Source organism: Haliotis rubra, unplaced genomic scaffold, assembly GCF_003918875.1.
Source record: "Haliotis rubra isolate DU_JTF1 unplaced genomic scaffold, ASM391887v1 Scf11, whole genome shotgun sequence".
Classification (NCBI taxonomy): Eukaryota; Metazoa; Mollusca; class Gastropoda; order Lepetellida; family Haliotidae; genus Haliotis; species Haliotis rubra.
In genome coordinates, this window is record NW_025765003.1 from 4,138,500 (window position 1) to 4,199,447 (window position 60,948).

The 60,948-nt window shown below is 41.2% G+C and overlaps 2 protein-coding genes and 2 long non-coding RNA genes across 6 annotated transcripts in view; 2 read left to right on the plus strand and 2 right to left on the minus strand.

Moving 5' to 3' along the window:
• LOC124285738 overlaps window positions 1–15,932 on the minus strand; it is a 20,732-nt gene extending 4,800 nt beyond the window's left edge. Inside the window, exons 1-3 of the long non-coding RNA XR_006900878.1 lie at window positions 15,814–15,932; window positions 2,897–2,901; window positions 2,521–2,526 (exon numbers count right to left, since the gene is read on the minus strand). This is a non-coding gene — a long non-coding RNA (uncharacterized LOC124285738). The remainder of the gene's footprint in view (window positions 1–2,520; window positions 2,527–2,896; window positions 2,902–15,813) is intronic.
• A 5,813-nt stretch (window positions 15,933–21,745) lies between these two features.
• LOC124285064 (SCO-spondin-like) lies at window positions 21,746–38,969 on the minus strand. Of its 3 annotated transcripts, none has more exons than XM_046721223.1 (6): window positions 38,890–38,969; window positions 32,882–32,934; window positions 26,977–27,114; window positions 24,331–24,438; window positions 23,533–23,682; window positions 21,746–22,790 (listed from the first exon to the last, which is right to left on the minus strand). In XM_046721223.1, the coding sequence occupies exons 3-6, from the start codon at window positions 27,080–27,082 to the stop codon at window positions 22,558–22,560; spliced, it is 597 nt and encodes a 198-aa protein (XP_046577179.1). In that variant the 5' UTR covers window positions 27,083–27,114; window positions 32,882–32,934; window positions 38,890–38,969; the 3' UTR covers window positions 21,746–22,557. The 3 variants fall into 3 exon arrangements, with proteins under 3 accessions (XP_046577179.1, XP_046577167.1, XP_046577173.1); XM_046721211.1 differs by lacking the exon at window positions 38,890–38,969 and adding an exon at window positions 35,731–35,869; XM_046721217.1 differs by lacking the exon at window positions 38,890–38,969 and adding an exon at window positions 35,258–35,371.
• A 288-nt stretch (window positions 38,970–39,257) lies between these two features.
• LOC124285095 lies at window positions 39,258–56,813 on the plus strand. Its single transcript, XR_006900728.1, has 3 exons — window positions 39,258–39,267; window positions 54,210–54,215; window positions 56,753–56,813. It is a non-coding gene; the product is annotated as an uncharacterized LOC124285095 (long non-coding RNA).
• LOC124285081 (transmembrane protein 208-like) lies at window positions 41,845–47,299 on the plus strand. The gene is given in 7 exon segments (XM_046721238.1): window positions 41,845–41,961; window positions 42,992–43,087; window positions 43,898–43,924; window positions 43,926–43,958; window positions 45,112–45,215; window positions 45,617–45,701; window positions 47,034–47,299. Coding segments are annotated over 7 exon segments (477 nt in total). The 5' UTR covers window positions 41,845–41,955; the 3' UTR covers window positions 47,160–47,299.
• Window positions 56,814–60,948: the final 4,135 nt, after the last annotated feature.

A 60,948-nucleotide genomic window follows, 5' to 3' on the forward strand; every position in this document is an offset into this window, starting at 1 on the left:
TCCTATAAGGGAGTTATGAGAGACTAAGTTCTGTAAAGCAATAAACGTTGAGCCACTCCTATAAGGGAGTTATGAGAGACTAAGTTCTGTAAAGCAATAAACGTTGAGTCACTCCTATAAGGGAGTTATGAGAGACTTAGTTCTGTAAAGCAATAAACGTTGAGCTACTCCTATAAGGGAGTTATGAGAGACTAAGTTCTGTAAAGCAATAAACGTTGAGCCACTCCTATAAGGGAGTTATGAGAGACTAAGTTCTGTAAAGCAATAAACGTTGAGCCACTCCTATAAGGGAGTTATGAGAGACTTAGTTCTGTAAAGCAATAAACGTTGAGTCACTCCTATAAGGGAGTTATGAGAGACTAAGTTCTGTAAAGCAATAAACGTTGAGCTACTCCTATAAGGGAGTTATGAGAGACTTAGTTCTGTAAAGCAATAAACGTTGAGCCACTCCTATAAGGGAGTTATGAGAGACTTGGTTCTGTAAAATGTACACAAAGATGAAATATGATTGTATAAACGATAAATGTTAAAATAAATAAATATAAATATCAAAATATAATGCTGAATTAGGTATTACATACATACGTTTATGCATAGGCTTAAGACTTACGCTTAAAAGGATAAAATGGCATGGGTCGGCAGCAATAAAACACTCATCAGGGCTGGTTAAGATATAATATAACTTTTGATTACATGTCCCAAACATTTTCAAGCCGTCTTGTTCGGTCTGGATACTCAACAAGGGACAACGTGTTCACACTTACTGCGAGAGTGAGATTAGTTTTACGCCGCACTCAGCATTATTCCAGCCAAATGGCGGCGGTATGCAAATAATCCAGTCTGGGCCAGACAATCCAGTGATCAACCGCATGAGCAATTGATGACATGTGTCAACCAAGTCAGCGAGGCTGACCACCCTGATCCTGTTAGTCGCCTCTTACGACAAGCATGGGTCAATTCTAGCCCGGATCTTCACGGGTCACTAACTGCTTGTATGCAAAAGTATGTTGCCTTTGTAGACTTCAGAAAAGCATTTGATTTTATAGATAGAAATAAACATGTATTTTCCACAAAAATGTGATCTACCTGTTAAAATGTTGGATATGATTCAGTCTATGCATTCGTCTGTAACAGCATGCGTACGGTGTAACGCTGGTTTAATTGAATGTTTTGATTGTCCTATTGGACTAAAACAGGGCTGTGTATTAAGCCCCATTTTATTTACTCTTTTTATCAATGAGTAAGCTGTCGAAATTCTAGATACATGTCGATACAAGATGATACAAGAGGAGTACAATCATTCCCTGATTTACATGAACTGTTGCTACTGATGTTCGCTGGTGTTATTTGTGTTTCTGATCGAGTACGTCGGCCACAAGAGCCAAATGACCACTGTTCAACATGGAAGTTAAATGTCAACTTTTCAAAAACAAAAATAATTGTTTTTTTCGCAAATGTGGACATTTTAAACAAAGGGAAAATGGCATTATCGTATTGAAAGTTGTTAAAGAATATAAGTACCTTGGACTATTGATGACTATATCGTTAACTGTACAAGAGCAATGATGAACCTCTGAATGTCTGGGTTAGAATGAACCTTCAGTAACCCATGCTTGTCCTAAGAGGCGACTAACGGGATCGTGTGGTCAGGCTCGTTGGCTTGGTTGACATATGTCATCGGTTCCCAATTGCGCAGATCGATGATCATGCTTTTGATCACTGGATTGTCTGGTCCAGACTCGATTATTTACAGACCACCGCCATATAGCTGATTGCTGTGTGCGGCGTAAAACTAAACTCACTCGCTCACTCACTCACAGGGGCAATGTCACATTTGCCTTTAAACAGAAAAAGGCCGTCATTAATGAAAGTTTTCAAATTAGTTTGGACATACGGAAAAGTCCCAGTCAACATGTTTGATTCAAAAATTAAACCCATCGTTCTTTATAGATGCGAAATATGGGAACATCAAGAAACAGATTAAAACATGTACTTCATGTAATCTATATGGGCCTGTGGCTTTCCCTATTATTAGTCTTCAACAACTAACGGAACTAAGGCGACTAACGAGATTGGGTGGTCAAGCTCGCTGACTTGGATGACACATGTCACCGTATTCAGTCATTATGTCGATCACTGGATTGTCTGGTTAGACTCGATTATTTACAGACCGCCGCCATGTAGCTGGAATATTGGTGAGTGTGGCGTGAAACAACAAACAAAACAAATCATACAATAAATATTTAAACATGAATACATTTCAAAACTGCAAACGTCATAAACCTTATAAACAGTAACTTCAACTAAATGTTTATTCGGAAAGTTCATTAAATAATAATTGTTTTACCAATATAGCTCAGGGGTGGTGAGATAGCCTAGTGGTTAAGCGTTCGCTCGTCACGCCGAAAACCCGGGTTCGATTCCCCACATGGGAATGTGTGAAACCCATTTCAGGTGTCCCCTCCGTGATAGTGCTGTAATATTGCCAAAGGCGGCGTAAAACTAAACTCACTCAAAAACTTTCAACTGCGTGTCGTCGAATGTTCATATTCTGGTTCATGCTGCCAATCACTCGATCGTCTGAAGTCGAGTTGAATATTTACGGGTTGCATAGAAGCATATGACTGGGCGTGTTGTTAAACAGTGACCAACAATATGTTATAACTGTGACTCACGAACTTACGCTCCTGTTGCAGATCCGCCGGGCTGTCGATTTGTTCCGAAACGGCCAACTTCATATATATACGGTGTGAGTCGTAAACACAATTACCTCTTAATCAAATCTTTGAATTAAATTTTGGAATGTAAATTGCATCGGAATCTCTTTAATTATAACTTCCCTCTTCATTGTAAAGCTGTGACCACCTTGAACTGTCGTGTAATTAGCGTCAACAACAGCAGCTACCCTATCCAGTGATTCATCAGAATCAGTTCAATTATATGTGTCAGTTTGAGTTCAACCAACGGACGAAAAATGACTATTGTGGAGGTCAAACTTTAACATACTATTGCGACCTACTATTGCAATACTATTGCAATAGGGTTTTTTCTCCTTGAATTGTCTCGTTTGAGGTCATTTCCCAAACGAACGCGTAGTTTATATGAACTCACCAAGGCCATTGGTACTGGGGGTGAATTGTCTCATTTGAAGTAATTTCCCAAATGAACGCGTAGTTTATATGAAATAATCATGTGTAAATCAAGTTAGCGTGCCGACCACCCGGTCCCGTTAGTAGCCTTACACAACGACATGTATTACTGAAGATCAATTCTAACCCGGGTCTTCACGGGTCTGGTCTGAATGAGATCGACGAGGGAGCATTATTCTTCGCGTGTCGTCACACCACGCCAGCTGAACACTGTCCAAACTGTTACCTCCAGAAATGTCGTCCTTCAAGAACCACATTGACCTGGTCTGTTGACCCCAACTACCACCTCTGATCCATAGGGGCGGTGGGATTGCCTAGTAGTTAAAGCGTTGGCTCGTCACGCCGAAGACCCGGGTTCGAATCCCCACATTGGTACAATGTGTTAAGCCAATTTATGGTGTCCCCCGCCGTGATGTTGCTGGAATATTGCTAAAAGCGGCGTAAAACCAAACTCAGTCAGTCAGTCTGATCCATAGTGAAGTAGTAGAAGACACAGATTCGTTTCTCATGCCTTCACTGTCGAGTAAATGCATGATTTGTTTTCTTTTTGTTTAATACCACCCTCGGCAATATTCCAGCTGATTGGGGCCGTGGGGTAGCCTAGCGGTTACAGTGTTTGCTCGTCACGCGGAAGACCAGGGTTCGATTCCTCACATGGGTACAATGTGTGAAGCCCATTTCTGGTGTCGCCCACCGTGATATTGCTGGAATATTGCTAAAAGCGGCGTAAAACCCAACTCACTCACTCACTTCAACCTACGGTACGCTCTTACGACGGTACAGTACGTATTGCGGTACAAGGCCTTCGGTTCGGTCCGTTTCGGTATATGAGATATGATCATAATGCAGAAAATTGACAAGAGCCAAACCTCACATTGTTAATAGCATGGGAAAAATATAACCATAATCTTTGTTATTTTGAATGAACAAAAATGTCGTTTTATTACTAGATAGTACAACGGTACGAAAACCGGAATTACCGAATTTTTGGATTGCATTACGGTGTACCGAACCGAAGGCAAAATACCGCGGTATATCGTTTCATCCCTAACTTCAAGATTTATGCCCACACTAAGATGAAACGCTGTGGTGTAGCTGGAATACTGATCAAAGCGGTGTTAAAATATAATTCTCTCACTCAGTCATCTGCAGGACGATGACCGTTCATGGCCATCAGGCTCTGGCCTTGACCTCTGACACTAGTCTGTCTCACGGTCATTGAACCATAATATTTTCCTTTCCATCCAGCGATGTATGTAATGCAAACGTCCTTAATGAAGCAAGTCTAGATGATCCCCAGGTTCAGAATCACTCAGTCGGTCTCCTTTTCAATTTAGATGTTATTTGTTACCATCAAAATTATATATTTCCAAAGACTAAACGTTACTCTAATCTGATTGTCCGTTCAAAACAACATTCCAGCTGGGTCCATCTGCATCTGTTAACAATCTCCAACTGGGAAGCTAGTTACCCGACCGCGTCGTGTGTGATTGATATGATATGATATATATGAGCGTAAACAATCTGCAAATATGGAATTAGATTTCAGGAAATATGTCTATAGGGGATTTGATTTGCGTAGTTTACGATGGGGCTGTCTGCGCAGGAAAACTCAAAGGGTAATGTTGGTTTGCTGGGATACGAAAAGATCCTTGTTTTTTTTGTATGTCACTTTGAGATTGCTTCACCATTTAACAATCTGTACACTCCCAGACAAACACGGGGATCCGCATCGCTCTAAGGAGAACAGAGGAGAGTTTGATATACATGTATGCGTTGTGATAAACATGTCTGTTGCGTTTAGAGGCCTATAACCGCGAAACTGTTTAAAATGTGAATAGAAGCGTCACCAATGCCGAAATTGATACGGTTTGGGTGCATTATTCAGTCAGATAATTGTATAAGTGGTCAAGGAATAAAACTGAAAGATCAGCCTGTTTTATTATTCTCTATGACATTTAGCACTTAACTCAAAGCACACTGCGCTGAGGGGCGGTGGTGTAGCCTAGTGGTTAAAGCGTTCGCTCGTCACGCCGAAGACCCGGGTTCGATTCCCCACAAGGGTACAATATGTGAAACCCATTTCTGGTGTCCCCTTTGTGATATTGCTGGAATGTTGCTAGTTGACGTAAAACCCAACTCACTCACTCACACTGTGCAGATCGATGCTCATATTTACATCACGCATCAAACGCTTTGTCGCCTCTTACGACAAGCATGGCTTGCTGATGACCACTTGTAACCCGGATCTTCACTGGTGTGATGTTGACAATGTCACTGGGTTAGCCATTAGGTGAAACCTTCGAACACTCAATTGGTTTTGCTACTAGATTGTCCGGGATTCGAACTCACTGTTGTCAGGGATGTAGCTACCATAATGAAAAAAAGCCCGGGTTTACACATGATTGTTGCTAAAAAGGCTGGGCAAGCCCCGAATACGACATAAATATGAAGCTTTGTAACCTATTGGGCTTACACGAAAAATGGCTTGCTACGCGCCTGGTTGTCATGACCAAACGACGAACACCGGCGTCTTAGATCTCTACATACGTGCTCACGTACGAAAAGGTCTCAGTGATGCAAAACACTTCATTCATGGATCTCGAACGCTTGTTTTCGGCAATTCACTTTGACACTACGCGCCTAAATTCCTCCGCAGGAACGCAAACCAGGCGGTCTAAAATAAAGCTGTAATACACTGATTCAAGACGAGTCAAGATGGCGATGGTATGGTTGGTGTTAACCGTTACACTTCTATGTGTGGGTCAGTCTGCTGCAATGAGCGTGGGATCTAGCCCCGGACCGAAAGGTTGGTGATGCCAAAAGGTTATGGTTGGTTGTTGTTTCGCTCAGCAATATTCCAGTTATATGGCGGCGGTCTGTAAATAATCGTGTCTGGACCAGACAGTCCAGTGATCAACAGCATAATCATCGATTTACGCAATTGGGAACCGATGACATGTGTCAACCAAGTCAGCGAGCCTGACCACCCGATCCCGTTTGTCGCCTCTTACGACAAGCATGGGTTACTGAAGACAAATTCTAACCCGGATCTTATGAAATAGCAATGCACAAATACATGATTAAGATGTCATCAAAGTGTTTCAAATAGGAGACGTAATCGAATCCAAGATGTGACTCGACATCAACATTTGCTTCAAATATATTCTAACCTCTCACATTGGACTCCTCCAGGTCACTGCCTGTACCGGGGTGAGATGTTCAGTAAAGGTGAGACGTGGAACATCGACTGTGACTACAACTGCAGATGCGTGGACGACTACTACGGACATTTCATCTGTTCTTCAGAGTGAGTATAGCTTTACATGTACTTAAAACCCGCACATTCCTGATACTACTCTTTTTCAAGACACATTCAGTCGACAATAAGTAACTGATCTCAGAATATAGTATGGAATCCTAGAAGGGACATTGTCGCATTGTTGCGTTATCGCGCATTTTGGCGTTTTTTAAACGCATCTTAGATGGGATAACAGTGCGACAATGCGACATATTTTGACCTGGAAAAACTGTCGCCATGTCGCTATGTCGCATTTGGTAGAATATAAAAATATTATTCAAACCGTGACAATGCGCCATAGAGAAAATGCGACAAATGGCCAAAATGTCGCGTTGTCGCACTTGGGTTAAATTTGACACTTTTTTCTGGTTTATGTAAGGGCGACAATGTCCCATCTAGTACTAACTGGAAGATCTGCGTGATCAGTACAGGTCTCCTGCCATCAGTGATTGGTGTTCGAGCCGGCTGAAAGATTCGGGCAACCATTGTTTCTCTATTTCGTCGTCTGTGACGTCACTTAAACAATTGAACGTGATGTCAATGAATAGGGCAGTCACACCTGCTTACCGTATTTTACTGCACAGATGTTCATGAATAAAATGGATAATAAAGAAATTATTACACTCGCAAGAGTGGCATACGACTTATACGAAACTCGCACAAAATTTCACACTCGTTTCGTATAAGTCGTATGACACAGTTGCTCGTGTAATAATCTCTATTTACGTTACTGCAAGATTACTTCATTTCCATGCTTTCTGTGACAATCATTCATGGTGAGTTTTGAGAGATTTACCAGGATTGTTCCCACTGTCATGGTATAGCTCGGGTATTACTGCATGATTATTTCGTTCAACAAATAACAAATTATTGGTATGTTATTTTATTATTATTTAGCTGGTATGGGTGGTGCTTACATATCGATCAAAATTAGGTACATGTCTTTCGTAGATATTTGCAAGAGAACTACGGCATATACATATATACGGATATAACGAAATCAAAAGGACCATTAATTTAAGCTCGATATAACCGTAGTTCCTTATACAATCATTTCGACTAAAATATAAAGCCTGGACATCATGTGACACTAGGGTAAGATATCATTTATACTCAGTAAATCACATTGGGTGCGTGACAAGCCGTGAATCGCTTAGAGTGAGCAAATTAATCGCCTATCCCCGGCTTGTAACAGCTCGAAGCGCTTGCCCACTCCAAAATGGCGGAGCGATTACCGTTTGCTCGCCTGGTCCTAATGAAGAACGTACTAGAACCGTCCCGGTGACGAGCTGATGAATTTACGGGTACTGATGACTACATTGAAGACATGGAACTCACTGAGGATGCTGGCATGTAAACTGTTCAGTACCCAGCTGATCCAGTTAAACATGTCTTGTTCAGCTGTCGAATTCAAATTTCTCTCAGCCTACATTTTGGTTTGAGAATGGCTAGATTGCAAGCGGCTGAAAGTTAGCACTCGTTGTAAGGTGATTTGCTGTAAATCGTTTGCAAGCGATTGGCTGTTTGCAACGCACCCGTTGTAAAATGTACACATAGCCAGTTTCAGTCGCAGAGAGACTAGTGACGACATTTCAGTGTGACGTTATGATAACTGATGGCGTCACAATGGCGTGCAATGCAGTGTTATACCATTTTATTACTCGCCCGTGGAAGATACTATAAGGGTAATGCTATTTTTGAGGGCATTATCATTTGCAGAAGCCCGAGGTCTTCCATTAACTGCCCGACGAAGGAGGGCAGTTGAAAAAGGCCGAGGGCTTCTGCAAATGATAATGCCCCTAAAAATAGCATTACCGTTATTATTGCTAAAATACATGGAATTTGTGTTGAAAAGAAAAAGGAAACAATGAAGGAATTTGACTGTAAGTTTACCAAAATCAACTTCTGACGGGCTTGACTGCCCGAATGCAATTACGTCATCGAACAATTCAAGTGACGTCACAAAAGAAAGTGACGATATTCGACCTTGGCCTTTGACAAGACCATAGCCTGCAACATGTCAAACTATGACAGTGTTCGGTTTTGGTCCATCAACAGTCTTAATAGTGCAATTGTTAAGGTTAGCACCAACAAGAAAGCCAATATTACCGCTATTTGAAGCGGGAATTTGGGTTGCTTTGACTTGTTTGACCCAGAATATCTGCCAGTCGAAAGCAAATTAATGTCGAACTATGACGTCACTTGACAACAGAACTGATAGTGGCCCGTCGTTAAGGTTGAGCGGTCCAATATCATTTGCAGCGGACCGCAAATTTCTGATAATGGGAGGGCCGTTTCATGATAATTCCATGTATTTTAGCTATAATGCAGTGTAATATTTTTTACGGCAATATAACACTAGTGTAATACCGCTAAACGTATGACGTCATAATGGTTACAGTTATGACGTCATAATGCTAATAGCTCTGTCACAATGGTATTAGACCTTGCTTGACTCGTAGAAAGCTGAGAGTCATCACACTTCGTGGGCAGTTTCTGTCAGTTTATGTTGGAGTGTAATAAACAGAATACTAATCTCGCTGCCATGAAATACCATTTTTATTAAACTCGTGAAACATTTAGCATCAAATCATTAACTTGTTTAATAAAAAATGTTATTACACGGAAGGTCGTTTAGTATCCTCTATTTATTACCCACGTGGTCAACGTATAGGTAGTTGCATACTAATCTCGTACGTCACACGAGTGTCGTATCGCGTTGACCTGTGTCGTAACGACTTGACCTGAGATTCTAACGATTTGATTGGATAACCGATGACCTCTCAATTAGGTCACATTCTGACATAACTATGTTTTCATTCATAACAAACACGTGAATTCATTCATTCTACAACTTAAATGCATTGTGGGAATGTAAACATTGCGAACTTTGCCGTGTCGCTGATTAATTGTGAGTCGAACTGTGACATTATATTCGTCGAAAAACATAAACGCAATGTTTCCACCAGTGGTGTTAGGCGAATAAAGCAACTGCAAACCAAGAAACGGGGTGCTACGGAGTAGTTTACTGTAGGAGGCTGTACGAGGCGATGACAACTGACATGCATCCTGACGTCGGTTACCAAGGCAGTGACGACATTACAGTGTGACGTCATGCAAATATTGTACTACAGTACAAAACTCTTCCGCAACCTCTTTATGAAACCGGTTTCGGTTTGAAACCAAAAAATAACAAAAATACGCTATTTGGTCAATTTAATGCATGTAAGCCGTGGGTAATAAATAAAATACCACACTCGGTCTCATTACATACGAATTATACGAAACTCGTGACCTTCCTATGTTATCTGACCTCGCTTCCGCTCGGTCAGATACCATAGGAAGGACACTCGTTTCGTATAATTCGTATGTAATGAGACCTCGTGTAGTATTCTCTATTTATTACCTACGAGGGCGAACATATCGGGGTTCATATTTTTCATACGATGCCCTAGGGCAAAATATCACTTTGTCATGGTGACGTGACGTCATGAACAAGGCTATGACGTCACGTTCCTTCTATGACGTTGCGTTCTTCATGCGGCGACGGCGGGTAGCCAGCCTGTGTTGGAAAGATTTGGGTTTATTTTCCTCAATTTGACGACTGTGCCCATTCCTCAATTTGACACTCGTGCCTAAATATCGGCATACCAACATTTAGGCACCCGTGTCGTAAACATAGTATGGGCACTCATATAATATCCTCTATTTATTATAAATATGGTGAAACATAACCAGTGTCATATGTGCACATGGGCACATATCACTTTTGCCTAGCAACCATTGTTTCTCTATTTCATCGTCTGTTACGTCATTAAACAATTGCACGTGACGTCAATGAACATGGCAGTCAAACTTGCTTACCATGTTTTACTGCACAAATGTACATGAATAAAATGTATAATAAAGAAATTATTACACTCGCAAGTGTGCCACCCGCTCTCGCTCTCACTCGGGCAATACAAAATTTCACACTCGTTTCGTATAAGTCGTATGACGCATTTGCTCGTGTAATAATCACTATTTATTGAGAAATTATTTGATCTTATAATATTTCCCAGGGAACAAAAAATCATAGGTTTCGGATGATAAACTGGATGATACAGAGAACAAGAAAGGAAGCTTATCTTGTACCTAGGTTTATTACGCCTGCTACGTATGTATGGGCCTCCATGACGTCACAATAGCCCATTCACTGTAAATTGTCACTGTTTAAAATGAAACTCATTCACGTCCCTTCTTCCCTTCAGATGCCAAGCCATAGAGTTGCCTCCCCCTGGGTGCCGCTTCAAGAAAGTGTCGGACCAATGCTGTGACGTAATCATCTGTGACGTCAGATCCTGATTGCTTCACTATATGTCATTAATTACTGTTTAGAAGGACGTCAGAGGAACAGACAATAAATAGTTATATCTGAAACATCCTATATGACTCTGTCAAAAGTTCATAAAAAAAAAGAAACGCAACCCCTGTCCTCAGATATGAAAAAATTCGTTTGAATGAAGTTATTGCTTCCAAACTAAATGTTATTCGAATGTATTGAAATTATACACGTAATTAATGAAGATTACCATCCAAACAACTGCATTTGTACGCATAAGTGTATTTTATTGCTTATTCCGTCACAACGCATGAAATGACCCTCATGGTGACTTCGCACAAAAAACACATGCAAATCATGAAAATGGCAGTTAATAGGGGTGTATAAAAGCCCATGTGCTTTCGTATTATATTCATTCATTTGTCGCATGAAAAGCTGTGTGAAAATGCCACGATTGAGTGCTGCCGACCGAAATATCGCCATTGGTCGTGTTCAAGCCGGAGAAAGTTTTGGAACTGTTGCACGGCACCTAAATGTTCACAAAACAACGATATCCCGACTTTGGAGCCGCTACAACAACTTCAATTTGACCAACGATCGCCCGAGAAGTGGAAGGCCAAGAATCACGACCCCTTCAAGATCGGTACATCCGGGTCCATCACCTGCGTAATCGGCATGCCCTACCAACCGTGACTGCCACACAAATACCAGGTTTGAGGAGAGTGTCAGCTCAAACGATTAGGAACCGTCTGAAAGAAGCGGGTTTACGTGCCTGTAGACCAGTTGTTGGACCTGTACTACGCCCCCTACATCTCCGCCGACGACTCAGGTGGTGCAACAACGTAAGGATATGGACTTTACAAAACTGGAGGCGCATCTGGTTTTCTGATGAATCCTGTTTTCTTTTGCAACATCACGACGGAAGAAAACGTGTGTATAGGAGACGTCATGAACGTTTTGCGCCCATCTGCGTCCGACAGGGGACAGATTTGGCGGAGAAAGCGTTATGGTTTGGGGATCCATCTCATACAACCAGAAATCAGACTTGGTGATCGTTGAAGGAACCTGACAGCCCAACGTTACATCAACCACGCATTACAGCCTCACCTTCTCCCGATTATTGACCAACAGACACAGATTTTTCAACCAGACAACGCCCGGCCTCATACTGCACGTGCAACAATGAACTTTCTGCAGAATTCCAACGTCAATGTCTTGCCATAGCCCTCTAAATCACCAGACCTCAACCCTATTGAACACCTGTGGATACTCTGGGTCGACGCGTACGTCAACGTCAGCCGCCGCCACAGACGCTGCAACAGCTCGGCGTTGCACTGCAGGAGGAGTGGAGAGCCATTCCCAGGAAAGAATCCGGCGTCTTATCCGTTCTTGTCCAAGGAGATGCCGTGCAGTGATTGCAGCTCGTGGTGCTCATACGAGATACTGAGAAAGACGCCCCTGGTGACAAACTGGTGTCTGTGAGATGACTTTGAAATGACAATTTTAAACATGCCCATCTTGGTTATTATTCTGCCAAATTTCAGACTTCTGTCTTAAATAATAAAATGCTGTGTCGTCTTAAAACTTCAGATCAAAATCTCTAAAATACAGGGGTTGCGTTTCTTTTTGACAGAGTTTATAAAGATCAACACTTCAACACACGTATGGTTGTATCCGTTTGATGTTTGTTAAGAGTGGAAAGAGTGAGTGTGTGAATTTAACACCGCCCTGAAAAGTATTCCAGGCCCATCAAGGCGTGGCTGCTTGATGTGGGAGGAAGTCCCGAGGTCTCAGACCTTTACTACTTTTGCGATACTTGCTCCACAAGGGCCAATCTTTAGAACTCAGTAGGGCTGTGCAATATTTCCTATACACCGGTATAATACATACCGGTACAGTATCTCGCGATACGATTATCAGAGAGAGCAGATTGTTTGTGTGGCCACCCTATTGAAGATGCACGTCATTATTTCTTCGCATGTCCCAGATTTGATGCTGTAAGAGTAAATACATTTTATTATACCAGTGGCTTTTCCTTAGAAATAATCTTATACGGAACGTCTTCCATAAACCCACAAATTCAATCACATATCTTAAAATCAGTCCATCTATGTATAATTGAAACTAGGCGCTTTAACTGAGCAAATCATATACAAAACCAATAATTCTCAAAGTTATACTACTATGGATCCCGACTGCAAATGCCATACATGTATACAACCATCACGATTTTAAGTTTCCGACTACATGTCATACCATCTACTTTCATTTTAGATATCATCTTTTCTTGTCATGATACTGTTTCATATATCTTTGTATATTGGAGCGGTCTTCATATAAGTTCTTTTGAGCTTGTTGACCAATCCAGTTCATGAAAATTCTGTCGTTGCGTTTTCATGAAATAAGTATGTTTAAACCAGATGAGCGCTCACGCGGGAGAACAGATCTTTCAGATTTGTTGCATCATAATGTGAGTCCCTTGCAGACGATAAGTCCACACAGCCAAGCAGAATATGCTTGATGGTGAAAAATTCATCGCAAGAGACACATATAGGGGGTCCATCCCCATCCGTTTTCAGCAGATAGTCATGTGTAAACCGACTGGCCAATACGACATCGTCGTAAAATTACCTCACCACGTCTTGGCTGACAACCCAAGTAGGTATACTCAATTGTTGGCTCATTTCATGAAGTTTGTTTCTTCCTATTTGAGTGTCCCACCTTTTTTGCAGGAGGTCCCGAGTATAACTTTTGATAGTGGGTTTGAAATCACTGTACGGGATTAGCAGTGGAGATAAGGGCTTATCAAGAGCTGCTTTAGCTGCAGCATCGGCCTTTGTGTTACCTGCTATGCCGACGTGACCCGGCAACCAGCAGAGGACGATGTCACATTGGCCGGTAGAAAGGTTGTTGTAAAGTTCTAAAATGTCCAGGATGATTGGCTGACTTGAATTATAGCTAAAATACATGGAATTATCATGAAACGGCCCTCCCATTATCAGAAATTTGCGGTCCGCTGCAAATGATATTGGACCGCTCAACCTTAACGACGGGCCACTATCAGTTCTGTTGTCAAGTGACGTCATAGTTCGACATTAATTTGCTTTCGACTGGCAGATATTCTGGGTCAAACAAGTCAAAGCAACCCAAATTCCCGCTTCAAATAGCGGTAATATTGGCTTTCTTGTTGGTGCTAACCTTAACAATTGCACTGTTAAGACTGTTGATGGACCAAAACCGAACACTGTCATAGTTTGACATGTTGCAGGCTATGGTCTTGTCAAAGGCCAAGGTCGAATATCGTCACTTTCTTTTGTGACGTCACTTGAATTGTTCGATGACGTAATTGCATTCGGGCAGTCAAGCCCGTCAGAAGTTGATTTTGGTAAACTTACAGTCAAATTCCTTCATTGTTTTCCTTTTCTTTTCAACACAAATTCCATGTATTTTAGTTATAATATCGGTAATGTTATTTTGAGGGCATTATTATTTGCAGAAGCCCTCGGCTTTTTCAACTGCCCTCCTTCGTCGGGCAGTTAATGGAAGACCTCGGGCTTCTGCAAATGATAATGCCCTCAAAAATAGCATTACCCTTATAGTAACATTTTGAAGTGCTTGAAGGCAAGATAATGAATCTGTAAAAACGATGAAGGTTTTGGAATGATTCTGCTGTTTAATGTAGGTCAAAGCTGAGAAGATAGCTTTGGCCTCAGCAGTGAGAATGGAACTGTTGTCGGGAATCCTAGAGGAGACAGTCTTGGATCCGTCTGTGAAAATGGATCTATGGGTGTTATACTTAGAACGTAACTGGTTATATTCCTGTTGGAACACCAAAGGATTTGTTTCAGACTTTTTGAGTTTGGTGAGGGTAAGATCGCCCTGTGGTTTCCCCATTTGCCACGGTGGTGAAGACAAAGTCGGTAAGGTGCAATGATATTGAGATCGATTTTAGCTGCAGACATGTGTGGTTGAATTCTGATTCCAAGTGGTGGAACCAGGCTTGGCAGATATGGAAACAGGTTTTCATAGAGAGGGTTGAAAACACAATTGTAAGCTGGATTGGACTCATTACTTTGCCAATGAAAACCCTTTGATCCTTTGTGGCAGTTGGTGTTTTTGCTTGTTCGTTTTGTTTTTATTCGTTTTTGTTTTGGGCCTTTTCATTTACATGTGTTTGTGTCAAACTTACAAAATTTCTTCACATGTTTCGATGAGATAATCACAATAGACAAAATATGCATGATTCGATGCCAAAATGATGCCATTTTATGGTGTGCAAGAGTCGGATTACTGCACCTCTCACTGCCACGTACCATTTATCGTACAATTCGCACTCGCTCGTTAGATACGTTTTTGGGGTCTAGTGGTTAAAGCGTTTGATCGTCACGCCGAAGACCCGTGTTCAATTCACTTCATGCGTACAATGTGTAAGGCGCATTTCTAGTGTCCCACGCCTTGATATTAATGGAATATTGCTAAAACTGAACAAACACATTACATACGTTTTGAAACAACTCATAACAAGAAAAGCCTTTTAAAAAGGCAACGTTAAAGGCGAGTTAATTAAGAAATTTAGTGAGACAGCCGTGAGATGATTTGGGGGGGTGAAGCTGATTTCAAGAGCATCACGATGACCACACCTTCGTCTATAAGAAACTTGCTTCTACCAGAGATCGGTACTCGCATCGCAAATACGGTACTCTCATCTCCAGTTTTTGACATTTCATATCAACGGTCTTTGTCATGTCTACCAATGTCTTAGCGACGAACGCAAAGAAGCATCTATATAGGCCGCAATGGAGGGAATCCGTGCGCCCAATTTTAGTTATCAATTTATCCAGAGGTTATATTTGCAAGCCATCAAACATCACATTACCGCGGCGTCATTTTGAATCACGTGTCCTGTGACATGTCCACACCAAAGCATGCCATAGATTGCAAGTTGTTCTGTGCGACATATCAAACAAATGTATGTGTAAAGCACTAAACGGAAATACAATATTAAATCTTATAACATCATTGGTCATTATATCTAATCATACATATACTGAGAGAAACAAATAAAGGAACACGTGAAAATTCAAGCGTTCCTTTCATATTTCCCCGTTTTCATCACCAGCTCTGAATAGCGGTGTGGGAGGAAATCTGAAAATAAATAAAGGATGCGAATCAGTGTCCTCGGTGCGATTGTCTGCACTGTAACCGTGCCACATGAAGCGAAGTAAAATCTCTCAACCTGTTTCTCCTTGACCATCCTCGGTAGTATAACACCATTCTGTTATGATTATACCATAGAGTCTTTAGGAATAAGCAAACATCATCCCCATTTAGTAGTGATAATTTAGTCTTCATTAAACACCTTATTCACAAGAATTTCAATGTCGAATAAAAGGCTTTGTTTACCTGATAAGCTTTATGTACTAATCGTTAATACTACATGTCCGGAGAGAGAAGTAAACATTACTCTATGATAACACACTCTCCGAGAAAACTGTTAGATAATTTAAGTCATTTCTGCATTCTCAAGTCTTTCGAAGTTACGAGATAATCTCAAGATTCAGATAGTCAGCAGTGTAGACTAGCAGCATTTGTAAGTATTGTTTGAAGAAGTGGCCGTTGAACGTGCGACCATATCACGAACTCTGAGAGCGTCGGTGGTATATATAACGGCCTTTATTCGGGGTATTTCACTCATGAAATGCACCGAATAAAGACTGTAGTGTATAGAGAAAGCAAAGTGACCATGTACATGTTTGGTTTATGCTGTCCTCCACTACCCAGGAATTTGGGTCGTCAACAGTAAACATGTATAACTTCTTTCCAGTTGAGAAAGACAAGGTAAACCTTTTTATTAGTTCGAATACCAAGCGCTTGCCAAGCTGTCGCACCAAAAAGTATATGGTATGGTAAACAGAAATACATAGGGGCTTGTGTGGAGACATTCGTCACCACTCGCCCCTTTCCGTAACTCTTCACTATTCGGCTTGTCCCGGAATAACACGAGTTGGGTCACGAATGTGGTGTGGAGATCAGCATCAAAGAGGATACACGGCAACTGATCACGGTTTAATTTGTCTTACAGTACGTAAACTTTATGAGCGGAACATGCAATCGACCTCTAGTGGGTATCAGGGGAAAATGAAAGACTGAATAAATGTTACTCGGAATATATCAGGTGTTACCGTTCATGAAAAGGGACCTAGCTACACTGCACTGAGGGATAATAGAACCGTTTTCAGGGAATGGTCTTCCTTCACAACCTGGTTCCCTGGCGCCAGCGCAGCATGTCCACAGAACCAGGCTGTGTTTCATCATATCATGAGTGAGTTTAGTTTTACGCCGCACTCATACTCATACATCATGAGAGAAAAAAATGTCAATGTTGAAGACCACGTGATCCGTACTGACCCCATGACGCTTGTGCAGTTCGTCCAACAAGGCTGTGTCTCCACCCAGAACAGACTGGACGTTCCCAGATAATAGGCTTCGGGGCGGCTCTGTCCACCGGTCGCAGTCTGCTCTTCCAATTCCCCTAAGACTGGACATGGACATAAATCGAAATAACTTGTCACAACGTAATACACGATGTGATATCTTTGATTAGTTACTGTTTAGCTATGAAACGTCAAGTTTCAGCAGTTATAATGCGTTAGGTGGTGGGATGGCCCTGGGTGTTATTTCAGGAAAGCCTTACGACCTCGTACCCGCTACAAGGTTTTATGACCATGTTAGGGATTTCTATACGTTTAGGAGGTCGAAGCGCTGAGAGGCCAAGGTTTGCGTGAAACAGCACCCATGTTCTATTCAGCACATGGGTACATTGGGTGACTGAAAATGTTCTGGTGTACCAGAAATTAATTGAATATTGGGGGTAAAACAATACTCACGCAGCCATTTGTGATTGACACAAAACAACACGAGCGGTCACTAAACTACACGGTACTGAATATATTTATGTTTTAACCAAGATTTTGTCCTGATCGCACTGCCCGTTTGTACAGTTGTTTTAAAGAATCATCGCCCGCTGACTTTTATACTCTCTATGTACAAATCAACCCCTTTGAACTTGAACTAAACCATCAGTGATGTGTAATTTTATAGTCGTGGATAGATCCAGGGTGTCGTTCCACTAACCGAACTTAGCCCTACGCCAATCGTAAACCCCTAAAATCCCAATCTTAGCGTGACGCATTTCTCGCACAGCGTTCAGCTGACCCCCTTATAAAAATGTGCGTTAGAATAAAACACGGCATCCAGGCGGGTTAAACACATTGTGTCGTCGTGACGATACCAGTCATCGATCTCAGCTGCTTCCTTCACGTGTACCTCTACTCCATTGTCCGGTGTCAGTATCGGCTCTTTGTCATCTACATGTGCAAAATGCAAACATTGTAATTTCATAACTTCATAGTTATATGCACACGCACACGATCTAGAGGTATTCAATTCCAATTCTGTAATACGATACTGTGTATTTGCTGATAATAAATATTGGAAGGTATTTTTATGCAATAATCTCTCCTCCACAATAAAATGTACCAACTCATTACCATCATTTAAATGTAAATTATCTGAAAAAACTGATAAAATTCCTAAACATTTCCTATTTGGTGAAAGAAGATTAATATTCTACACACTAAATGACATTCATGCAGTTCTTATAAATGCTGATCTTTTTCGTGCCAATTTATCTGAAAGTAAAGCATGACTTTGTGATGCTCTGGTGGAAGATGCCAATCATTTCTTTTTTAAAATGTCCAAAGTATGTCAGCTGCCGGTTTGATTAGATACAAGGCTTTGAAATCCTAAAAGTTAGCTTAGATATTAACACCATTCTGTACTGCAGCCTTTTTCTGCCACAAATTATACATGAAATTATTTGTAGTAATGTCCATAAATTCGTTGTACGTAGGAAGCGTTTCAAATAATGTGTAATATGTCTTGCCTCTGTTCATTGTCCATAACATGTATTTTTTCCATGTAATTGTCGGCAGCGGGCTTTAGTAAGTTGAATAACTTGTGCCCAATCCCTTTCAATACTGAATAAACTATGTTCAAACAAACAATATATCTTTGTCTACTTTATGTATCTGCGTCATGGCCGCGCGTTCTTAGTTGATTTAGCCATAACATTTAGCCATTCCACTTTACTTAATGTGACTATATTATATCAAAATAGACATAAAACGTTAAAATACAATATTAATTTCGTCAGAAACCTGCACATATTTTGACTTTTGAAATGTAAAGAAATTGATGTTTGTGAGGAGTCGGTGGACGAAGCCAGTGAGAAGTGACCCCCTATTGGGTAATATGTTTGCCTAGGCCTCGAATGATTGCTATCTCCAAACCTTTCCAAGATCACTTGAAATAATACGCATTCATTGTTCACTGCAGTATATTGGATTCCTTCATCTATGTGATGTGCACAGCTTTTAGCTATAATCGGTTTCAGTATTTCAGCAGCCATTTCCATCCGTCCCGCTAAATTAAAAGAGGTCTTTCCTTGAAATATGTCTAAAATGCCGTATGTCAATTTGCTGAAATATTGTCCCAATGCTCGTAACTTATGAGGTTCCTTCAATCTACCCTTGTAAACCATCATAAATGATAACACTCGCATCTCAAGATGTCAATCACCTTTACGTTTCGACGTGTCTCAAGGCTTATTCCGTGGTGCAGTTGCCGCGGTTATGTTCGTTATGATGGCGTTGTAAGAACATGACGTCACTATACAGTGACGTCATAAGACACTTGTTACAGCAATAATGACGTCACAATAACACTTTCATAGGGAGAAAAAAACAAGCTGGCAAACTGCGGAAGAAATTAGTAAAGTGCGGGTAAAATGCCATTGACAAACGTATCACAGGATAAAAGGACGACAAATACAATTAAATACATTATTTGAAATAAATTAATAAAATAAAGTAACGAATAATATATTTACAAATTTCTTGCCCATAGGAAACATAAGTGAGCATGGCCTATTTATGTTTGAGTGACTGGAGACATGGACATAAAAATATGTCTACCATCTTTTATAAAAGCCATGCCAAAAAGCATACACCCATTATTCATAGTGGCTATTTTTTAACATGATCAAACAATAAATATTTGCACGAGCAGGTTAAACAAATGTTAAACTTGACAAACTTGAATATAAGCCTCCAGTGTAGAATCCCTGACTATCTGAATTTTAGATGGGAACTTCGTAAATGAAAAATATCGGTTAAAGGGAGGTAACTCGTGTATGGACTGTTAAAAGGTATGTTCAAATCGACGGAAAGATTGAGACAACACGTGAATAGCGATGTATATTTATTTTACAGTTATCTGAATATTAACAGTAACCGCTCTATAAAGGGAATTTAAGGGAAACGTACAAAACAAGGTGCCGTTGCTCGGTTTTTGTGGTGTACTATGCATGAACCAGTATACTGTGGGCTTCCGAGCCGAATTTCAACTTATTCGTGGGAATCTACGGGGACTGTCTCCCTTATGAAACCAACGTTAACGATTGGCGTTATCTTACCCGATCCCATCAAGTCGTCGGAGGCGACAACAAAGGTGGTAAACTTCAGAAACCTGCATCACTTCGACTCGCTTTCCTTTCACATCAAGCTGACTGGTTGGGATACTGTTCAATGTGTTGTCAAACCACGGTCACTCATTTACATAGAAGCAGAATAACTCCAATCTCATCATATTGTACTCTTGATCTTCAGTAGGGGTGGGTATTGCAGAGAATTTTCATGTTGCGATATATTGCGATGCGAATGCATGTATTGCGATATGTATTGCAATATATATTCATGAAGTATTTTTAGACAAAAAAATACTTATAATCGAGTTAATTCTTGATTTATAGAGTAAAAACACAACAAATTCACTAGGCTTGATTAAGCTTTAATAACAACTTTTAATCATGATAAATTAAAAATATGAATAATATTTGGCACAAATGAAACAAGGACATATCCGAAGATTTCCGAGTGTTACGAAGTTTTCTGAATGCAAGTCAAAATACCGGTTTTCGATCAGCGTATCGCAATATTTATCGTTTTCATGTCTGAACCGGTAAATACCGGTAAACCGGTTATATTGCGCAGCCCTAATCTTCAGTAACCCATGCTTGACGGAAGAGGCGACTAAAGGGATCGGGTGGTCAGACTCGCTTACTTGGTTGACACATGTCATCGGTTCCCAGTTGCGCCGATCGCTGCTCATGCTGTAGATCACTGGATTGTCTGGTCCAGACTCGATTATTTACAGACCGCCGCCATATAGCTGGAATGTTGCTGAGTGCGGCGTAAAACTAAACACACTCACTCACTATTGACTCAGTCAGCGCCTAATCTGAGAGGCATATAGAAGTTGGAGCAGTAAGGAAGGATACAGTGCGGCTTAAAACTAAACTCACTCACCCATATTTTACTCCGATACACCTCTCAGCTTTAAGGACTGAGAATACATTCACAGGTCCTCGCGTCACGTGAACTCAAAATGAAGGGTGCGTGGGATTTTGATCAAATAAAATTGCACCTGTATAAAATAATTTCTTACACACAGTCGTTTCGGAAATCCCTGGTACAGAAAACCACAGCAGGACAAAATCCGCGCTCACAAACAGTAAAATAATCACAATTAAATTAATGCTGTGTTAGAAGGTACACGCCTCAGAGGTTATTGGCCGATCAGAAAGTTCACCAAAACGTGAGATGTCTTCGTGCAGAGCGGTTTGGTATTGGAGGGGTACTTTTGGTTTTTGTGAGACTGATCACTACTCGTCCCGTTGACCAGGGACCACAAGAGTTGGCCTTGAATGTGAGAAACGGTTGTAAACGGTATGTTTGGGAGTGTATGGACTGGTCATTGATGCGATGATAATAGGGTAGCGTCTATATACCTATATGCCTCACGCTGTTTCTAAGCGAGACAGTCCCCCATGGAAGATCCAATACAACAATGGTACATGTTGAATATCAACAGTTTATTTGTTTTTAGTTTTGTAAACAAAAATATACAGCAGTATCAAAATCTTTACACATTGGTCTCTCGGTCAACATCAAGATTGAGCGAGAACAAACGTTTGACGTCATAGACTTTGTATATGTCCTGATTGGACTCATTTTGCGAAGAAACGTATTGGTCGTTGATTGATGTTTAGTGTAAATCAAACATTTGATCTTCAAACATTGAAGTAGCACAATTGTATACCACTGAGCTTGGCCATTGAACATTTCTCGTTTACAGTGAATATGTACATACATGAGAACACATGCTCCACACGACTGGCAATAGAAATCACTTAACTCGTCCATGGTCTTCTCATATTTAGTTTTATACTGAACATCACGTATTCAAGAAAGTTATTATTCTGCAAAAACATAACGAAATATAGCACTCGAGTAGAACAATTGATATCACGTAATGATACTGGAAAGAGATGTACAGAATACCAGAACAATGGGTGAGTATGATTTGATGCCGTTCTGGCAATAGTCCAGCGGTATCAAGGCGGAGACCACCAGGTATGGGGTTCCATCTGGGGAAACACAGCATAATCGTTCCGTTAAATTTCATCGCACTTTGCTTGACCACAGATGACCTTTATACATGTTGTCAGGCTCTCTTTGAAAAAGCGAGTCAAACAGCAGCACCGCCTATGTCCTAAGACAGGACAGCATTGGTCACTATTGGGTATTTGTCAGGTCACAGAATAATATCACTTGAAATTATATATCAAAAGACAGCAATCCGATCTAAGCCAGTGTTACGATTCGTCACGTCACTGACATCAGCATTGACGCTTTCATCGCCCCTTGACGACCTTGACCCGGATTTACTTGCCGCCGGATATCCGGTCTAGGAGTTGAAGTACACAGCGCATCAGCGAAATCTGAAAAGTCATCTATGTCGTCTTTAGGAGCGAGTCTATAGGCGTCGCTGTCGCTGGTGTGTTCAGTCTCGGTGGAGGGGTCGCTGCTGGACACGCCGCTTTGAAGGGGTTCCGAACCTGTGGGTGATGTACTTAGTGGATTAATCTGTCAACCACATATACTCCAAGTCCTGCGTTAAGTTGTCATTCTTTATGGTTTGTGTTGCGTTCTTTTCGTTTGGTAAATACGGAACACAAGTTTGTGTATAGAAGCGTTGATTCATGTAAAACATCAAACTGTACAGTATGTGTGGGGACTTTTTATAGCTACTGTTACCGTATTTCCTCATTCGTTTGATAATAACGTTTAATATCAAATCTTCTATAGGTCATTAATTTGGCTACGCATCGTTCCAAATGTCAGCCAGTAGGCAGTGAAGCATTCATATCTCCGATTGGCGACAAATCATAAAACACTTTAGGACCCATATATCCATTTCTTATTCAAACCTTTTCCTCAAAATACGAATGCATTTTTCTCAACCAAAGAGAACTCTGAATATGATCGAAACAAAAAGTGGATTCCGCCATCTTGTGTATTTTAAGATATAAAGCAACATATGTTATATATAACATCCGGGATTCGAACCCACACTCTCAGTGTCAGGCACCTAATCGCCGGCCATCGCGGCTGGTTAGATGTCTGACTTTGTTTGCTGTGGCGTAGGTGCCGGATGGGACTCAACACAACAACAGTACCAGAATCTGAACTTTACTGGGAAAGCGTAATCCCAAATATACCATATTACATTTTACCACTTTCTACATGGCACATTTCTCAGATACCGTGTATATAGGTACATCACATACAGCCACATACCTGACTCCCGATGCAGGGCCCGCAGCCGCCGTCGTCTGAGGAACACCAGCACCATTATGACGGCGAGGGTGACGACAATGATGGCGATGCACACGCCCGCTATCACCGAGGTTGGGGGACTAGCATCTTTATCGGATGCGGGAGAAGATTCTGGAATAGGAGAGGCAGTGGAAACAGGGATTCGTGGAAAAGAGAACATTACCCTCGTTTTCATGGACTAGTAAGCGAGTGAATATAGTTTCACACTGCTTTTAGCAATATTTCAGCAATACCATGGCGAGGGATACCAGAAATGGGCTTTAAACATCACCCATGTGGGGCATCGAACCCGGGTCTTACATTTTATCCACTTGGCTACACCCACCGTCTCACGAGTTTGAATGCACACCATCAGGATTTTTGTCTTTCAAACATGAGGACAACAAAACCAAACAATGTCACTTAAGCTTACGTAAAGTCCCCTGCCAGAGATTGCTTTTAGTTTGCTTGAAGCGGGGTAAGATCATACCCAATGGTGTACATACCCGTGAAGATCCGGGTTAGAATTGGTCTTCAGCGACCCATGCTTATCGTAAGAGGCGACTAATGGGATCGGGTGGTCAGGCTTGGTGACGTGGTTGACACATGTCGTCGTATTCCAGTTGTGTTTATCGATGCTCATGATGTTCATCACTGGCTTGTCTGACCCAGACTCAATTATTTACAGACCACCACCATATAGCTCGAATATTGCTGAGTGCGGCGTAAAACAACAAACAAAAACAAACACTGATGTAAAACAACCACAAGCTAACTTACTACATATGGTTTCATCCTCGCCGTTGCTGCAGTCTAAGTTGCCGTCACACAGTAGACTGGGATGTAGACAGCGGCCGTCTAGACACTGGAACTGCTCCAGGTCACACGCTGCGGAAGAGTGAGTTAATGCGTTCTATCTATATCAACAAAGACTGTAACGAAACGATCATTGAAAAAACAAATGACCCAAGTTCAAATTGATAAGCCACCCCGTCTTCAGTGATGTAACCACATGTTGTCAGTTATTATCATTGTCTGGATGGGTGGGTTTGCTTTGGAACAGTGTGTATTTAATACAATGTAATTGGATGGAATGTCGACATCATCGTTGAAGAAAGATATAGTGACGCACATTCTAGACGTAACATGTTATATTTGGGATTATACATTCTCAGTATAGTTATGATTTTAGTCCTTTGGTGAGGTTGAGCCCCATCAGGGATTCACTAGCATATAATGTCAGCGATCTGACTCACTCAACTTGATAAACGTACTGACAGCATCGCCTCCACTGGTCCAGCTCGGTGTCAGTTCACTGAATCCAATGCGACGTACTATCTGACAGTGTGGGTTCGAATCCAGGATGGGACTCAACCCAACCTAATCCAGTGACGATTTTACAGAGTTGGATCGCTGACATTATGTGCTAGCGAATCCCCGATGGGACTCAACCTCACGAAAGTACTAGAATCTGTACTTTACTGAGAATATGTAATCCAAATATACCAAGCAGCAAAAGAAACGTCACTTTGGAATTTTCCGTCTCAGAAACGGATAACTGTAAACTCATCTAATGCTTTGATTGTATATTTTTGACAACATCTCCAACTTTACCTGAGCAAAGACATTCCTTCCCAAACTCAGAATGGAACCCAGGAAATGGTCTTAAAAACGCAACCTGATCACGGAGATGGTACGGTGTTCTCTTATGTTTTTCATGCAACTCATGCTGCACGTGCTGTTCACAAGGACCAGCCCTATAAAACGTAGCCCCAAACCTGGTTGAAACATTCACATTACAACGTCAGCAGGATGCCGCGACAGCTCAGAGGAACCAGGCGCTAGGAAGACTTGAAGCTGGCCACACTGCACAAGCCGTTGCCAATCGCTTCCAGGTCAATGTTCGGACCAGGCTGCAGCAACGTTTCCGGGCCACCAACACCACAAATGATCGTCCCGGTACCGGTAGACCAAGGGTGACCACAAGACAAGAACGCCCTGTTGTGCTACAGCATGTACAGAATCCCTTCAAGCAGGCATCCGGAACAGCACGCCAAACAGTGGGAACACACGGAAGACCAATCAGTACTGATACAGTTCGCCGACGTCTTAACAGCGGGAACCTCCATTGCCGCAGACATTACCGTGGACCTATCCTCACCCCTCGTCATCGGTGTGAACGTCTACAGTTTGCCCTATAACACCAAAACTGGCGATACAGGCAATGGAGAACTGTTCTGTTCACAGATGAGAGTCGGTTCTGCATATCAACTGCAGATGGCAGAACAAGAATATGGCGACGACGTGGCCAGCGTTACTCAGACCAATGTGTTATGGAAAGAGACTCATGGGGAGGTGCAAGTATCATGGTATGGGGTGGAATAGGCCTGAACCAGAGAGTGGGTCCTGTGGTACGTAATGTCTTGAAATTGTGTTATTCATTGATGTGTCAAGATATTGTACACAAAAAATGTTTTTGATCCGCTTATTATGTCAATTTCTGCAATGATTTGATTACAGTGCCTATCTAATTTTGAATTCGTACTGACGTTTTTCTTTGCTGCTGAGTATATAACATACGTTACATTTGACCACTTTCTAAATGACATTGTGTATTCCCTTTAGCCGTTTAGGCATTAGTCACATGCTAGGTTGGACAGGTAGGCGTGAGGACGAGACGCTTAACCACTACTGACACTCTCTGTATTATATTGGTCCCACAGGTACCCCACGCACAACATATAATAATAATAATAATAATAATAATAATAATAGTGGGTAGTTGTAACCGCGCCTATATCCGTGCATTCAATGCTCGCTCAAGGCGCTACAGCACACATATTATTACCCCGGATAACCCAAGCTGCCTGTTAGGCGCTAGAAGGTTATAGTCACATGACTTATTCCACCGGGTACCCATTTTCCTGCTGGGTGAACAGAGACAATGTTGAACAAACTCACTTGCCTAAGGTGTGGGGCAGGACTGAAGTCCTAGAAACTCTCAGGAGCCAAGCTGCCAAGCACGGTCACCCATCCAAGGACTCTCCGAGCTCGACGGTGCTTAACTTCACCGATTTGTGACCTGAGCTTTGAGCACAGGACCACGCGCCACCAATATACAGGGGCTTTCCATACGCACGCACTGGTCCGTGGCATTGACCGCTTACTCTAATTGAAAACCTCTTTTGAATATCTTCTTTCTTTGACTATGTTCCCCCGAACACTAAACCTACTTCATCGGGCGCACTTAACAACCTCAACCCAAAACCTATTCGAGTCAACGTTGTTTCAAGTGCTGGTGTTGCGATTTCCCAAGCGCTAAGATTGCTTTGAGCAAGTGGGTCGAGGGCGTACCTGTTGCGGTGACTTAAGACTCATTTGCGACTGAACACGTAGTTTACATCTTCTACAGTCCCCAAAACTTACGGCAGTCTCGGTTGACTGGCACACAGATCTGGTTGTCACAAAGCTTGTACTGGTCAGGGCTCTCGTGGCAATACCGCAACTGGCGGACCACACGGGACGCCGCCATCTTGAAATCGGCGAAGTCAAGTTTGTTGTGGCCTGAAATGAAACATGACATTACTCTTCCTTCAGCGTTTATGCCTACTGAGAACCTTCCTCAAGAAGATACGTCACAGTTACCAATAATTCAGCTAATCCACGACGGTCTGTAAACAAAACAATGGCGCTTGGACCAGGCGGACCAGTACCTGAAAGCGTGAGCGGTGGTCTGCGCATTCAAAAACACGCAGTCTACAAAATAAGCAAGTAAATGTTGGTTATCGGAAACAGAATTTCATCATCTTAATGGCGGCATCCTGTACAAAAGAGTGAGTGGGTTGGGTTTTACGCCGCTGAAAGCAATATTCAAGCAATATCAGAGCCATGGGCACCAGAAATGGGTTTCACATTTTGTACCCATGTGGGAAATCGAACCCGAACCTTCGGCTTGACGAGCGAACGCTTGTACCCACTAGGCTACTGCATCGCCCCAACAGGAGCAGAAAAACCAGTGGTTGACATTATGAGCAAAGGTCTAGGACATCTTGAAACACTGCCACAATCAACAAGTCAGAGGGCCTTTCCACATACAGATTTGGGTTACCTCACAGCAAGCACAGGTTACCAGGGAGCTACTCCAACATGAAATGCCTCAATGTATGGTAGAAAGTGAGATACCTGCTTCGATTTTAATCAGATTGTAGAAATATCACCTGAAACTGGCTTCACCTATTGTACCTAAGCGGGAATAGAACCCGGGCCTTTGACATGACGTGTGAACACTTTAACCGCTGAGCTACCCCACCGTCTATACGCACAATAAGGCCATAGGTATATTAGGGCTGCGCAATATAACCGGTTTACCGGTATTTACCGGTTCAGACATGAAAACGATACGTATTGCTATACGCTGCTCGAAAACCGGTATTTTGACATGCATTCGGAAAACTTCGTAACACTCGGAAATCTTCGGATATTTCCGTGTTTTTAATAGTTCTTTTCCATGTATCATTAGTGTCAAATATTACTTACATTTTTATTTTGTCATGATTAAAAGTTTATAAAAGGTTAATCAATCATAGTGATTTTGTCGTGTTTTTGCTTTATATTCAATCATTAACTCGATTATAAGTAGTTTTTGTTAAAAAAATAATCCTTGCAATATATAGCAATGCATGTCGCAATATATGCTTCCGCATCGCAATATATCGCAATATGAAAATGCTCTGCAATACCCACCCCTAAGGTATATTGACATTACTTATGTTGAAATGACCACGCTTCAAAATCTTTATAGGACGGGTGTGGTATTGTAACCGGGTCAATGTCAATAGTCTCAACACTTAAAGAGGTGGTAAGCGTCGGTGTATTGCAAGGAGAGCATTGTTAGTAACTGATAAAAGTATACCACTTGTGAACGTATATTTGATTTATTGTGGTTTGATCGGGTGTATCCAGTTGTTCAATGTGTATGTGGGTCGACCTACACATGATATTAAATCAGTTGGTGGAGCAGGATATTGCAAGCTCATTCCATTCCTCGGTAGTACATACTTGCCGTACCAGTCTAACCTGCATACACAGAGGCACATACAGCGTTGATTTATTGACGTCAGTGGTCCAGCTCGTTAACAAGCATGTTAGAGCGATATCCTCCGACTAGATTTCAACCAGCTTCTCGTCCCTTTTCCATCATCTATTACAGGAATGGGTGGGACAGTGAGGCTGTTTGAATCACTAACATATCTATATTTGGACTGCATGGTTTCTTTAACTAGCATTTCCTTTTCATTCTGTGGTGAAATACACACATACTTCAACGTGTGGTCAGTGGTCAGAGGCGTAGGAACGGGTGTGTGTGTGTGTGTGTGTGTGTGTGTGTGTGTGTGTCTTGGAGGGTAATTCATTTTGATTTTCAATACTTTTCATAAATTTTCTCGTCGCAATATTGCTGAAATTACGTAGTTGTGAATGTAGATTTTAACTCACTCACACAATCAAGTGTAATATTGTGGAGCTAGGGGGTCAGCAAATTTTTTACACATGTACTAGGCGGTGGGGTCAGCAATATGGTACATTTAAATATTTTTAAAATTAGGCTTTACAATATGGGAAGGGGTCATTGGTTTTTTACAAATTTTCAGGGATGGGTCATTCACATTGTACATGCTTCTCCATACAAACCATCATCACACACCCTCTCGCCATAAATTATGAACGGTCCCTTACATACTAATTTTCTCCCTCCCTCCCTCACTCACACTCTAATTTGGTGACACATGGGCACAATGTGTGAAGCCCATTTCTGGTGTCCCCCGCCGTGATGTTGCTGGAATATTGCTAAAAGCGGCGTAAAACCAAACTCAGTCAGTCAGTCAGTCTAATTTGGTGAATCACTCCCTCACACCTCAACTGTAGTGAGGTGAGGTGAAATTGGGTTTTATCGTCGTGCTTGAGAATATTTCGCTCATAAGTGTATGTGCGGCTGCTTGTACAAGCCCAGCCTTAAGCTGGTTTTATAGTGCTAGCTCACTGAGATACCATGCCGCTATAGGAAGCATGAATACCCCACTCAGACACATTATACTGACTCCGAGCCGACGAGTCCTTGTTGTACCCATTAATGCCGAGCGCCAGACAAGGACCAACAAGTACCATATTTTAACGATTTTTGGTATGACGCGGTCGGGGATAGAACCTGCGACCTTCCGCTCTCCAGGCGGACGCTCTAACCACTACACCACGGAGCTCAACTGTAGTCCACCTGCAGAAGCTCTAGTGAGTTCCGTTAGGGGGTTCAGGTTCGTAGCTATTAGGCATTCGGCCAATACTGACATATAACTAACGTGACCCACATTTCAATACACGGGTAACCCTTGACCCATTTACTGAGTTATAAGACGAGACACAGACAGGGTACCCCAGGCTCTTCTGTGAAGTAGATAGATCAAAGGACAGATACGGCTACTCTCAGTATTTGTCACCATCTGGAGAGAACAGGGGATCTTTGTTGACCTAAGTGGACAGGCAATAGCCTCGGGCTCAACTGTAAGCTTGAAATGGTTTGGCAGATTAAATAAAACAGTTTCAGTGTCTGCTAATTAGGTAAATCATATGTTTGATCTGAATGTTGAGTCTCCAACACTGTCTATATACATTTGTTTAGTGGATGTTGATAATGCATTCCTGAAGGTTCCTGTCTTTCTGACTAATAACATTCTTCTGTGCTAGAGGCATTCCCCTAACTATGGTATGTCTAAAACATTTTTGATGACGGAAGAAAAATTCATGTACATGTATATTATACTGCTACATTGCCATGTTCGATTTGTTTCATATACAAGTTGACCTGATATGACGTGTGTCGCTAGCCATCAGGCAGAATAATGCACACTTTATCGCATGGCTATCGGGATGTACTTTATCACTTGCTATCAGTGTATGAATTTATTTTGAAAAGTCACTGGCCAGGAGGGCTGGTCAAGTAAAAATGTTGCTATACCACTTCATACATCACTGGCCTAGACTAACAACTAGTCTCTGAAATGAACATATTTTACTGAAAAAAAGTTCATAGTAAAAAAAAAATATAATGAAAAGGAGCCCTGAGACTTTCTTCCTGAAGCTGAGGAAATCTAGACTTGCCACATTTTCTAGACTTGCGTGGGCTTTCTTGGATATATTTACTTTAGGGTCTGTACGACAGACTAATCAGTGGCCCTGCAAAATATCAATATCAAAATGCACATGAATCACCGACTGATTTTGGTTTTACGCCGCTTTTAGCAATATTCCAGCAACATCACGGCGGGGGACACCAGAAATGGGCGTTTGGTAATTGAAGATGTAAGTTATTGTCGCCCCTTGGAAACAATACATCAAACAAACACAACAACTAAGATTTGTTTAGTCCTTAAAAACGGGTTGGAGAAAACACTCCTCTAATGTGCAGCTCACTCATTGTGCAAAAGATAAGCTTAAAAACAAATACTGTTATTCAGAACAAATTATCCGAGATCTTCAACTAGCCAGTCGGATAGCTTTAACAATATATTACTGGCCCGATTCACAATCAGGTAGCCTTTGGCTAGCGGGCCAGTAGCTATTTCGAAGGCTGCTTGATATGGTATATTTCTGTCTGTCCCTCTGTTATAAAGGTTGCCCGGATATGGTATATTTCTGTCTGTCCCTCTGTTATAAAGGTTGCCCGGATATGGTATATTCTTGTCTGTCCCTCTGTTATAAAGGTTGCCCGGATATGGTATATTTCTGTCTTCCCTCTGTTATAAAGGTTGCCCGGATATGGTATAATTTCTGTCTGTCCCTCTGTTATAAAGGCTGCCCGGATATGGTATATTTCTGTCTCCCCCTCTGTTATAAAGGTTGCCCGGATATGGTATATTTCTGTCTGTCCCTCTGTTATAAAGGTTGCCCGGATATGGTATATTTCTGTCTGTCCCTCTGTTATAAAGGTTGCCCGGATATGGTATATTTCTGTCTGTCCCTCTGTTATAAAGGTTGCCCGTACATGGTATATTTCTGTCTGTCCCTCCGTTATAAAGGTTGCCCGGACATGGTATATTTCTGTCTGTCCCTCCGTTATAAAGGTTGCCCGGATATGGTATATTTCTGTCTGTCCCTCTGTTATAAAGGTTGCCCGGACATGGTATATTTCTGTCTGTCCCTCCGTTATATAGGTAGCCAGGATATGGTATATTTCTGTCTGTCCCTCTGTTATAAAGGTTGCCCGTTTTAGTGGCAATAACGTCAAGGTGTGACGTTACAGATAATATATTTAAGCTTCACCTTCTATACTATACACGATTCAAACATTATGATAGCCTATAGTAAAATCAACTGTTTCACATCAGCTGAGTATCGCATCTTGTCAATCAACAACGACGTATACCATGTAGCACGTGCAGCACGTGTTCCTCCTACCAAGGTGGCCCCTCCTGTAAGATGTTAACTTCTACACATAAGACAACTACTCTTTCCAGTGATGGTTATAAAAATAACAACAGTAGATAATGTTGGATACATGATATTCATTAGAATGTCTCTCAGTCCCTGAACCATATTATTTCCCATACTGCTCTAGCCTAGCCCTAGCCCCAATGATAAAGCCTAAATGAAGTAAGTCTAGCCCGATCTCATTGGGACTCCTTTTCAATTTAAATGGGATTATTTCGTACTATATCAAAAGAATATATACTAGTATTCAGAGACTAAGCATTGTTCTAAGAATTCATGCCCATGTTATGTATTGACATTTACTAGACTATTCCCGATTTTGACGTATTCTGCAGTTCATCGTTCTCATCTGGAGACAAACGGACTACACACTAGGGTGAAACGGTATACCGCAGTATTAGTACAACCGCGGTATTTTGCCTTCGGTTTGGTATACCATAATGCAATCCAAAAAATGCGGTATTTTCGGTTTTCGAACCGTCATTTTAATAACCTTTTTATACCTTTTCTAAAATGTCTAGAAATCGAATCATTTGGTCAAAATCTACGCGTTTCTTTTCTTTTCTGCATTATCATCATATCTCATATACCGAACCGAAACGGACCGAACCGAAACCATTGTACCGCAATAGGTACCGTACCGTGGTATGACTGTTCCGTTTCATCCCTACTACACACTGGGCGGTGGGGTAGCCTAGTGGTTAAAGCGTTCGCTCGTCACGCCGAAGACCTGAGTTCGATTCCCCACATGGGTACAATGTGTGAAGCCCATTTCTGGTGTTCCCCGCCCAGATATTGCTGGAATATTGCTAAAGGCGGCGTAAAACTAAACTCGCTCACGACACACTCTTACCTCAAGTACAGCGCCTTCTGGTCTGTGAGATCCTATTCCAGGTCGGCGACAGTCTGAAAAGAAAGACCGGAACTTTTAAAAAAACACAGCTGCAGCATGCAAACCATGCGAGTCAGGCTACAAAATCTATTAAAGTCAATGTTTCGAGTTCAAATCGATCTTGGTCACAACGGCAGGGTTTCACATCTGCGAACAACGCATTCTACCTTGTCAAGAAATATGAAAATTTCAAAGCTGTCGCAAGGATCGGTCAATGGGTTTATGTGATCTGCGACATGTGTAAAACCGCACGAGCTGTATATGAATATTAATATACAGACCAGGCTGTCATCATTGACACAGCCCAGGACAAGAATAGAATTGGATCTCAGTCTGTGAGTTTGTCATAAACGCCGCGCCTCGTAATATTTTCAAGTTGATATTTTAATAGCTATATGTATATCCCCAGGATATGCAGAACACATGGCTTAACGATTTAAAACTCGTCGCTCTGTTGAATTTGTAAAATACATTTACTGGAGTCGTCCTGGTAACGTTGTCAGGTCGCAGATGTAAGGTGTCAAGATGTTCTCATGAAAGTAACAAGGAAATATCAAAACGAATGATGTGTTTTAGAACCTGAGGATTTATGTAAATACAGACATTACGCTTCTTTCATGTGCCCAGTAGCCCAGTGTATCACATACTTGTGTTTACACGCGGAATAAGCCTGTGCCAGTTTATCGTGACTTTACACATTCAAAACAGTACGTCCTTGTTGGATGGGATTCAACAGACATCTTTAAACAGGTGCTTGTTTCAGCACGTAGAAGAAGTGCATGAGTCGGGTATAGGTTAGCCTTGCTCCAAGGCTGTACTGAATGCTAAACCAATGCCCAATGGATGTATAGTAACTCTATTCTTTAAAGAGGCAAGTCAGATTAGCGGAAAGAACATCAAAGGATGCCAATCTGAATATTTATATTTTTAAAAATGATCATTTAAACTATTAATTATTATCTTGGAGACTTGTGCAAGTCTAGGCATTAGTGAGCGGGGCATATTTCTCCGTGAAGAACAGGGCAGATGCGAGTTGTAGAAGTTTACTCAGCTTTCAGCAGTAGGCGGTGGAACACTAGAAATAAGCTTCACACAATACGAATATTGGGATTCGAACCCAGGTCTTCGCTGTGACAAGCTAACGCTTGGACTAGGCTAACCCGCCGCCCCGCATAAAAGCAGAGCTCCTATCGTGCCATACATATGTCAATCTCGCATACAACATATACGGGGGCGTCAGTATACGTTTGGTTTAACGCCGAACTGTGTTTATTAGAATGTGAAGTGAGTGAGTGAATATTGATGTTCGCCGTGATTAGTACTCTAATGGATTTAATAATACAGCAAGCTATTGAGCTACTGAATCTTCACTCGCACTTTATCATCCATATTGGGTTACAACGAGTTGACATTTAATACAAACGTGTAAAATGTTGTTACACTGTTTCGGGCGGCTTGCAATATATATCTGTCCCTGTCCTGCCCCAAGTATGTAATATGTCTCATAAACTCACAACAGCGAGGGCGGTGGGGTAGCCTAGTGGTTAAAGCGTCCGCTCGTCACGCCGAGGACCCGGCTTCGATTCCCAGCATGGGTACAATGTGTGAAGCCCATTTCTGGTGTCCCCCGCCGTGATATTGCTGGAATATTGCTAAAAGCGGCGTAAAACCATACTCACTCACAACATCGATCTAAATGTCTAACAATAGAACAACGTGTAGGGCCTTTTCTATACACTGCAGTAGAATTTACAGTGTATGGGCGATGCCTGCTTGCGTTAGATGATGAAATCCAGGTACGCAAGATTTGCATTTGTTAATTACAGTGTTGTCATAATACTTTATCATGCGTACCTGAACACAAGCATAAACAGGTAATGGCTATTCATTGTGCGTGTTACGGATATTCACGCTTTAATTTCCTTATAAATCTCGTCAATCCATCTGCATTCCACACATGAACAACCCCTACCTGTTCTGTCCCGTCACTAGTCACACACTACATAGACATAGTGTAGACACGCTAGCACTGGACTTACGGTCTTGTGACGTATAAACAGAATGCCCATTACGTCTTTGTTCATTCTAAGCCATGGTGTAATCACTCACAGAGAGAGTAGGGAGAGGAGAGAGGGGAAGGGAGAGAAAGAGGGAGGGAGAGAAGGAAAAGGGGTCGGGAGAGCGACGAGAGGGTGGAGAGAGGGAGGGGGAAGGGTGGAGAGAGGGAGAGAGACGGAGGGAGGGAGAGAGAGAATGAGATGGAGAGAGACGGAGGGAGAAGGAGAGAGAGACGGAGAGAGAGAGAGAGAGAGAGAGAGAGAGAACCAGTCTACCTACCTGTCACCTGTCCCAGTGAACCTAAATACATGTACGTCCAAGATCTGTGTCACTTCCGATATTCAACGGTTTAACCCATTCTACAAACATGCACTTACGTCAAACCTACATCCAGCTGCTCACACTGAGCGATCTGTCATAGTTACATTCATTTACTCCGGACCGAGTCTAATGGTATGAGGTAGTGAATGAATCCCTGAGATTTATTACTACTCTGAAACATGACACTTGGTTTAGACATGACTAACCTATACAAACAGCCATACATGCCTTGAATACCTTACACCTGTTCAGCTGCAGATTGTTCTTACCATGAAACACCTTTAATTGCGGTTGTCACCACAGGTGAGGTGTTTACAAATCTAAAACACAACACAAATGCTGATAAATATCAGAGAACGGCCTTATAAAAGTTAAAGCTCATATTTCTATACACGATAACGATCGGTAATAACATTGGGTGCGTTTCTTACCTCACATACCACGCCATTGTTTGGATTTCCCGTGTGTGTTCATGTCAGCGTTGTATCAAATATACAGGCTGGGGACACACGGGGACAACGTGCGCCTAGAACTCCCAGACCCAACAATACAAGCCATTCACAAAAATTCACCTTTAAGCATGCCTTCAGCTTGAATAACACACGTCATTCTACGCTCTGATAAATTCTCATCGTCTCGATCAATCATCAGAGGGAGATAACTCTAATATAGACGAAAACAGCAAGATTAAGTTGTTTCACGCACGATGAAACATGATCATTTCATGTTTCCCTTGTTAAATGATTTTTTTTTCATACAAAGGGAGGTAACTTGTGAGGTGAATTTGAGACCTTTTACTTACATGACCCTGTTCACTGTCTCGAGTTTGTGGTCACTTGCTCTTCTCGTTTCTGTGAATAGCTGATCAGATATGAATTTACCGGCCTTGATCGCTTGTAAGCTGTGGCTACCCACACCGGTAAGTGCTCCGCCCGTAACCCCGCTTGAAATGTTCTATATGTTAGGATCATTTCGAGGTTTTAGGGTTAGGTTTAGGGTTTTAAGGTTTGGTTAGTGCTAAGGTTTTTTTTATAATAACCATCTGTTCTGAAGCATAGAATGATAAAAAGAAACCGGGGGTTTCGGGCGGAAATCTTTCCGAAGACAGAAATGGGTTTCACAAAATTTACAAATGCAGGAATCGAACCCGTGTCTTCCACCTGGCAAGTGGACGGGATTACCACTCGACGACTTCGCCACCCACCTACTGCCCGAGATCCAAGACAGGTGCCAAGCACTGGCTGACATACATACATAGCTTGACAGTAAATATATTCACTCGTGTCTAGTTTTATTGCCAGGTTGCCCACTCACATTTCGTGTTGGAAAATGTCCCCATTACACAGAAAATTACCTACTCAGAGAAGCGAGCTGCGCCAAGCTGTCTAACACGAGTTTGCTGACATTACACATTCGACAAATATGGTAAGTGGCGCTCATAACGGTGAGGTAGCCCAGAGGTTGAAGGGTTTGCTCGTCACGCCGTGGGTCCGGGTCCGGGTTCGATTCTCCACACGGGTACAAAGTGTCAAGCCATCTCTGGTGTTACCCGCCATAATATTGCTTGAATATTGCTACAAGCGGCGTAAAATCCAACTCACTCACTCATAACATGACATCATCGTGCTCGTCACAATTTATTGCTAAGAAAACAACGGTCAGGATAAAACGGTCTAAATGCATCATCCTGGACTGATGCGTTGACTGTGTGGCTTGTGGAACCATTTACTGTTAGAATGATATTCATATTTGTAAATATGTCTTATATCAAATTGAATTAGCAGGTAATCCAACATACTAGCATCTCTAATCGGCGCAGCATAGCCCATTTATCAAACATGTTCTCAGTTAGGGAGCCTAGTGGTTAACGCGTTCGCTTGTCCCGTCGAAGACCTGGGTTCGATTCCTCAAATGAGTAGCATGTATGCAGACCATTCCCAGTAACTCCCACCGTTGATATTAATATTGCCAAAAGACACGTATAACCATAGTCCCTCACTCACTCAGTAATATGAAGTATTCCGTGTAATACCAGTATTTTATTTCTCACCCGTTGAAGATATCACTGTCTAAAATAATTTTACAATGTTCTTACACATTGTGTAATAACATCGCGTGATGCCATGCGTATGGCGTCAAAGTGATTTACAGTTATGACGTCACAATGCCAATACCTCTGTCTCAAAAGTATTAGACCTTGCTTGACTCGCGGAAAGTTGAGAGCCATCACACTCTTTGAATTCTATATTATTTTGCTAATGTGGGTGAGTAATAAATAAGATATTTAAACTATATCCTGTGTAATAACATATTTATGAAACGAGTGAATGGTTTATATAGATACCAATACCATTCACTTTGACGTCATACATACGGCATCACGGGATGTTATTAACAATGTGTAATAACATTGTAAAATTATGAAACAGTGATATCTTCAACGGGTGAGTAATAAAATACTGTTATTACTACGTAAGGAACGTATAATGCATACAACCTTCTATAACCTTTAGGTTCGTCTCGATTAACTATTAGTTCAGTAACTGATCACAACCGCCACTCGGACGAGTGATCATAGCAATCTACTGAACTCAATATATGGGTATTTATGTGAAGTAATGTATCATTTCTGAGACATGGATGAATGGCTACGTATAGTACGGCCCGATGTTGGGCAATCAATGAAATCCACCAGCCAGCTGACGCAGTTCCCCGTGCTTCGGTAAGCACGTTGTTGTCCCTGACATGAACTTGTTTTAGAGTACGTGAATCAGGGTCGTGGGTTGTGTGTATCTGTTTTATTGTTAGGAAGAAATCGCGGTTATAAAAATCATACTTTGTTCATGAACTGACTGTGAAAACGGGTTCAAAGATATAAGAAATAGGATAGCTGTAAACGGGTTAAATAACATTAATTAGGAAAATATTTATACGTATTAATAGTGACGAGATGAATAAAGAAAGCACCTTTGAACTAAAGCGATACATTTATGTCCACATATGTAAACTGACCTGTGGAAAGCAAACAAAAAATTAGTTTTACTTAATTTGTATGTATGATCATATTTTGTACCCAGCGGTAAATAGCAGTGACAGCAGCAGTAGAAGTAATAGTAGAACGTGGTAGTAGTAGTAGTCGTAGTAGTGGTAGTAGTAGTAGTAGTAGTAGTAGTAGTAGTAGTAGTAGTAGTAGTAGTAGTAGTAGTAGTAGTAGTAGTAGTAGCAGCAGCAGCAGCAGCAGTAGTAGCAGTAGTAGTAGCAGTAGAGTGAGTGAGTTTAGTTTAACACCGCTTTTAGCAATATTCAATCAACATCACAGCGGTAAACACCAAAAATGGGCTTGACACGTTTTACCAATGTGATGAATAGGACCCGGGTCTTCGGCGTCACGAGCGAACGCTTTAACCACTAGGCTACCCCAGCGCCTCCTATAGTAGTAGTAGTAGTAGTAGTAGTAGTTTTCTCAAAGAGGTCTGTTTGAATGACCCCAAGGGGCTTAAGACGTCCAAGTTACTGGGAAGCTCCTACCAATATTACTTCTGTTATTAGAGTACCTGTAGAAACAGATCAACAGTTCAAGTATTAGTTACCTTGTACAGTGTACACATATCCTCCCGTGTGCTCCACGTGCTCTGCTGTCCTTCTGCCACGGCTTGTCGGGAGTAGTGACAGGTGGCTTGAATATTGATGACAAGCCACGCGTGTAGCTTCAGACACGCGAGTACTCAGCGTGCCTTACAGTGCATAGTTAAAGTGTGGAATACCCCGTTCCACAAGCATCAGGTCTACTCAGGTCTAGACGTCTGTAGTCGTCTCAGCTCAACATATTGAGACTTGGGGTCGGTAATAATTGAGGGTTACTTTACGTCACTATCCAACACAGCAAAAGTTTGTTCAACTCATGTCTTGCACAGATGTAAACTTAATCAAAGGTTTAGCCATTTACTTGAAAAGAAACATGCATGTTTGTAGCAGATCTCCCACACCAAATGTACATCTGTATCCATATATTTGAAAATGCATGAATTACTCTGTATTAGCAAATAGCAAAAGGCACCACTTTAGCTTCTGTTTGATTTTATCTACCAAGTCTTGTAGGAAGATATTGAACGGTTTTCGAGTTGTGCTCCGGAAACGAAGGTCACCCTCGCTTTTGAGACTAAGTCCGAAACGTTTCCATAGAAACCAAGAAAATTAAAAATGACACAAATCTGCAAATAGCAAAAGGCACCACTTTAGGTTCTGCTTGATACATATACCAATTTTTTTTCCAAAAACATATTTAACGGTTTTTTAGTTATGCTCTGGAAACAAAATGATTATGGACGGACGTCTCTCTCTCTCTCATTTAAATTGGGGGCGGTGGGGTAGCCTAGTGGTTAAAGCGTTGGCTCGTCTCGCCGAAGACCCGGGTTCGAATACCCACATGGGCACAATGTGTTAAGCCCATTGCTGGTGTCCCCCGCCGTGATATTGCTGGAATATTGCTAAAAGCGGCGTAAAACTAAACTCAGTCAGTCAGTCATTTAAATTGAAAAGGAGCCCTAGGGAGACCATGAGTCTTAGTCTCTGAATATACATAATTTTGATAGTAACAAACAAGCCCATTTAAATTGAAAAGGAGCCCTAGGGAGACGAGAGATTAGAACATCTGCATTGGGGCTACATGTGCCGAGGTCATTACCAATTAGAGGTGAGGATGTTGGTCCGGCCAGCCATGCTAGTTAGATATGTTTACTTTGTAACCCGACCCCCAAAGTGAGTTAGTTTTCTTGCAGATGTTAACATACCCTGAACCTGAGGAAATCTAGACTTGCTTTATTTAGGGCTTTAGCACTTCAGAGAGGCTTGGCAGTAGGGAAAATAATGTGGTTCAGGGATTGTGAATCAGGGCGAATCGAACCCGGATTTTCGGCGTGACGAGCAAACGCTTAAATACTAGACTACCCTACCGTCCCCGTTGGTGTATTTAACACTGTATACTCATCAACATTTCACAGTGGAGTCTGGGTCTCGTTAGATACAAAAACAAAATGAGAGTCACGGAATATTTTTCAGTATTTTTCCAGATCTTCAGCAAGATTCGAGGAATAATTCGGATTGCAGACCTTGTCTTCATACATTGTGACCATGTTCCGACTCGAACCTGTGCCTTCGGGAAGACGAGCGAACTAATTAATCGCTTGATCGACACAAATAAGTGGATGTGTGCATTTGCTTGTCAAACATTTCATCCAATGACATCGAAATTATAACTTAAAGTGTGAACCACACAACGTCAAACATATGGATATTGTGGGGAACAACTGCGTTCAGAAGTGCCATGCGATATAACACACCCAGCAGAATTGGTCAACGGTTGGTGTAGGGTCTATGAATATACATGTGAGGCGTCGCATTTCGCTGTGCAGAGTTGTGCCCTTTAGACGTGCCTTAAGCCTATGGTCCCGGGTTCGAATCCCCGTTCGCTCTGATTAGACTTACACTTGTCAGCACCATACCCGTGCTCGTGGATTTCACCAAACATGTCAACGTCTAAGACTTGCCAGGGGCGGATACAGCTTTTAGAGAAATGGGGGGTGCACACTATTGAGAAAAGGGAGGGTGCACACTTCATTTTCACCCGAGTTTCAATGGTCATTTAATAAACTTTCAGGACAAAAGCGGGGGTGCGCACCCCTGTAAAACACCCACCACCCCACCCCACACCCCATACACACACACTTTCTGGATCCGCCTATGCTTGCCCGACCTCGGGCGTTACTCCAACATCAAACTGGCCCGGTGTGATACAGACTAAGGATTCTTCAATGCAGCGTAAATCTGAACTCGCTCACACTGACTAAAGTAGATAAAGGAAATAATTCTAGCAATGTATCTCACGTGTCGTTTTGATGAGTGATCGAGGGAGAGACAAATACAAGTGGGTGATAAACGCTCGGACTGCTTTAGCTGTATAACGAGGAGGTTATATAAAGTTATATAAATAACGTTATCGTTGGAGCATGCGTTTTCGTATGTCATACATTTTGAGACGGCGGATTCCAGCAAAATAATATGTTGGTGGCACGTTTTACAATTGTTCATGCGATAAAATCGAAAATAACAACGGAAAACCCCTTTAAACGGAAGGATAAGTGTTTTCGGAACAAAACAGATTTTTTTAACAGAACAGATAATTCTAAAAGACAACGTCATCTTCAAAACAGCCCACTATCCGAGTATTTACACGCGCAACACACCCCGATGTAACGATAGAAAACACTGACTTCCGAAAATATATAAACTCACGACAATATATGAATAAAACACCAGTTAGTGTTTTGCTGTTAAGTCTTGGGCGGAACATACAGAATGTATGGATAATTTATAATATACTCAAATCAAAGTGCATCAATAGGAAAGCATGTGGACTCGGTTTGTTAAGCATTCGACTGGTAATCCCCCAAAGCGTTTGTACATATCTAAACTGATTCCATCGTTTGCGTAGTTAGGGCTGGAGCTAGAGTCTTGTAATCCTCGCGATAACTTGTTTCATTCCGGGACAACTTCTTGACTGGAGTTATCATTCTTGAGTTCCCATTCCGGAAGTAGAGGTCTCTACATTACTTCCGGGAATATTGTCACGCAACGGAACATCTGTGACTGGCTTCAAGATGCCGGTAAGTCATGTATTTCTTGTCATTCAGTCGTTTGGGTTTTATATTATACTGTGTGATGTTCTTGCCGAGGCAATGCAACACACTCATTAGATCAAACACCTCCATGAAAGTGAGCTGCTCCACTGAGCGAGACCTCTGGCAGTGAAATTGAAAACGATTAAGATGTGGACAATATGTTATGAGATGAAATGTATCGTCGATACCTTGTCGCTCCCAGTCTTTAGCTTCTTTTGGCATTTCGCTTACGCTTTATGAACTATTTTATATCCAGTTTTAGATTTAGAAAGGTTGCTTTGCTGGGGAGCAGCATGGAAAATACTACCATTTCCTGATATTGTATACACTGGATAATCATAATGTTCAAATGGAGGATGGTTGCAACTTGCATACACTGTAGTGTCAACATGGCCATGTCACAACCGAATGACAAGCAGGTATGACAATGATACAAGAATCTGTATCGAAACGTCGCATCATCTGAATAAAGAAGTTGTTCATCCATAAAGTTTGTCCTTATCTGACTCTTGCCACTTCTAAAAGTAAAAAGTGTCACTAAGAAAGAAATCTTTGTATGTTTAATACAACACACTTGATATTGATGTGCAAGTTCTTTATTATTTACACACGACGTTTCTGGGCTAATACTTGCCCCTTCATCTGGTGAATGACAGTGAATAGTTACAGAGGTATATATAGTATGTACATGAAGCCACAGAGTTGTTATTACAACAGATTGGTGAGGGGATTAAGTTAAATAGTGTGTAAATAATATAGAAGTTGCACATTCAAGTGTGTTGTAACTTGTATTACCCTACCAACTTCTAAATGCCTGTCAAACATTTGTATGTTTAACCAGGGTTTTAGCGAGTGTGTATTGCAGCCATTGGGGATGTTTCATGTACAATATTCCAATTAACAAATGACCAGATTTTAACATCAGTAGTAGACGTGTTACTTATTGTTAGATGCTTAGATGATAGAATTGTCAGAGTGTAGTTCAAGTATGTTACATAGAATGATTTCATTTCAGCCCAAAGGAAAACAAGGGACAAAAGGACAGAAGCAAATTGATGAGGAAAATAAAACATCACTGAAGTTTTATCTTATGATAATTGGAGGTGTAAATGTAAGTGTTCCACTTTATCATTTTCAAGAAACGGGTGATTTTATGGGTTCAAGTTTTCTGCGTGTGAGCGCAATAGTGCAGTGGTAAGGCATCTGCCTATCATGCTGAAGGTCCGGGTTTGATCCACGGTGGAGGCACCTAGGTTTTGGTCCCGAGGTGGGCACATTTGCATAGTATCCTTGGACAAGATACTTAGATCCACATTGTCTCAGTTCACCCAGCAATAAAATGGGTACCCGTGGAGGATGTGCTGGCAATGCGAAAGTGTTTAGTTCATTAAGCTTCTAACAGGCAGAATGGCTGTATGATCCCCAGGGAGTTGAAAAGGTATCGGAAAGTACGATAGTGTCCTATGACTGGGGATAGTAATGTACGTAGCGCCGTGAGCAGGCAATGTGCCTGGATATGAGCGCCATATAAGCAGACTATTAGTATTACTATTGATTCATGCCTTTCAAAGTTAAATATAGTAAATTTTAGTGTATGCATGATCTGTTTCTGTAATATTTATATAATGTGAAAGTACACTTTGTCTGTGTACAGTCTAATGTATTCTGAAAGTAAGGTAAATAATATGTAGCATGAAAAGAATACATTTATCACAGCAACGCCATAGATACCTAGAGTTTAGGGAGTGGATACAGTCACAATCAAAATAATGTAGGAAGGCCATTGAACTAGCTTCTTGTTCACACCCTATGTGCTGATAATGTATACATCATGATACATATTGATATATTATCAGATAATGTTATTGTTTGTGACTTTTAAATGTTTACTTTATATATTCATATTTATCATATTTTTCAGGTATTTTATGTCCTTGTCCAGTTTCTGTTTTTTCTGGGACCAGTTTACAACAGGATCAATCGTAAGTCATGTCAATAATCATGATAATCAGTGAAATGGTCTAATACCTAAGGTGTTCTGAGACTTTACCATTATTTTTAAAGTGGCATCACAGTGACTTGTGGACATGAGCATGACACCGACCTAACACATGAATAATGAATAGGTTGTTTGGGGCATGGCTGCAATTCTGGTTCACCCAGATGATGATTTTAAATTTTTCATCAGAATACCAATGGGTGCCACCAAGGATGTAAAGCTCCTGGCTCCATCAGTTTGGGCTTTCCTGCCAGATTCAGCTGTCATACAACTGAAAAAAACAGCATTAAACCCATCTCACTCGGTCACACAAGATACATTTATGATTTAGATGTTTTAGCCTAATTTTTATAAGCCAAATTCAGTGTCATGTTTTGTCTAGTATGTTTTACATGTTTCCAAATGATTCACACATCCATTAGCATGTATTTACTTCTCATTTGACAGCAAACTATTATTCCATATCCACTGTTATTTGGCGTCTTTAGTGTCTAAACACTGTACCAGGTTAGCTTGACAACATTAATATCCTTCCATTTGTAAGCATGATAATCATGGTAAGTCGATTTCCCTATTCCGTCACAAGAGGAGTATCGGTTAAAAAGTTACCAAACCAAAAGTAACTATGAAGATTTCAGTCCACTTTTAGCAACTTGTAAATGTTATCATGGTAATTATATGTTTCTGATTTAAGTCAGATGCCATATGGTGATATCAATACAATGTTATGAATGACAAATGCGAATGAATGACACATGCGAATGAGTGAATCAGGTAGTCACTTGTACAGGTAATGTCCTCTACTGGTAATAGCACATTTTGAAACAACCTGATCAGTGCAACTGTGGTTGTAATTGTCAACCAAGCTGCATGTCAACAGCACAACTTCACATTAGTCAATGTTCTGTGACAGTGATTGATTGTCAATCAAAAGATGCTGATAAATGTTTAATAATGAATTTATAAAAAGGGTGGTATTGGTAAAACCTGATAAATGTCATATTGCAGTATGTCTCCATTGCAATCAGTGCAAAATGTCCTGTCCACTGATTAGTGATTGCTATTAGCTGATGCCTAAAGCATATATATTTACATGAGAGTCTTGAGGTCTTTTGATGATGTGTTTTGTTTGACAGGTGATGTTTGTACTGGCACTTGGTGTTCACTTTGCAAGTTACCAGTTTATGGGGTCAATAGCTTCCCGTAATCTGGATCTCAACATGGAGTCAGGCATGGCAGAGTATGTAGCTTCTGGTCGGAATTTACCTGCTCACAATATTGTTTGAGCTCAGTTGCACCCACTCACAATTATGAAACTCACCTGTACCTAAACACAGTATGCAAAAAATGTTACCATAAGAATTCTGACAGGAATATTTGTTCACTGATTGCTTTTGTTTTTTGTAGGCTGTGTAACGGTATGCGCTTTATCTGATCTTGTTGGGATTACCTCCCTTTGTAGTTAGACATTCTCAATAAAGAAGTGACAGGTCGATCACCTCATCTACTTTAATATCTCACTACACTTATATGTACAATTGAGGACACAACAAGCTGTTGCTTATGTTTCTGTAAAGTAAAAGTCGTTTCTGTATGTCACGGTCTGTTTATTATACAACTATTCTCATGATTCTGTTTCAGGCATTCTAAGGACCTGTTGATTCTAACCGCTATAGTACAGACAATGTCTCTTATATCAAACTATTTCTGGATTTTTTGGTTGCTGGTAAGTGTTGTCTTAGTGTTCAAATGTTTGTACAACACATATTTGTGGAACATTTTTGGTAGATGTTCCAAATAAGAATTAGAATTGTTTTGAATATGACATGAGGACCTTCTTACACTATCACCACTGAACTTAAAAACTACAGTGTATGGTTGTCACACCCCGTCTCTAATCATGCTTGTGGGACGGTGGGGTAGCCTAGTGGTTGAAGCGTTCGCTCCTCATGCTGAAGACCCTGGTTCAATTCCCAACATGTGTACAATGTCTGAGGCCTATTTCTGGTGTCCCCTGCCCTGATATGGCTGGAATATTGCTAAAAGTAAAAACGGCGTAAAACTAAACTCACTCACTCAATTATCGTCCTGGAGAGGAGGTCAGTGGTTCAGTAGCCAGCTGCTCTATGCCAGAGGTGAGGTGAAATTGGGTTTTGCGTCGTGCTTGAGAATATTTCGCTCATATGAAGATGTGCATGCGTGTGTAAGTGTATGTGCGGCTGCTTGTACTAGCCCAGACGTAAGCTGGTTTTCTAGTGCTAGCCCAATGAGATACCATACCGCAGTGAAGCATGAATACCCCACTCAGACACATTATACTGACTCCGAGCCGACAAGTCCTTGTTGTACCCATTAATGCCGAGAGCCAGGCAGGGACCAACAAGTACCATATTTTAACGTATTTTGGTATGATGCGGTCGGGGATCAAACCCGCGGCCTTCCGCTCTCCGGACGGACGCTCTAACCACTAAGCCACGGAGGCGGTTGCTTTATGCCAGAACACTCTAAGATGCTACTTGTTGTTACCTTGCCTCACACAAGGTTAAGCAAGGACAGGTCAGCTTGGAGTCTGTCAACTGTGCCTGCAGGGTATCTGTGTTAAACTGTGGCATGGTATCCATGTGATCTATCACTGTAAAACCATCATTTGTCTGGACTTGTACAAGTTGCCACACTACCTGTGAAGATCCAGGTCAGAATTGGTTTCAGCAACCCATGCATGAAGTAGAGGCGATTAACGGGATCAGGCAGTCAGGCTCACTGACTTTGTTGACTCATGTCATTGTGTCCCAATTGCGTAGATGAATGCTCATGTTGTCTGGTATAGACTCGATTATTTACAGGTCACCACCATATAGCTGGAATATTGCTGAGTGCTGTATTAAACAACAAATGAAAAAACAAATTGCCACACACCTATCCATGCATGTTCAGGGCTCCAGATAATACCTAAGGTATGTAATGGATGAACAAAAAAAATATGACCTTAAAACCATTTCATCTAACCTCTAACCCTGCTTTGTGTTCCATGCTTGAATGTTTCCGTTATCTATTCCAGGCTCCAGGACGAGCATTCTACATGTTGTGGGTAAATATTTTGTCTCCCTGGTTTTTTGAGGCCCCTCCAGAAGTTGATGAGAAGAAACAGAAAAAGATGGAGAGGAAAATGAAGAGACACCATTGATGATGATGCTAGCATAATTGTATTTATACCATTCCCTTGTCACATGTTCTACCACTCATGATTCACAAGCCGCCCCTGTACATTGTCCGATTATCAGTTTGCATCTTAATGAAATGTTATGAATAAATGATTTTAAATGAGCGAATGTTGACAAACTCTTTTGTAAAGTGTGGTGTAAAGATGTCCATCCCTATATCCGTGTTGCGTGGATTCACTGTAGATAATGGGGAGGTGGGGCAGTGTTCACAATACTTTAATTTGGCAGTTGGCCATTAGGGCCTGCTGCCGCCTGAAGGCCTTAAAATCTACAGGCCCTGAATGAAATCTGCAGGCCCATTTTGTCAAAATCAAACCAATCAAAACAAAATAGACTACACCGTTTCAAATAGCGAAGCCTATGGCGCTGAAAGAAGTATTTATTTGTTAAAGACTGGTGTTGACATTCCAGCGTCAAAAGCGCTAAAATACCAGAAAGTGAAACTGAAAGTTTCGTAATATGATGGATCATGGATGATTCCCGAACGTTAATTAAAAAAAACAAAATGGGAAAGATTCCAGCTGAAAAAAAATACATTGACAGAAAATTTACTGAAGGCCACAAGGGCCTGCAAATATTTGAAACTGCCGGCCGATACAATAACAACCCGCGCTGGGCCTCGGTCGCGATTATTTCGAATGCTGAGGTGGGGTAGATTAGCGGTTAATGCGTTCGCTTGTCATGTCGAAGGCCCAGGTTCAATTCCCCACATGGGTGCAATGTGTGAAGCCCATTTCTGGTAGCACCCTGCCATGATATTGATGGAATATTGCTAAAAGCAGCTTAAAACTAAACTCCTCACCCACTCACTCACTGTAGACCTAAAGGAGTAGTGAATTTGTTTCTTCCTGAAGGTTCAGCTTACACTGGCAGCTTGGCAGCATCTGGATATTGTGCTTGCAAACTAATTAATGTCATTGTGTCAACCCCTGAATTATCTGGTCCAGAATGATTATTTACAGGCCATCAACATACTGCTAGCCACAATAGAATAAAGCTTTGTTTCTGATTATACATGATTTTGATAGAAACAAGAGATGAGATGGAAGATTCAGTACCTGAACCTGTGGAAATCTAGACCTTCTTTATTTAGGGCTTTAGCACTGCAGGGTGGGCTAGGCAGTAGGGAAAATAATGCAGTTCAGGGTAGTGTTGGAAATTGGTGTAAATCTCATAATTGATGATTGGTTCTTTACAACCGATCAATCATCGAAAATAATTGGTTAGCGTCATTTATCAAAATTTTCTGGTTATGTTTGTTAATGCACAATTAATAAAGAAAAAAACTGTAGTTCCCTCAGTTTTTTCCGCAATTTGCACAAAATGCATTTGCAAATTTCACATCTTTAAAGGATGACTAGTGTGTTAGGAACATACATTTCCTGGAGTTGTTAAGATAAATTTAATCATGACTTGGAACGAGCTTGTAGTGCTTATGCAATGTAGAGACAAAAACAACCTTTTGAAAAATATTGTTATTGCAAACAAGTGTTCCAAAATTGTTTGTGTTCGATTATGAGAAAACATGATCGATTGCTTGGTCGTTTTGTCATTGCGACCAATCTTCGATTATTTCAATTAATAGGACCACCACTAGCTCAGGGACTGTGAGACAGACTTCAGTCACAGCTCCAGTGTCAGAGCAAAAGTTTGGAAAATGATTCTTATATGCAAAAAAAAGAAAACTGCAGACACTTTTTCAGCATTAAGATCAGAATGAGACTGGTGCCGTGATAAACATACTTAAAGCCAATAGGTTGATGGGTTCTGAGATTCCAAAGAGTCTCATTGCGCCTTTTCCTTTACATGTATTAATGGACAATTTGGACATGCTCCTTATTACTGTGGGGACTATATTCGTACATCAGTATTGCTGTATAATGAGTTGGTTCACGTGCAGGCGGTTACACATTCAAGGGAGGTAACTACTGAAACCCTAGCTCACGCTGCAGCTTCCCTCTGGTTGTGTTTGCAGCGAGACGGATGTCGCGACATATCGCAGCGGGACACGACGTAATAAACTCATGGGCGGATCGAGGAATTTTTGAGGGGGGGGGGAGAGAACCCTCCCGCACCCCTTGGATCCGCCCATGAATCTGGGGATGGATGGAAACGGGAATTGATACCAACCACGTTAAAAAGAACAGATTATCCCCCAAATAACACCAAATACAACATCTGACAATGAGAGCAAGTTTATCTACGAATTATCTTGCAGTCAGGCTTTTGTGCCCTCACGTAATACGATTCAAGGTACCCCAGAGCCGCGTTGCGGTCCTATACAATCAAGACGCGACCGTGCATGACCCTGTAGATTCACTGGTGACTCACAGGTTGTGTGATATTGAAAACAAACATGGTTGATTTCAAACTTCCAAATAAACGGGAGTCATGGTCTCGAATGCGATCCACCCGTGAAGGTCCGGGTTAGAATTGGTCTTCAGTAACCCATGCTTGTCGTTGGAGGCGACTAACGGGATCGGGTGGTCAAGCTCACTGACTTGGTTGACACATGTCATCGGTTCCCAATTGCGCAGATCGATGCTCATGCTGTTGATCACTTGATTGTCTGGTCCAGACTCGATTATTTACAGACCGCCTCCATATAGCTGGAATATTGCTGAGTGTGGCGTAAAAGAACAAACCAACCAACCGTCGTAAAAGAGAACTGAAATGTCAATAGCCATGTCTTTCTGTATGGTCGCAGTAACCACGTGTTTCATAACAGAACTTCAATACTTTCAGGGAGAGCGGAAGGTCGCGGGTTCGATCCCCGACCGCGTCATACCAAAAGACGTTAAAAATATGATACTTGTTGGTCCATGCTTGGCGCTCGGCATTAATGGGTACAAAAAGGACTTGTCGGCTCGAAGTCAGTATAATGTGTCTGAGTGGGGTATTCATGCTTCACTGCGGCATGGTATCTCAGTGAGCTAGCACTATAAAACCAGCTTAAGTCTGGGCTAGTACAAGCACCCGTACACACGCATGCACGTCGTCATATGAGCGAAATATTCTCAAGCACGACGTTAAACCCAATTTCACCTCACCTCAATACTTTGTGGCCACATGTCGTGGCATGTAAATTTCAATGTACAATATGTTTTAAAATACATTATGGCGGAACATTTGGCTATATATACAATAGGCATGTATTAAAGCTACACAAAGTGGAAAAGTTACAGATGAGTATTTGTTTTTCTATAGAGAGTGAGTTCAGGTTTCTAGCAATATCACGGCGGGGAACACCAGAAAATTTCTTCACACATTGTACCTATATAGGGAATCAAACCTGGTCTACGGCGTGATGAGCGAACGCTTTTACCACTGGGCTACCCCACCTCCCCTTGTTTATCCAGAGGACTTACAATTCTGCATTAGAAGAGAACAAAGTTTACTTAAAGGTCACATGCAACGTAAAACACAACTTTGCAGATTCTGATACCTTTCGGTATGGACTAACCGAAACAAATCATCAAAAGTGCAAATTCAGCTTATAAAACTGAAAAATAACGCGATGAAAAAATCCGCGCGAAATCGGAGTTCAAACGATTCACTAATTTTCCCCAGCGCGTGGGGGAATTGAAGTGGTTTCAACAGCTGGGCTGCGCTCATAGAACATGCGCAGTGAAATAGGTTCGCGCAGCTTGGAAGCGGGTTGTCCGGTGAATACTCGGTGAAGGCTTTGGTGTGAGCTATTTTTCTAATGTTTTGTTGATATTTCACAGGCGCGAGCTTTTCATATGTTATTACAGTAGATTACCGATTTAACTGTTTATATAATTTCATTTGTTTATTTCACCACACGTTCTTCTTACCGAGTCACTTTCTCAGTTCGATACTTAAAAGCAATGTCATTATTTAGCGTTGACAGAATTTATAACTGTGATATAGATATGTCGTTGTCACAGACAAAACTCAATGTCTGTTTTATTGACGCCTATGTGTCTGCCTGCCTGTCTGCTAATGACAATATTCAATACACAACTTCGATCACTGACCACATGCAATTTGAACTTAAGGCTATACACCATAAACAAAACGCATTGATTTATGGCCCGAGTTCGGTTTCTGTCACATTATGTAATTACACAGACAGGCAGGTGTGATACTTGTACACATAACATGTTATGATGTCTGTTGATTGAAAAATGTTATACACAAAAAATGAGCATGTATTTACAAAACCCAACATCTCTATATATATACACACACAATGAGCCGTGACGGCATCTGCAAATGAACCAGCCGTTACACTTGAGTGCACACCCACCCGCTCTGACTGGGTTCGGTATCCCGGGTGCTTCGTTTCTTGGAAAGTACAAAATATTGCAGTTTTGATTTGCGATTGTACGCTTATAATTTTGTTTATATGCTTTTTCATAACCAGCAATGTATATCATATATCACGAATAAGTGATAATTGTGTTGTAATTATGTTTGATTTTTTGGTTGCATGTGACTTTAACTTTCTAGGTATAGATTTGTTTTCCCTTTGAGTAGCAAGGTTTAACAAGTATGGAGACAGCAGGGTTTTTTTTACATTCGCTAAAGAAGTCAAAACTCTAACGTACATGGTATTCATCACCAACAATGTTATTCTGACATAGTGTACAAGTTCGTTCGATAAGAGGTTTGTAGTTATAGCAGGTAGTGATAGGTTTGTAGGCATAAATGTCAAGTTGTGAGCTATTCACATGGGACAAACCATTTCAAATTCAATTGAGAAAAGATTAGTGTCGTACAGAAATCGTTTTCAATCATTATGCACAAGCTTTTGAAACACTAGGTAATAGGGCTCTCACGAGTCCAAAATTTGGGACTCGAGTACTCGAGGTGTCAGACCCGACTCGGACCCGAGTACCCGACAATTTCGATGCTTATCTGAAACCAACATTCAAGCATAGACGTAGCTGTTCCAACTTCCAATCTACGAATAATGCAACATGTATATGTGAATCCAAACGTTCTTGAATAAAGCAATTGATATTCAATGTCAATGGAAGTATCTATTACCTTTTAATTTGCAAACAGAATGTGAAGGCAACGTAAGTGTCACTGTGACCCAGTTCTACGCGATCAATTATGTGATTAATATTCATGAGCTGGGCCGGTGATACCTTATTACGCCTGTAAATGCTGTAATATGATTGGATGTGTCAGGGAAAAGAAACCAATCAATCTACTTCTCTTTTCTTTTGGTTTTAAGTTTTACTGCGCTTTCAAGATTAACATGTCGTTGCAGTTATGACATTAGCAAATTTTAAACATTCACCTGGACGATAAGTCACATAATCAATTAACCTTAATCATGGTTAAAATGCGGCAAAACACGTTCCAAAGCTGGAAGATACATAGATAAAGCATTCATTGATTGGTGCTGCATTAGATACTAGTATCTTGTAAAGATGGATCGACTATGGAACTTAAAGAATATGTAAAACAGGATTGATGTTTATTTGAGACTTCTTATAGTGAAAACGGTTTGGTTTCAAACTAAAGACTAACCATTTATTGAGTAACACTACGCTGTATTTCTTCTTCCGAAACTCTGCTGAACGGAGATCACGTCAATGGTATTCATTGTGATTAAAATTTTCACTATTAAGGATATAGGTCTCCAAGTGTGAATGTTATTTTGAATGCGTATGTATGTGTTGATTGTTGAATATGTAACACTGAAATACGCTGGATAAGAACGACTGAATATCTATGTAGAAAACAAGTTGTTCAAACATAGGTCTAGTGGCCAGGGACAGTGATACAGCCGTGAGTGGTTACGCTTGTCCACGCGTCCGTAGTTAGGGCAACGGCAGGTACTGTTTTGGGTACTGATATTTTGTTCTCCTTGCAATCTTCATACGACTTTATGAGGTAGTTGTGAATTGTCGCAGTACATGGGACCTGGTAATTTGGGTTCAATGGTTCACAGAAAGCCCTGAAACCCTCCCTTTAACAAGACTTAATGGTCGCATATCCTTAACGCGCATAAGCATTGCTTGCGTAATACCTTCATACCATTTCCTGTCAACGGGCTTGCGACTTTTGCTATCAAACTTACCAAACTGCCCCAGCGTTGCTTGTTGAGCTGGTTTTCTGTCTACAGTGCTTATTGTGGGTGCTTACAGGACAAATGCTTGCGTAACGAAGGGAAACGCCACAAAGACGGCATTTCGTATTTTGGCCACTAAATCAAGATAAAAAATGCGTCCAGACATTGGATTTTTTCTCACGATCATCCATCTTGATCGCATGAGATGTTTATGGTATCTCCCCTGCGAGTCCTCGAGTCCATTCAATTGGACTCGAGTCCTGCTTTACCCGACTCGGCCCCGAGTACCCGAGTACTCGTGAGAGCCCTACTAGGTAATCCGAGTTGATGTTTTTTAAGTCCATTCATGTCCTTGCGATACCACCCACTCATTGTGGTCTTGACAAGGGGAACACATTGATGTTTTTGTGTGAATCTTCAGGCTTTTGAAAGTAGCATGGTTACAACTGTATACAAGCTAATGTTATTAAAAAGGTCCATACTAATAATAATAAAAAACACAACACCACACCTATACAGTATGACTATTTTTGTCCACGTTTTTGCCTTCTTGGTTACATTTGAATGTGACCAGACAGTACTCAGTTTTGCCAACACTGACTGTCTTTTATCATGTTGTGCGTGGTTTTGTGTGAAACGACTCCGATGGGACGACTATTAGCCTGACTTAAGTAGCTTTATTTGTTAAATGACACATGGCATCGAGCTAGTGTCCTTCAAAGCAAAAGCAGCACGAATATCTCCTTCTTTCTATATGTGACATCGTTCATATAGAAATTGGCGGATACTTTTAATACAAGATACAAGGTAACTGCTTTATATTAGGACAAAATATATTTTTTGAAAGTTGTAATTGCGATATTTCATTTTGTTCATATATAGTATGAACAGAAATTATTGAGAATTTTAGGAATATGTTTAATTGGATTTCTAGTATAAACAACCTTGACCAGCTATCAAGTGCTTGGTTTCATTCAAGAGAGACAACTCCGTTAGTCCTTTTCATTAGTTTGTGAAGAGTTATCCCCCTTTGTTTACTCGCTAGCAGACGACATTTTCAGTGATCCTCAGTATGGATGATTTAGAGAAGAGGAAGTTGATTTTAGAGTATTATAACAAGGACATCGGATCAGCTAAAGTGATTTCAAGTAGAACAGGCATCCCTTTGTCCACTGTTTGTCGTGTTTTGAAAAATATTGCAGATGAATATGGCATTGAGCACCATGGAGGCGAAGGTAGGCCCAGAAAGTTGACTGTCGGTGACAGGAGGCGGCTTGGTATTCTTGTTTCTAAAAACAAACGAAGGAGTTTAGAAAACTTAAGGCTGTATATGATTGATAGAGGAACCGTGGCTGTCTGTAAGGAGACAATTAGAACTGAGCTGCATGCAATGGGTTGGCAGAAAAGTCTATTTCAACCATTCAAAAACACACCTCAGTCAGAATTGGTCTTCAGGAATCCATGCTTGTGATAAACGGGAACGGGTGGGCCAGGCTCGCTGACTTGGTTTGACACATGTCATCACATCCCAGATGTTCATGCTGTTGATCACTGGATTGTCTGGTCCAGGTTCGATTATTTACAGACCGTTGCCGTACCGCTGAGTGCGGCGTTAAACAACAAACATACAACGTCAGTTTGGCTTCAGGTTCTTATGGCCGTTATGTTGCTGGAATATTGCTAAAAGCGGCGTAAAACCAAACGCAGTCAGTCAGTCAGGTTCTTATGGTATATAATATGTTATAATATCCTGGTTCTCATTCATTCGACCCGTGAAGGTCCGGGTTAGAATGAACCTCCAGTAACCCATGCTTGTCGTAAGAGGCGACTAACGGGATCGGATGGTCAGGCTCGCTGGCTTGGTTGACACATGTCATCGGTTCACAATTGCGCAGATCGATACTCATACTGTTGATCACTGGATTGTCTGGTCCAGACTCGATTATTTACAGACCGCCGCCATATAGCTGGAATATAGCTGAGTGCGGCGTAAAACTAAACTCACTCACTCATTCTCATTCTTTCGATTCCCGAATTGATGTCGATTCGCGCAGCCCTGCGAGAATAGCGTCTATCACCTGTCAAGATTATAGTCCATAATAAGAAAATTTTAAATCCGCGAAGCCTGTCCATATATCAACACTGTCGCAGTTGGAGTACTATTTTCCTTTAGGTTGTTGTAGATACCGTAACTTAGTTAGTTCTGCTAAACATTTCACTGTTCGTTTATTATATTATCAGGGCTCCTGATATTTTTCCATGATCAGGAGTACGTACTCCTTATTTATTCAATACAGGAGTACTGGAAAACCTTAAGAGTACATTTAGAGTACTGAATGGAAATTAATGGCGTATCACTAATCTTGTGTTTCGTTTCATATATGCACCACAACATTGCTAATCTTGTGTAAACAGGTCAATAAACAATAGAACAATACTTTTTCAGATAAATACGTCTGTAAATGATTCTAAGATTCTACACCATTGCTGTGGTGCATATCTGCTACGCTTTCTAAACTATTTCCTACCGTATCTTGCATATTTTTTATCCGTACATACGCCGATACGACCCTTATCTGGAGCCCTGAATTATTCACATAAAAAAGTGTCCTAAACACACCATATGTAGCTTAATACACTTTTCAAAAAAGGAAACGCAAAAACCGTTTTAAAAGAATTTTTGCGTTGTTTTAAGAGCAATTGTTTCGTGTAATTTCAATGGTAAAGATGTGAAAATTCACACGTCCATAGACAAAGAGTTCGCCAGCACAGCTTACCTGTTTAAGATGGCGTCAAAGTCAGTACTTTGTATGGTCACCAATTACTGCTCGGCACTGACTGGATAAGTCGACGAAGTCGCCCCCCACTCACCCCTATGCGATGGCCAGTTGTTGAAGTGTCTGAGGCGTGTTTGACGTCGAGTTCATCCCATAGGTGTTCTATCGGGTATAGATCTGGTGATCGAGAAGGCCATGGCAAGACACTGACGTTAGAATTGGCACGGTAGCGGACCGTGACGCGTGCTACATGTGAAGTAGCGTTGTCAAGCAGGAACAGCTCCCTCTGTCGGTCCATAATCGGAATCATGTGACGTTGATGTACCCATTTGCTGTCAAATTCCCCTGAACCACCCTGACACTTCCTCCAGCGGCGACCTGCAATGTAATTAGGGGCAAAACGTTTATTTCTCCGACGGTAAACACGCTGTCTTCCATCTCGCCTGTGAAGAAGAAATCGTGCTCCATCACTAAACCAGACTCGCCTCCAGGTTCTAAGGCTCCAGTTCTACACCACCGCAAGCGATTGCGCCGATGGAAGTCTCTCAAAACAGGGGTGACAACTGGCTTTCTTCGTCGAATCCCCACTTCCTGCAATCGATTCCTGATAGCAACTGCAGAATGCGAATCCCATGCTTCAAGGCGGCCTTTAGCGATGTTTCGATTGGCGGCACTCAGTCGTGGCATGATTTCCTCTTTTATTTGCAGGTACATTTTGCTCTGCAAGTTTTCTTGGTGACGTTTTGGCGAATATTTCTTCAAACGCTTCGAAACAAGGGGAAAAGTTTTGGTGCTGAAGCGCTTTACCATCACACAAAGATGCCGTTTTGGAAAGAAATAGTATATTCGTATTGTTTTTGCAGCAGCTACATGAGTCCAATATTGTCAAAATCACCTATGCGTTTCTATTTTGAAGAGTGTACATGTAGCTATACTGTTCTTTCGTGTCTTGAGAATATACAGTCTCGATGTCTTGCCACTTGTCCCTTTCCTTCACACATATAATTCATTTATCGTTGTTACTTTGAATACTTAGTCGCCTGGTTATGACAAACTGAATGTGTCCTTACAGTTAGCAGGCCGGGTCGTTCACCTGTAATACTTCTGAATGCGGCGTCAAACAAACACATAGTCATGATATAGTCAGAATTGTACGATCAACTCTGAGATTTCTTAAGAAAGTGGAAAGGGTTGTGTGATATAGTCAGAATTGTACGATCAACTCTGAGATTTCTTAAGAAAGTGGAAAGGGTTGTGTGATATAGTCAGACTTGTACGATCAACTCTGAATTTTTCAAGAAAGTGGAAAGAGTTGTGTGATATAGTCAGACTTGTACGATCAACTCTGAGATTTCTTAAGAAAGTGGAAAGGGTTGTGTGATATAGTCAGACTTGTACGATCAACTCTGGGATTTCTTAAGAAAGTGGAAAGGGTTGTGTGATATAGTCAGACTTGTACGATCAACTCTGAGATTTCTTAAGAAAGTGGAAAGGGTTGTGTGATATAGTCAGACTTGTACGATCAACTCTGAATTTTTCAAGAAAGTGGAAAGGGTTGTGTGATATAGTTGTGATTTCTTAAGACAGTGGAAATAGTCAGAATTGTCAGAACGATCAACTCTGAGATTTCTTAAGAAAGTGGAAAGGGTTGTGGAAAGTCAGACTTGTACGATCAACTCTGAGATTTCTCAAGAAAGTGGAAAGGGTTAGTGTCAGAATTGTACGATCAACTCTGAATTTTTCAAGAAAGTGGAAAGGGTTGTGTGATATAGTCAGAATTGTACGATCAACTCTGAGATTTCTTAAGAAAGTGGAAAGGGTTGTGTGATATAGTCAGAATTGTACGATCAACTCTGAGATTTCTTAAGAAAGTGGAAAGGGTTGTGTGATATAGTGAGACTTGTACGATCAACTCTGAATTTTTCAAGAAAGTGGAAAGGGTTGTGTGATATAGTCAGACTTGTACGATCAACTCTGAGATTTCTTAAGAAAGTGGAAAGGGTTGTGTGATATAGTCAGACTTGTACGATCAACTCTGAGATTTCTTAAGAAAGTGGAAAGGGTTGTGTGATATAGTCAGACTTGTACGATCAACTCTGAGATTTCTTAAGAAAGTGGAAAGTGTGATATAGTCAGACTTGTACGATCAACTCTGAATTTTTCAAGAAAGTGGAAAGGGTTGTGTGATATAGTCAGAATTGTACGATCAACTCTGAGATTTCTTAAGAAAGTGGAAAGGGTTGTGTGATATAGTCAGAATTGTACGATCAACTCTGAGATTTCTTAAGAAAGTGGAAAGGGTTGTGTGATATAGTCAGACTTGTACGATCAACTCTGAGATTTCTTAAGAAAGTGGAAAGGGTTGTGTGTGTCAGACTTATAGATCAGACTTGTCAAGACGATCAACTGTGTGATTAGTCAGAAGTACGATCAAAGATTTCTTAAGAAAGTGGAAAGGGATATAGATATAGTCAAAATTGTACGATCAACTCTGAGATTTCTTAAGAAAGTGGAAAGGGTTGTGTGATATAGTGAGACTTGTACGATCAACTCTGAATTTTTCAAGAAAGAGGAAAGGGTTGTGTGATATACAATGTAGTCAGAATTGAACGATCAACTCTGAGATTTCTAAAAAAATGTGGAAAGAGTTGTGTGATATAGTCAGAATTGTACGATCAACTTTTTTCAAGAAAGAGGAAAGGGTTGTGTGATATAGTCAGAATTGTACGATGAACTCTGAAATTTCTCAAGAAAGTGGAAAGGGTTGAGTGGGATAGTCAGAATTGTACGATCAACTCTGAGATTTCTTAAGAAAGTGGAAAGGGTTGTGTGATATAGTCAGAATTGTACGATCAACTCTGAAATTTCTCAAGAGAGTGGAAAGGGTTGTGTGATATAGTCAGAATTGTACGATCAACTCTGAAATTTCTCAAGATAGTGGATTTTTTAACAGCCCTTACAGTGACAATGTCATGTGCTTGTGGAACTGATGGTATGACACTAAAACATTATGGCATGCATTTCGCTATGTATACATGTATATACAAAATATACTCAAAGGCACAAGTTATACCCCGTTCGCATGCAGCTCCTTACATACGTCAGCTAATTTACACACCATGTAAAAAATACACACGTATGTAAACGTGTCAAGCGAACGCATCTACGCATGCGTGTATATTTACACAAGGAGCAAATGTGGGTGTCAGCCGGATCTGTCGACAAATGAAAAATATGATGTGGCTAACCGACGACAGAATAAAAAACCCGGAGTGTCGACATCGCGTGGTCATCATACCGTGACGGTGTTAATTTGAATGTTTGCTTAGTGATTTGCAAGTGGCTTTGGTGGCTATGCTCGTACCATGGGTAAGTGAATTAAATTAATTATACTAAATGTCTTTTTAACAATTTGTAAGAGAATTAAAATTGCAAACAGACTATTATTTTACGCTATGCGAGTGGAAGGATTACCATTTTGGAGTTTAACATGGAAAAAAACCAGGAAAGAAACAGAGAGCTTACCATTGTTTTGTGATATTGGGAATAGAAGGATTATCGAAATGCTGTTGAAAACATTTAGCATTTGGGTACATATAATAGATCATGAAAATGTTGTTACCACTGTCAAAATGGCAGAGTAGGCCTTGCTCCAGAGTACAAGTCAGACAACAATGTGAAAAGACTTGTGCGTCGAGCTGCAGTTCTACCTTTAGTGCCACTGGATAAAGTTGAACATGTCTGGCTTGATGCCATTGCAGACGCACCACTAGGTGAGAGGCGACACAGCTGATGGATTACGTTACTACCAACTGGATAGAAGGTCCATGGACTCTGCCAACTTGGAATCATATTGAAAATGATGGACACAGAACTAACAATAATTTGGAAGGTTGGCACAACAAAATCAACAAGTATGCCATGAAGACACATCCGAATGTGTTTGAGGTTGTGCGAATGCTGCAAAAAGAACAGTCAGCTATTGAAGTTAAAATTCAGCAGATCACCAGCAAAGGACAGCAAAGAGATCCCGTCCGTAAACGTCGCTACTGAATCACTGACGCTAGGATTCGATCCTTGAAGGCCGACCTTCTTGCCGACAGACTTACTGAATAGGTCTTCAGCAACCCATTCTTGTCATAAAAGGCGACTATGCTTGTCGTAAGAGGCGACTAACGGGATCGGGTGGTCAGGCTCGCTGACTTGGTTGAGACATGTCATCGGTTCCCAATTGCGCAGATCGATGCTCATGCTGTTGATCGCTGGATTGTCTGGTCCAGACTCGATTATTTACAGACCGCCGCCATATAGCTGGAATATTGCTGAGTGCGGCGTAAAACTAAACTCACTCACTCACTCACTACTGACTTGAACTACACAGACCATGTGTCAGAGTTGCTTCATCTTGGCTGAACATTCAGATTACTGACATGGACTTTATGAATCATTGCACTTCTCAAATGTTACTTACCTATTTGACTTATGTACTATACAAATATATTGTGTGAGATTTATGAATTGTGTACAAATATGTTATATTGTGTGACATATGATACACACATGTTGTTATATTGACTAAATAAATATATTGTCTACTATATATATCGCACTCTGTTTTTAATTGGTTTGTTAATTTCGAGAACACTGGGCGTGAAGTCACTCCTGTAGAACATCATCCCCCTTTCCCCGGACTGTCGACAAGTAATTTGGACGGATTATTTGTTGTTGTCGACAGTCCGGGTATAAATCCAAATTTGCATGTGGTCTGGTGGTCATGTAAATGTATATTTACACATGTGCAAATTTGCATGGTTAGTATTTGTGCCATGCGAACGCATAGCAAAAATACACGGGTGTGTATGTCAGGTTATTTCATGTTGAATATACAGACAACTGTTGCATCCATGTTATTTTTAGCACTTC

Coding starts and splice junctions, on each gene's coding strand:
- LOC124285064 (XM_046721223.1), bottom strand. CDS start 27,082: ATGGCGGCGTCCCGTGTGGTCCGCCAGTTGCGGTATTGCCACGAGAGC. Junction 24,439..26,976: donor GCCAGTCAACCGAGACTGCC/GTAAGTTTTGGG, acceptor ACTCTTCCGCAG/CGTGTGACCTGGAGCAGTTC. Junction 23,683..24,330: donor CGAGGATGAAACCATATGTA/GTAAGTTAGCTT, acceptor CTCCTATTCCAG/AATCTTCTCCCGCATCCGAT.